Source organism: Salvelinus namaycush, chromosome 40 (assembly GCF_016432855.1).
Source record: "Salvelinus namaycush isolate Seneca chromosome 40, SaNama_1.0, whole genome shotgun sequence".
In the NCBI taxonomy this organism is placed as follows: Eukaryota; Metazoa; Chordata; class Actinopteri; order Salmoniformes; family Salmonidae; genus Salvelinus; species Salvelinus namaycush.
In genome coordinates, this window is record NC_052346.1 from 701,707 (window position 1) to 773,795 (window position 72,089).

A 72,089-nucleotide genomic window follows, 5' to 3' on the forward strand; every position below is an offset into this window, starting at 1 on the left:
CTGCACGGAGTCGCATTAAGAGAAATACCACACAACCATGTTTACAAGCGAAAACACTGGAATTTTAGATGTAATCTAGACCTCAAATATGCTAATAGAAATCCTCATTATTTCTATTATAGCCTACACTTTCTTGTCCTGAACTTCTGGCTTTGTGACAATGACCAAGAGCAGCTGCTCTCATATTTGACAGCTTCAACGCAGTTACACCCCCGACTGCAAAACATCAGCTATGCGGGTGTCGGGTATCGCTGGTTAATGCTTGATCTGATTGAATCAAGGCCTAAGACTGTCAGACGCATACTTATAATAACCCTCCTGTTGGGAATCATCTAATTGTTCCATGAGGTCACCCACCACCCTTCTGGAGTACTTATGGTATACACTGACCTCTTTAGAGAAACCTAAACCCCTGTTCTCTACTTAGTGTCAGAGCTGACGTAGTGCACTCAAAGAACTGAGCCATTATGGGCCCAATAAAGAGAAGAATTTGTCTATCCCTACTGCTCTGAGATCAGAGGTCAGGTTTTTTGCCTTCCCACAGAGTGTCCCAACTGGTGAGGGTCAGAGGTGCGTAAAAGTAAATGTATGTTCTTAACATGTTCCCCAAAGTCTCTCTCTCTCTCTCTCTCTCTGTCGATCTCTCTTTCTCCCTTTGTTTCTGTTCTAATTGGGATCCATATGACATGTTTTATGCTTGTGTCAGGTGCTAGAAGTTTTGTTTGTGCTTTTTCAGCTATGGGAATGCTGACTCATGCGCACCAAAGCCAGACGTAGGTATTTTCATGGTGTTGCTGTGCTAGTCGAGTCCCTATCCGTTTACTGTACTGTGAATCCTTGTGTTATTTCAATGTACCAGAGAATTATGTGGCATTTCATAAAACACATTTTATTTGAACAAGTTCCATTCATTTTTGCAAGATAAATCTTAAGAACAGTACATACCAACATATTAATAACAAGAGACCAACTATCGTATAAATGGACTAAAAACGAAGAAACAAACCAGAAAGCTTTCTGAACAAAAATGTAATTTGACCTCACTAAATACAGAAATAATGTAACATCCAGTTAGATAAGCAATGAAAATAATCCAATCTTACACTTCTGAGACACTTCGTACATCAGGAGAGCTGGAGCTGTATAGTTTATGGAAACATAACTTCCAGGGACAACAACCATTGTATAATTGGAAGAGGAAACAGAGGACCAGGGTTTTGTTCAGTAGGCACAAAACAGAATAAAACTTTTGATGCTTAAAGAGATGGGGAGGTACTATGTCAACTTGTCGTTTCCATTGCAAAACGTTTTGCTACGTTTTTTATGCCCTAATGAACACAACCCAGGAACAAGCGATAGACAGAATGACAAAACAGAGTGGCAACGTTATCGAGAGATAGATGTGGGACTGGAGAGATTGTCCTGCTGACTTGTAGAAGTCTCTAATAATAATACAAATATGATAATGACAATAATAATGGTAATAATGAAAACAAAAGAGGGGAGAAAGACAAAAGAGATATATTAGTAACATGTTGGAGAATTCATCCCCCCCCAAAATCTGAAGAGGAGAGAGTACAGCACAAACTTTACATTTTTCATCTTGATCCTTATTATATTTTCATTATGTGTTTATGATATTTTGTAGAAAAGATTAAAACGGCTGTTTTGTGGATGATGGTGCAGGTGATAAGCAACTTAGTGTCCTTTGTGAAAACATGGAGATTTCAAATAGTTTCCTCGTTTTTAAGGTGAGGTGGGACAGTGGCAAACAATGAGCCACACTTACCCCCAGTACAGTTGCTGTCTGCGAATGAGAGGCCCCCATTGGCTAGCAGTCGATGATTGGCATACAGCTCATTGCCATTTGGCTCATCAGGCCCGTTATGATTAGCCCGTTGGGCAGTATTGCCATAGTGCTGGGCTGTGATTGGGCTGAGCTGGTCAGTGTTTTCACAGAGGCCCGCTTCCAGATGTTCCGGTTTCTGAAAGTTTTGGTCCATCACCATCTGTAGCTCTGAACTCAACAGGGGAACACAGAGGCATCGCCTATGGTGGGAAGCTGACAGCTGAGCTAATACATTTTAAACATTCATTAATAATAATGTGTTAATGTGGATCTTTGAGCGGTCTTTGAAACTGAACCAAGAAGATAAACTATAGTTTGGTTGAAAATAAGGGGGGAAATAAGGGTCGTAAAATAAAAGCATAATTAAGAGTGTGTTGGCAACAGAGAAGTATCAGAGGAATGAGCCATATGAGAAACGTATACACCTTTACATGATACTTTCCAGGTCTTTGCTCAAACCGTTCGAACTTCTAATTAAACAAATTCATCTCTCCAGAATTAAGTCTCTCACTGTTGCCGCCTGTTATAGACCCCACTCAGCTCCCAGCTGTTCCCTGGACACCATATGTGAATTGATTGCCCCCATCTATCTTCAGAGTTCGTTCTGCTAGGTGACCTAAACTGGGATATGCTTAACACCCCGGCCGTCCAACAATCTAAGCTAGATGCCCTCAATCTCACACAAATTATCAAAGAATCCACCAGGTACAACCCTAAATCCGTCAACACGGGCACCCTCATAGATATCATCCTGACCAACTTTCCCTCCAATAACACCTCTGCTGTTTTCAATCAGGATCTCAGCAATCACTTCCTCATTGACTGCATCCGTTATGAGTCCGCGGTCAAACGACACCCCTCATCACTGTCAAACGCTCCCTAAAACACTTCTGCGAACAGGCCTTTCTAATCAACCTGGCCCGGGTATCCTGGAAGGATATTGACCTTATTCTGTCAGTAGAGGATGCCTGGTTGTTCTTTAAACATAATTTCCTCACCATCTTAATTAAATAAGCTGCCCCTTTAAAAAAATGTAGAACTAAAAACAGATATAGCCCTTGGTTCACTCCAGACCTGACTTCCCTCGACCAGTACAAAAACATCCTGTGGCGTACTGCACTAGCATCGAATAGTCCCCGCGATATGCAACTTTTCAGGGAAGTCAGGAACCAATACACACAGTCAGTTAGGAAAGCAAAGGCTGGCTTTTTCAAACAGAAATTTGCATCCTGCAGCTCTATCTCCAAAAAGTTCTGTGACACTGTAAAGTCCATGGAGAATAAGAGCACCTCCTCTCAGCTGCCCACTTCACTGAGGCTAGGAAACACTGTCACCACCGATAAATCCACGATAATCGAGAATTTCAATAAGCATTTTTCTACGGCTGGCCATGCTTTCCTCCTGGCTACCCCAACCCCGGCCAACAGCTCCGCACCCCCCGCAGCTACTTGCCCAAACCTCCCCAGCTTCTCCTTCACCCAAATCCAGATAGGAGATGTTCTGAAAGAGCGACAAAACCTGGACCTGTACAAATCAGCTGGGCTAGACAATCTGGACCCTCTTTTTCTAAAATGATCTGCCGCTATTGTTGCAACCCCTATTACTAGTCTGTTCAAACTCTCTTTCGTATCGTCCGAGATTCCTAAAGAATGGAAAGCTGCCGCGGTCATCCCCCTCTTCAAAGTGGGAGACACTCTAGACCCAAACTGTTACAGACCTATATCCATCCTGCCCTGCCTTTCCAAAGTCTTCGAAAGCCAAGTTAACAAACAGATCACTGACCATTTCGAATCCCACCGTACCTTCTCCTCTGTGCAATCCGGTTTCCGAGCTGTGCAATCCGGTTTTGAGCGTGGCTGCACCCCAGCCACGCTCAAGGTACTAAACGATATCATAACTGCCATCAATAAAAGACAGTACTGTGCAGCCGTCTTCATCGACCTGGCCAAGGCTTATTCTTATCGGTAGACTCAACAGCCTTGGTTTCTCAAATAATTGCCTCGCTTGGTTCACCAACTACTTCTCAAACAGAGTTCAGTGTGTCAAATTGGATGGCCTGTTGTCCGGACCTCTGGCAGTCTCTATGGGGGTACCACAGGGTTCAATTCTCGGGCCGACTCTTTTCTCTGTATATATCAATGATGTCGCTCTTGCTGCGGGTGCGGGTGGGCGGGTGATTCCTTGATCCACCTCTACACAGACGGCACAATAATGTATGCATCTGGCCCTTCTTTGGACACTGTGTTAACAAACCTCTAAATGAGCTTCAATGCCATACAATACTCCTTCCGTGGCCTCCAATTGCTCTTAAATGCTAGTAAAACTAAATGAATGCTCTTCAACCGATCGCTGCCTGCACTCGCCCGCCCGACTAGCATCACTACTCTAGACAGTTCTGACTTAGAATATGTGGACAACTACAAATACCTAGGTGTCTGGCTAGACTATACTCTCCTTCCAGAATCATATTAAGCATCTCCAATCCAAAATTAAATCTAGAATCGGCTTCCTATTTCGCAACAAAGCCTCCTTCACTCACGATTCCGATCCTACCGATCCTCGACTTCGGTGATGTAATTTTCAAAATAGCCTCCAACACTACTCAGAAAACTGGATGCAGTCTATCACAGTGCCATCCGTTTTGCCACCAAAGCCCCATATACCACCCACCACTGCGACCTGTATGCTCTCGTCGGCTGGCCCTCGCTACATATTCGTCGCCAGACCCACTGGCTCCTGGTCATCTATAAGTCTTTGCTAGGTAAAGCGCCACCTTATTTCAGCTCACTGGTCACCATAACAACACCCATCCATAGCACGCGCTCTAGCAGGTATATCTCACTGGTGATCCCCAAAGCCAACACCTCTTTGGCCGCCTTTTCTTCCAGTTCTCTGCTGCCAATGACCTGAACTAATTGCAAAAATCGCTGAAGTTGGAGACTTATATCTCCCTCACTAACATTAAGCATCAGCTATCTGAGCAGCTCACCGATCGCTGCAGCTGTACACAGCCCATCTGTAAATAGCCCATCCAACTACCCACCTCATCCACATATTGTTTTTATTTACTTTATTTTGCTCTTTTGCACAACAGTATTTCTACTTGCACATCATCATCTGCACATCTATGATTCCAGTGTTAATTTGCTAAATTGTACTTTCTTCGCTTCTATGGCCTATTTATTGCCTTACCTCCTTACTCCATTTGCACACACTGTATATAGCTTTTTCTATTGTTATTGACTGTACTTTTGTTTATCTCATGTGTAACTCTGTGTTGTTGTTTTTTGTCGCACTGCTTTGCTTTATCTTGGCCAGGTCGCAGTTATAAATGAGAACTTGTTCTCAACTGGCCTACCTGGTTAAATAAAGGTGAAATAATAAAAATACAACATATTAACCTATTCCACTATTTGGTTCAACTAACCAATCACCCAATACACCATATTCCCTGACACATTGTTACAAAACTCATCATGAACCATTTAAAACTGTGTATATTGCATTGAACAGAAAACTATTTGTAATTAACTGATGCTCAAACACTTGATATGCCCGGAGTAGCAGAGCAACTGGAAGTCCATTACAGCTCTGTTACAGAGCTGCTCAAGGTAGCTAGCTAAGTGCCTGCACACAACTCAGCCTTGGGCTGGCACCGCCAGTCCATTTGCAGCCATTTACTGCATGCCCACTCTGGCTGGATCAATAACAGAGATAAAGACGCATTTAGCGTTAAGCAGCACAACTATTCCAGGAATGAGCTGCTCTGTTAAAGTGAGTCAGCATGGAGATCCTAATGCTCACCCCCTACCTCTTCGAAAAAACACCCACATTTCTCATTGCTTCACAGCTGAGGTAATAGCTCTGCAGAAGATGGCTCATTTGAGTCCAATGGTATTTCTGTCCAATTTATTTGAATTGTGTTATTTCACACACTGCCTCCGCATTTGTGGGACTTTCAATAGACTATGGTCCAATCCATGTAGTTTAGGTTAATCAGTTCTAGAGTATAGAGCATGATTTATTATAAAGATGATTTATTGTATTCTATTACAGTTATGTAAATTATATATACAGTACCAGTCAAAAGTTTGGACATACTTACTCATTCAAGTATTTTTCTTTATTTTTACTATTTTTTACATTGTAGAGTAATAGTGAAGACATCAAAACTATGAAATAACACATATGGAATCATGTAGTAACCAAAAAAGTGTTAAAAAATCGAAAAATATGTTATATTTGAGATTCTTCAAAGTAGCCACACATTGCCTTGATGACAGCTTTGTACACGCTTGGCATTCTCTCAACCAGCTTCATGAGGTAGTTACCTGGAATGCATTTCAATTAACATGTGGGCCTTGTTAAAAGTTAATTTGTGGAATTTCTTTCCTTCTTAATGCATTTGAGCCAATCAGTTGTGTTGCGACAAGGTAGGGATTGTATACAGAGGATAGCCCTATTTGGTAAAATACCAAGTCCATATTATGGCAAGAACAGCTCAAATAAGCAAAGAGAAACGACAGTCTATCATTACTTAAAGACATGAAGGTCAGTCAATACGGAACATTTCAAGAACTTTGAACGTTTCTTAAAGCGCAGTCGCAAAAACCATCAAGCGCTATGATGAAACTGGCTCTCATGAGGACCGCCACAGGAAAGGAAGACCCAGAGTTACCTCTGCTGCAGAGGATGAGTTCATTAGCGTTAACTGCGCCTCAGACTGCAGCACAAATAAATGCGTCACAGAGTTCAAGTAAAAGACACATCTCAACATCAACTGAACAGAGGAGACTGCGTGAATCAGGCCTTCATGGTCGAATTGTTGCAATTGCCCTCCCCCCTCAAAAAAAAGGGAAATCATATGAAAATATATTGCATTGTTAGAATTTATACCCTCATACTCCTGTTCTGGTGTGTATCTAGTAGCAACTATTAGGGTACTCATGAAATGGCTGATGGGAGGTGGGCATTATGGTGGTACCTTTCACAGTTGGCGGAATGAAGGTGCTCTGCTTCCTCTGTGCCGAGGACAAATCTGCACCCTGGAGCTGATGGGAAGAGAGGAGTAAACAAAATAAAAAGATCTAGTTTCACTCCAGCTATTTCAAGATGACAAGAATCAAAGGTACCGGGTGAGACGTGCCTCCATAAAATAACCTCTCAAGAAACCACGTGCCTCCATAAAATAACCTCCCAGAGGACTGCTGAAATGATGTCTAGAAGAAGGAAGTCTATCAGACTCTAGTATTACACAACTAGTATTACACAACACAATGATTGTCCGTGAATCAGAAGGTTTCTCATGGCAATATTCCACAGCACGTCACATACGTACAACATTGGTAAAAACCTGCAAAAAGGGATCCCTGGCGCTTGACGATAGCATCCAATCCCAATCTAACCCATAGGCCTTACCCCTCTGCGTTTCCTGTAGATCTAGAAGGATTGGATAGGTGTAAGCAGCATGGTAATAGTTAAACTTTGTTGTCACGAAAGTCTTGAAATTTTGGCCATGTTGTTTATGTTTACACCTCTCCAATCCTGACAGATATAAACAAGCACCTAGGGGGTTAGGGGCTAGTTGTTAGAAATCAGTTTGGGATTGGGTGTGAATGTAGTAGATGATGGTATAAGTCAGAATCCTCACCCTACATATAGACAATAGTCCAGGGTGAAGTTTCCCAACTCAGCAAAAACAGAAACATCCATTTTTCAGGACCCTGTCTTTCAAATAATTCGTAAAAATGTATATAACTTCGCAGATCTTCATTGTAAAGGGTTTAAACACTGTTTCCCATGCTTGTTCAATGAACCATAAACAGTTAATGAACATGCACCTGTTTGATCGGTTGATAAGACACTAACAGCTTACAGACTGTTAAGGTCACAGTTATGAAAACTTAGGACACTAAAGAGGCCTTTCTACTGACTCTGAAAAACACCAAAAGAAAGATAACCAGGGTCCCTGCTCATCTGCATGAATGTGCTTCTGGCATGCTGCAAGGAGGCATGAGGACTGCAGATGTGGCCAGGGCAATAAACTGCAATGTCTGTACTGTGAGACGCCTAAGACAGAGCTACAGGGAGACAGGACGGACAGCTGATCGTCCTCACAGTGCCAGACCACGTGTAACAACACCTGCACAGGATCGGTACATCCGAACATCACACCTGCGGGACAGATACAGGATGGCAACAACAACTGCCCGAGTTACACCAGGAACGCAAAATCACTCCACCAGTGCTCAGACTGTCTGCAATAGGCTGAGAGAGGCTGGACTGAGGGCTTGTAGGCCTGTTGTAAGGCAGGTCCTCACCAGACATCACCGGCAACAACGTCGCCTATGTGCACAAACCCACCGTTGCTGGACCAGACAGAACTCTCTCTCACCAGGGGTGATGGTCAGATTCGCATCCATGGTCGAAGGAATGAGTGTTACACCGAGGCCTGTACTCTGGAGCAGGATCGATTTGGAGGTGGAGGGTCCGTCACGGTGTGTCACAGCATCATCGGACTGAGCTTGTTTTCATTGCAGGCAATCTCAAAGCTGTGCGTTACAGGGAAAACATCCTCCTCCCTCATGTGGTACCTTTCCTGCATGCTCATCCTGACATGACTCTCCAGCATGACAATGCCACCATCATACTGCTCATTCTGTGATTGATTTCCTGCAAGACAGGAATGTCAGTGTTCTACCATGGAGAGAGCCCGGATCTCAATCCAATTGAGCACGTCTGGGACCTGTTGGATCGGAGGGTGAGGGCTAGTAGGGCCATTCCCCCCAGAAATGTCCAGGAACTTGCAGGTGCCTTTGTGAAGAGTGGGGTAACATCTCACAGCAAGAACTGGCAAATCAGGTGCAGTCCGTGAGGACGAAATGCACTGCAGTACTTAATGTAGCAGGTGGCCACACCAGATACTGACTGTTACTTTTGATTTTGACCCCCCCTTTGTTCAGGGACACATTATTCCATTTCTGTTAGTCACATGTCTGTGGAACTTGTTCACTTTATTTCTCAGTTGTTGAATCTTATGTTCATACAAATATTTACACATGTTAAGTTTGTTGAAAATAAACGCAGTTGACAGTAAAAGGACATTTCTTTTTTTGCTGAGTTTATCTAGGATCAGCTTCCCCTCCCCGAATCCCAACCTTAACCATTAGTGGCGAAAATGAAAAACTGACCGAAGATCAGTGTCTAGGGGCAACTTCACCCTACACCAAATAGAGTATCTTTACTTACATCTTCCATACTACTGCTTGTTGTCCGCTTCTCATCTGCTTCTAGAAGAAAAAGGGAAACAAGCACACTGATTTGGAAAAGGAGGTGGGTATACAGTTTTCAATTACATATATGTGAAAAGGGAATCTTACCAATGTAAGTAGTATTCCAGCCCAGAGGTCACAAGTAGATTCCATTTCATTCTAAACATGCATGAAGCATAACTGATTTCTAGAAATGTCTACAGCATTGAGAATAAAAATTTTGCACATCCAGTCCCCTGCAAAATTATTTACACGCTTGATAAAGAAGTATACAATTTGACATCATATATTATACACAGTGCATTCGGAAAGTATTCAGATCCCTTGACTTGTTCCACATTTTGTTAAGTTACAGCCTTATTCGAAAATGGATAAAATATAAATGTTTTATCATCTATCTACACACAATACCACATAATGACATAGCAAAAACAGGATTTCAGAATGTTTGCAAATGTATTAAAAATAAAAAACGGAAATATCTTATTTACATAAGTATTCAAACCCTTTGCTATGAGACTCAAAATTGAGCTCCTGTTTCCATTGATCATCCTTGAGATGATTCTACAACTTGATTGGAGTCCACCTGTGGTAAATTAAATTGATCGGACAGGATTTGGGAAGGCACACACACCTGTCTATATAAGGTCCTACAGTTGACAGTATATGTCAGAGCAAAAACCAAGCCATGAGGTCGAAGGAATTGTCCGTAGAGCTCAGAGACAGGATTGTGTCGAGGCACAGATCTGGGGAAGGCTACCAAAACATGTCTGCAGCATTGAAGGTCCCAAAGACCACAGTTCTTCATTCTGAAATGGAAGAAGTTTAGAACCACCAAGACTCTTTCTAGAGCTGGCCGCCCGGCCAAAATTATCAATAAGGGGAGAAGGGCCTTGGTCAGGGAGGTGACCAAGAACCCAATGGTCACTCTGACAAAGCTCAAGAGTTCCTCTGTGAAGATGGGAGAAACTTTCAGAAAGACAACCATCTCTGCAGCACTCCACCAATCAGGCCTTTATGGTAGAGTGGCCAGACGGACGCCACTCCTCAGTAAAAGGCACATAAAAGGCACACATACAGGCACCTAAAGGACTCAGACCATGAGAAACAAGATTCTCTGGTCTGATGAAACCAAGAATGAACTCTTTGGCTGGAATGCTAAGCGTCACGTCTGGAGGAAACCTGGCACCATCCCTACGATGAAGCATGGCAGCATCATGCTGAGGTGATGTTTTTCAGCGGCAGGGACTGAGAGACTAGTCAGGGTCGAGGAAGAGATGAAAACCTGCTCCGGAGCGCTCAGGACCTCAGACTGGGGCGAAGGTTCATTTTCCAACAGGACAACAACCCTAAGCACACAGCCAAGACAAGGCAGGAGTGGCTTCGGGACAAGTCCCTGGATGTCCTTAAGTGGCCCAGCCAGAGCCCAGACTTGAGCCCGATCTAACATCTCTGGAGAAACCTGAAAATAGCTGTGCAGCAACGTGCCCCAACCAACCTGACAGAGCTTGAGAGGATCTGCAGAGATACTCCCCAAACACAGGTGTGCCAAGCTTGTAGCGTCATAACCAAGAAGAATCGAGGCTGTTATCACTGCCAAAGGTGCTTCAACAAAGTACTGAGTAAAGGGACGGAATACTTATGTAAATGTGATATTTCCGTTTTTTTTGTTTTAATACATTTGCAAACATTTCTAAAAACCTGTTTTTGCTTTGTCATTATGGGGTATTGTGGGGTATTGTGAGGGGGGAAAACTATTTAATCCATTTTAGAATAAGGCTGTAACGTAACTAAATGTGGAAAAAGTCAAGGGGTCTGAATACCTTCTGAATGTGATGTATATACAGTACCAGTCAAAAGTTTGGACACACCTACTCATTTAAGGGTTTTTCTTGATTTGTACTGCATTGTATAATAATAGCGAAGACATCAAAACTATGAAATAACACATATGGAATAATGCAGTAATCAAAAAAGTGTTAAATAAATCTAAATACAAAGGAGATTCTTCAAAGTAGCCACCCTTTGCCTTCATGACAGCTTTGCACATTCTTGGCATTCTCTCAACAAGCTTCATGAGGAATGCTTTTCCAACAGCCTTGAAGGAGTTCCCACATATGCTGAGCACTTGTTGGCTGCTTTCCTTCACTCTACGGTCCAACCTATCCCAAACCATCTCAATTGGGTTGGGGTCGGGTGATTGTGGAGGCCAGGTCATCTGATGCAGCACTCCATTACTCTTCTTCTTGGTCAAATAGCCTCAATGTATGTTGGGTCATTGTTCTGTTGAAAAACAAATGACAGTTACACTAAGTGCAAGCCAAATTGGATGGCGTATTGCTGTAGAATGCTGTGGTAGCCATGCCGGTTAAGTGTGACTTGAATTCTAAATAAATCACCAACAGTGTCACCGGACAAAGCACCCCCACACCATCACACCTCCTGCTCCATGCTTCACGGTGGGAACCACACATGCGGAGATCATCCGTTCACCTACTATGCGTCTCACAAAGACACGCCGGTAAGAACTAAAAATCGCAAATTTGTCTCATCAGACCAAAGGACAGATTTCCACCGGTCTAATGTCCATTGATTGTGTTTCTTGTCCCAAGCAAGTCTCTTCTTATTATTGGTTTCCTTTAGTAGTGATTTCTTTGAGGCAATACGACCAGTTGATGTTGACATGCGTCTATTACTTGAACGTTGTGAAGCAGTTATTTGGGCTGCAATTTCTGAGGCTGGTAACTCTAAGGAAATACCCTCTGCAGCAGAGGTAACTCTGGGTCTTCCTTTCCTGTGGCGGTCCTCATGAGAGCCAGTTTCATCCTAGCGCTTGATGGTTTTGGCGACGCACTTGAAGAAACTTGAAAAGTTCTTGAAATGTTCCGTATTATAGTAATGATGGAGTGTTGTTTCTCTTTGGTTATTTGAGCTGTTCTTTCCATATTATTTACTTGGTCTTTTACCAAATAGGGCTATCTTCTGTATGCCACCCTTACCTTGTCACAACACAACTGATTGGTTCAAACGCATTAAGAAGGAAAGACATTTCACAAATTAATTTGTAACCTTTTCTGAATAGGGGGTGCTGTTTGCACTTTGTAATAATTTCGTTCCCAAATTAAACTGCCTCGTACTCAATTCTTGCTCGTACAATATGCATATTATTATTACTATTGGATAGAAAACACTCTCTAGTTTCTAAAACCGTTTGAATTATATCTGTGAGTAAAACAGAACTCGAGTTGGAGCAATTTTCCTATGAGGAAGTGAGAAATCTGAAATCTGCAGGCTGTTCTGAGGTCGGTTTATTAATTTGCATGTCTTCTATTGGTTGAGATGCACTGCATACGCCTTCCCCTGGATGTCAGCGAATAGTGAGAATTGAAATGGAGTTGCTAGGCAGATCTGAGGCCTTATAAATGGGCTGGCAACGTGGGGTCCTCCCTTTCTTCTCTTCGCCATGACGCAAGACAGACCTCAGGATGGCGTTCTAGAAAGCTCCCATTATAGCCCTTAGATATATCCGGCTCTGATTTTATTCGATATAGGTGTTAAAGACATCATAATGTTGTTATTTTAAACCGAGTTATATCAGTTTATATCAGTATATTGCGATTTTCGGGTATTTATTTGTGCTGCGTTCTAGGGAGTTGGACACGTCTGGCCCACATGGCTAATGTTTACTGCTAATTCCAACGTTGAAGGCGACAATCTACAACCGAGCAACGATTCTTTTGGAAAAAGGACAACTTGCCCAAGATTCTGATGGGAGCTCATCAAAAAGTAAGAACTATTTATGATGTTAATTCGTTGTTCTGTTGAAAAATGTAAAACTCATATTCCGCCATAAATTTCGGTGCGGTCTCGCTTTAACGCACGCTGTATGTCGTAGTAACGTTAATTTTAACGTTAATCTAACACAGCGATTGCATTAAGAACTAATGTATCTTTCATTTGCTGTCCAACCTGTATTTTTTAGTCAAGTTTAAATTTAGTTACTGATTAGATTAGGTGCCTCTCCCAAGATTTCTCCCAACATATTGTTGGCAGCTTGGCTACTATTCTCATTGTATAACCACGATTTGTGCCGCTAAATATGCACATTTTCGAACAAATTCTATATGTATTGTGTAATATGATGTTATAGGACTGTCATCTGAAGAAGTTTGAGGATGGTTAGTGAAAAAATTAATATCTTTTGCTGGTTTATTCGTTATCGCTATTGTTGGCTTGAATCAATGCTGTTGTGTGGTTGGCTATTGTAGTAAGCTAATATAATGCTATATTGTGTTTTCGCTGTAAAACACTTAAAAAATCTGAAATATTGGCTGGATTCACAAGATCTTTGTCTTTCATTTGCTGTACGCTGTGTATTTTTCATAAATGATTTATGATGAGTATTTAAGTAATTCACGTTGGTCTCTGTAGTTATTCTAGTTGCTTTGGTGAGAGTTGTGATGGTGGCTGCAATGGTAAACTATGATTTATACCTGAAATATGCACATTTTTCTAACAAAACATATGCTATACAATAAATATGTTATCAGACTGTCATCTGATGAAGTTGTTTCTTGGTTAGTGGCTATTTATATCTTTATTTGGTCGAATTTGTGATAGCTACGTATGCAGGAAAAAAATGGTGGAAAAAAAAAGTTGTGTCTTTTGCTATCGTGGTTAGCTAATAGATTTACATATTGTGTCTTCCCTGTAAAACATTTAAAAAATCAGAAATGATGGCTGGATTCACAAGATGTGTATCTTTCATCTGGTGTCTTGGACTTGTGATTTAATGATATTTAGATGCTAGTATTTACTTGTGACGCTATGCTAGGCTATGCTAGTCAGCTTTTTTACTGATGGGGGTGCTCCCGGATCCGGGATTGTGATGAAGTAGAAGTTAACAAGGCACACCTGTTCATTGAAATGCATTCCAGGTGACTACCTCATGAAGCTGGTTGAGAGAATGCCAAGAGTTGCAAAGCTGTCATCAAGGCAAAGTGTGGCTACTTTGAAGAATCTCAACTATAAATATATTTTGATTTGTTTAACACTTTTTTGGTTACTATATGATTCCATATGTGTTATTTCATAGTTGTGATGTCTTCACTATTATGTAGAAAATTGTAAAAATTAAGAAAACCCCTTCAAAGAGTAGATGTCAAAACGTTTGACTGGTACTGTACTGTATATGCAATATAAAAGTATTAAATAGTACAAATACTGAGCTGTTAGTGTATGCAAAAAGAAAATAGGTAAATCATATTATATTATGCTAATAAAATTGCTCAGAGAAAAATATTATGTTTAACAAGTAATACAAAACAAACGAAAAAACATAGGTGTCTTAATTATTTTCACCTCTGTTTTCAATACTTTGCGCACCCTCCCCTTATGATTGTAACAGCACTTAGCCTTTTTCTACTGTATAACGTTTTATGAGATTGAAGAGCACATTGGGAGGGATCTTAGACCATCCTCCATACAGAATCTTTCCTGACCCTTGATATCCTTCGGTCTGTGCTTATGGACTGCCGCTTCAATTCAAATCACTGTTTTTCAGTGGGGTTTAATTCCTGAGACTGAGACGGCCATAGCAAAATGTTGATTTTGTTGTCAATTTACAATAGCTAAACTTAAAAAAGTGTTATGTTTATGCAGATTTTATTTTGTTAGATATTAGTTATATGAATCTTTAGGGAGGCCAATCATTTTGATACCTACCTTTTTTAGATAAAAAAAATCTTTCTCTGCAAAATAAATGTTTTGTTTTAGTTGCATACAATTAATATAGCTCAGTTGTTGTATTATCTAATTTACACAGCATTTTTTGCTCGCCTTTATTAAGGGTGCCAATAATGTTGGAAATGATTGTATGTACTGTACATATTTTAATAGATGTATGTTTTGAAAAGAAAACGAGAGAGAGAAGAGACAGAACAGTCTGCATCACCCGGCCTCACCTTACTACAATCTGAAGTCAAATATCTACTGTTTGCTGATGATCTGGTACTTCTGTCCCCAACCAAGCAGGGTCTACAGCAGCACCTACGTAGATCTTCTGCACAGATTCTGTCAGACCTGGGCCCTTACAGTAAATCTCACTAAGACAAAAATAATGGTGTTCCAAAAATGGGCCAGTTGCCAGGACCACAAATACAAATTCCATCTAAAAGCTGTTGCCCTAAACATCAGCACCACAGGTAACACACCACACCACACCACACCACACCACACCACACCACACCACACCACACCACACCACACCACCTCAATCATTCCTTCAAATCAAAGCACATTAGATCACATTTTATCTAGCCTTTTGCTCAGTGCAGATGTGGCCTCCCACTGGGAACACACTGGTTGAATAAACGTTGTTTCCACGTCATTTCAACTAAATTATGTTGAACCAACTTGGAATAGACATTGAATTGACGTCTGTTTGTAGTGGGCTGTAATCCATGGCTTCTGGTTGGAGTATGTACGTACAGTCACTGTAGGGACGACGTTGTCAATGCACATATTAATGAAGCCGGTGACTCTACAGCAGCACCAAAATGAAATGGAATAAATTCATACAAGATTGAAATGGCTATGAAATCATATAAACAAATTCATGTTTGTTTGCTAGTTGCGGCACAATGATCTTTACCATCTCGATAGGGATACAGGTCTACTACTGTAAGTCCAGGAAACACATGACGATTAAGAACCCGCCCTGGTATTTCTGGAATTAACAGTGACAAGTCATCTGGCAGGAGAGAATCAGCAACCTGACAAAGAGATACTCTATTTGACAACAGCTTTGGATAAGACAGGGGCCCTAACCAGAGGTTGGAACCAGTTCAGGGAACAGAACTGAAATTCAAAAAAGAAACTAAGTAACAGAAACAGAACCGGGAAAAAGTGTGGCAGAAATTCCATCAGGAACATGTGAACTTTCATGTGCCTTAATAACTTGTATGCCATCTGTAAATACGAGTAACATTATTAAATTACCAGCCTAGTTGGTTTATCCACGGGAAAAGACAGGAACCTTCCCGCTAGCCTTGATTGGCTGAGATAATGAAAGCTGATACCTTTTTCACAGTAAGGTCGACACCTGTTGTATTCGGAGCATGTGACAAATAAACATTTGATTTGATTTAATGGATCAATGCCGAGAGATGAGTTCGGATTGGTCTGCCATGTAGCGCGCTTCTATCTATAACATGAGCTGGTCAGTATGTGTAGGTAATCCTTTCTAACCTGTATATTTTTTTAAAGATATCACTTATTAGAACTGCAAAAGTGTTGTTCTCCACTTTCTGGAGGACTGAGTTTTGAAATCAGGGGAATAGTCTTATATAGACATCATACACACTCTCACTAAATCACATCCAATATCATACACATGAACCTACTCAGATTTACTAAACACATAATATCTTGTCTTAGTTTGTTAACATCTGTGGCATTGGCTCACAGGCAAACAGGGAAGGGAATAAAACAAATATTGCTAGAACCTATTTCTTGAATTCAAAATATCAGATATTTGAAAGCTCTAGTTTTGGCCGTCATAAAATCTCTGATGGAAGTAACTTTACAAACACTAAGTATGGTCAATTTAGACTGAGAATAGTATCTAGTTATGTTAAGGGGTGAAATAACTATAGCCAGTTATAATTGTAACTGTTTAGCAGATTATAAAAAAAGATTATCAGTCTTACATGGCTAAAAGAAAAGGAATATAACATATACTGATTACAGGAAACTCACTCCACATCCTTAGATGAAGTTGCGTGGATAAAGGAATGGGGTAGTGAAATAATTTTCTGTCATGGACAAAGGAACTCAAAAGGTGTGATTATATTAATTAACAAAAATTTTCGATCTGAATGTGCAAATAGTCAGGAATAATTCGCAAGGAAGGTGGATCCTTTTGAATATTAAAGTGGATGAAAAAGAGATTTGGCTCATTAATCTATATGGTCCAAATCAGGATGATCCATGCTTCTTCAAAAACATTTATACCAATTTATTGAACTTACAGGCAACAAATGATCATTATGGTAGGATACTATAACTGTCACGCCCTGACCTTAGAGATCCTTATTATTCTCTATGTTTGGGTAGGTCAGAGTGTGACACTGGTGGGAAAATCTATGTTTTCTATTTCTTTGTGTTTTTGGCTGAGTATGGGTCCCAATCCGAGGCAGCTGTCTATCGTTGTCTCTGATTGGGGATCATATATACGTTGTCATTTTCCTTTTGGGTTTTGTGGGATCTTGTTTTCTGTATAGTTTATTTTGCATTACAGAACTGTGCGCGTTCGTTTTTGTCGTTGTTATTTTGCTTTTGGTGTCATCAATAAAAAGAACGATGTACGCCGACGACGCTGCACCTTGGTCCAGTCATTCCACAAACGAGAGCCGTAACAATAACAAAGCGTTAAGTACCTCAATGGACCTTAAAGGTAATCACTCTACAAACTATCATCACCGTGCCCTTAAGGAAATCACAAATATTATGGACACTGGATATTTGCAAACTAAAAAACCCTGACCTAGTGAGATATACATGGAGGAGACTTAATCTAGTTAGTTGTCTTGACTACTTTCTTGTCACTTTTTCTCTTGCATCAAAGGTTAAAAAAGTTTTAATAGGAGACAGAATGTGATCGGATCATCATCTAATTGGCCTTCACATAACTCTTATATATTTTCCACGTGGACGGGGATATTGGAAATTTAATTAAAGTTTACTGGAGGACAACTTATTTTTAACTAAGACAAAATTATTTATAACAGAATTTTTCCAGTATAATATAGGTTCAGCAAATCCCCTTATTGGGATACCTTTAAATGTGTCAAGGCTTTGGGTAACTGGTGAAAAGGAGTCAGGCGCAGGAGAGTTGAGATGCGTGGACAAGGTATTTAATACACCAGTATAGAAACAATACAACGGTGCGTGAAATATACCGGTACCGCGAATAAACGGGCGTAAATACAAAACCCGGCAATAAAATACCAGCCGTCAGATACAGCCATCAACATAGAACAAACACGCACACAAACATGGGGGAAACCAGAGGGTTAAATAATGAACATGTAATGAGGGAATTGAAACCAGGTGTGTAAAAACCAAAGACAAAACAAATGGAAAATGAAAAGTGGATCGGTGATGGCTAGAAGGCCGGTGACGTCGACCGCCGAATGCCGCTCGAACAAGGAGAGGGACCGACTCCGGCGGAAGTCGTGACAAAATGTACCTTCAGGGGTCATTCAATTCAATATTCATCAATAATAAAAAAGCAGTTTCTTGCTAAAGAGTGTGGCGGATGAATCAGAATTAGTTGGGTAACATAGATAATTAAGATGTCTTATCTGCATAATATGCTTATGTGATATACTTGTTATTAGAATGTATCCCTTTGGACTCTGGTGTTGGCAGTTGCACTTCTTCCCTCAGCTGGGGCTCAGTCACTTGGGGCCCAGAGAGGGGAGAGGTCAGGCTTGCCTTCTACATGTCTCTGGTGCTATGCAGAATATCAGAAAGGGAAGAGGACAGGATGGAACATTGTCTTCATATGTGAATGTGTCTTTACCTATTCTTAAACCATGTGAAGGGATGGCGTGATTAATGGGGAACCAATTACTTGTCTCCACAATGTCTGTGCGCAAGTCACTCCCTCCTTTGGCATTGGGGGGAGGTGTATGGCAGTGTATGGAACCATTGTATGTCCTCTCTGATGTTGCACTTATCCTGGGATAGCATATGACCTAGAGACTCACTCCCCTCAGTGAGCTTGTCCAGGAGTGGGGTCAAGAAGGGGTTTTACTTGAGATGGGATAATCTAGATTTGACAATTGAGTTATGCCATTGGATGAGCTAATGTTTCTGTTCTATACCGTACCAGGAAGAGACGGTTCCAGTTTGGAGTAGGAGGACCAGACACTGGTCTATACAATAAACTGTTGACATAGCAGATCCTGTCTGCTATGTATTATAGATATCTTTCATACAAATCTTAACCTTTTGACCATTCTATGTATCTGTTGTTCGTCATGTAGGTTGAGAGGGGTGTATCTTGGCTATAAAAGATCTTTGTACTTTTGTGTTGTCACTCAACGGTTAATTAGAAATAGGGAATCATTGAAAGTCAATGCTATTGCAGAGCTCTTATTAAAGATGTAGTTTAAGTATAACTCAGACTGATGTGTGAAGTTTGTTTCTCCTCATTTGGTAATACAGAAATTAACCACCACAAGAGACAAGACTAACAAGGGAAATCCATTAACTAACAGTACAAGTAGATAGCAATAAAAACGATACCACAGAGATACAAAATAAGTTAGAGGAAAAACAAAAAGAACTTGAGGAACTTTTTCCAGAACGATCTCAAGTAAAATATTACAAAAATAAAGCTAACTGAATGGAATATTTTTTGAAAAATGCACAAAATGATTCCTTTCTCCAATACAGGGACGCTAACAAAGAATTTGCAGAAACTTGTTACTGAAGACATCATCTATGATTCTCCGAATGAAATTTTAAGAGGAAGCTAATTATTTGGATGAATATGTATGAACTTTCCAATTTGTAAGTCGCTCTGGATAAGAGCGTCTGCTAAATGACTTAAATGTAAATGTAAATTTTAGCAGCTCTCTTTTCCTTCTCATCCTCTCCCACTGAATGAAGATTACGGTAAGGAATTCTTTCCAAATAATATAAAACATTTCAAATGAACAAATGTACAGAAAGATCAGTGTGAAAAGCCAAATTACAGAGGAATAACTTTTTCAGGCTATTAAATCCTTTCAATCTGGAAAAACCCCAGGGCTTGATGGCATACCGGTAGAGGTATATCAAGCCTTTTTTGATATACTAAAAGCTCCATTGTTACACGGAAGCCAAACCGTGCGCCATCATGCATAAATGTATTTTGTCCCCCCACACCAAACGCGATCACGACACGCAGGTTAACATATCAAAACCAACTCTGAACCAATTACATTCATTTGGTGACAGGTCAAAAAGCATTAAACATTTATGGCAATTTAGCTAGCTAGCTTGCACTTGCTAGCTAATTTGTCCTATTTAGCTAGCTTGCTGCTGCTAGCTAATTTGTCCTGGGATATAAACATTGAGTTGTTATTTTACCTGAAATGCACAAGGTCCTCTACTCTGACAATTAATCCACACATAAAATGGTCAACCGAATCGTTTCTAGTCATCTCTCCTCCTTCGAGGCATTTTCTTCTCTTGACTTTAAATTGCGATTGGAACTTTCTTAAATTAGGTGCATTACCGACACTGACCTCGTTCGTCTTTCAGTCACCCACGTGGGTATAACCAATGAGGAGATGACGCGTTTGTAACTGCTTCTATAAACCAATGAGGAGATGGGAGAGGCAGGACTTGTGGCGCAATCTGCATCAGAAATAGAACGGACTTCTATTTTAGCCCTTGGCAACGCAGACACTCGTTGGCGCGCACGACCAGTGTGGATGCAATAATTGAATAACCTAGATTTAAAATGTATTTTGCAACACACGTGCAGTGTAGTCAGCCTGTTAGATTGTTGTAACTACTCCTATAGAAATGGTAGTCTGTCAGGTACTCAGCGGGAATTTCTGATTTCCCTATTATTAAAACAAGACCCAGATGGCAAATATAAAGACCCAGTCTATCTAAAAAACTGGAGGCCCCTTACACTTCAATGTTGTGATGCAAAAATACCAGCGAAATGCATAGCACTCAGAAATAAAAGGTATTACCAGGTATTGTTCATTCTGATCAGACAGGTTTTTTTAAATGGACGATACATTGGCGATATATACTAGAAATAATAGAACATAATGAAACATCTAAGAAGCCAGGCCTTAAAATCAGATCCAATAACATTAGAGGATTAGAAATCCAAGGCTTAAAAACAAAGGTATCCATGTATGCTGATGACTCAAGTTTTATATTACGTCAGCAAGCTAGATCCCAGCAATGTCTCATTGAAGATCTAGATAACTTTTCTGTACTCTCTGGACTAAAACCTAATTATGATAAGTGTACAATATTATGGTGAAGTAGACATAATTGCTTTTCATATCACAAAATATATAAATATGCTCGCCACAATGAATTTCAATAGAATACTTGTAAAAATAGACAAGATCCTGCAACCATGGAGAGGTAAATACCTGTCTATTTATGGAAAAATTGCCCTGATTAACTCCTTAGTCATATCTCAGTACCCTCACTTACTTATGGCGCTGCCTACTCCTGATGAGTCGTTTTTCAAATTATATGAGCAAAAAATATTTCGCTTCATCTGGGACGCTAAACCAGACAAAATAGGCACGATAGGCAACGTGCCTATCTATTTAATGAATATGAATTGGGTGGGTTGAGATTATAAAATATAAAAGCACTAAACCTCTCTCTAAAAGCTTCACTTATTCAAAAGTTGTATTTGAACCCTAAATGTTTCTCAAGTAGATTACAAAGAAAAGCTCATCCATTGTTTAAAACTTCTTAGGGATAGGGGGCGACATTTTCACTTTTGGATGAATTTGTGCCCAAATTAAACGGCCTCGTACTCTGTCCTAGATCATATAATATGCATATTATTATTACTATTGGATAGAAAACACTCTGAAGTTTCTAAAACTGTTTGAATTATATCTGTGAGTAAAACAGAACTCATATGGCAGGCAAACTTCCAAACAGGAAGTGAAAATTCTGAAATGGGTCGCTGTGAAAGGCATCGCCTATTCAATTGCCTTATATTTATGGATCTGTATGCACTTCATACGCCTTCCACTAGATGTCAACAGGCAGTAGAACGTGGAATGAAGCATATAGCTTCATGTGGGACCGGATGAGAGCCTTTGGAGTGACAGGTCAGGCAGATTGCCAGTTCTTGGCCACGCACAGAGGGCATGTGATGTCTTTGTCTGCACTGCGTTAGATAGACATGAAGAAATGCTCCGTTTGGGACGTTATTGGATATATATGAGAAAAACATCCTGATGATTGATTCTCAACTGAGTTTGACCAGTTTATTCGACTTGTAATACCACTTTTTGAAGTTTTCGTTCAACGTTTTTGTTCAATTGCACAAGTGTTTGGACACGTGTACTACACATGCTAGCCAAAGTTGCTAATCTGACAGAAGTAATGGACATTATAAAACAAAACAACGATTTATTGTGGAACTAGGATTCCTGGCACTGCATTCTGATGAAAGATCATCAAAGGTAAGGGAATATTTATGGTGTAATTTCGTATTTCTGTTGACTCCAACATGGCGGACAACATGTTGTCCTTACAGTCCAAGATGGCGTAGCAGTGTAGGTGTGTTTTGTTTCGTCCTCTCGTGTACTTTTGTATTTTTCGTATTTTTTGTATATATTTAAAAAAAAAATCTATCTCTTTTCGATTTTTAATACGATTATACCTTCCGGTAACCTACCTCACCCAATGTGATACGGAATCGCTATTATTTTTCTACTTTTTTAACTTTGGAACACATTCAAGAACCCCAGTAGCTAACCAGCTAATCAGCTACAAGCTATTTAGTCATTTTTAGCCACTGCTAGCAGCTTTTACCTTCTGCACAGACACCAGCCCTGTTATTAGCCTGGATATTACTCACCAATTTACCAGCATCAGACTGTCTCTCCACAACAACGCCAGATTCCTGCCGTAATCCCTGAGCCACTACTTCTGATCCTCACAGCTAGCTTGCAGCTAGCGCCACTGCCACGAAGCTAGCACCAGTTAGCAAACAAAATTCTACAATACCTCTTTCGCCATCTGGCTTGGATTCTCTGTCGACACGGCGCCCCGCCGCACCACCACGTCTGGTCTGCCGACGAATACCCCATCCGCTGTGCCCTCAACCGGCCTCCGTCTGAGCAGACCCCCTCCGTCTGAGCAGACCACCCCCGGGCTACTAACTTTAAACGCCGCGTGCTAGCGTAGTGGCGGCTTCCCTGCTCCATCGACGGCTGCCCCCCGGACACTATGATCACTTGGCTACATAGCTGATGCCTGCTGGACTGTCCATTAATTCACGGTACTCCATTCGGTTTATTTGTGCTTTATCTGTTGGCTCTGTGTTTTAACTCAGGCTCTGTGTTTAGATAATCCGACCCTCTCTGCCTAGTCATCGCCATTTTATCTGCTGTTGCTGTGTTAGCTGACTAGCTGCTGTTATCCCACCTGTTGTTTTAGCTAGCTCTCCCAATCAAGACCTGCAATTACTTTATGCCTTACTGTATGTCTCTCTCAAATATCAATATGCCTTATATACTGTTGTTCAGGCTAGTTATCATTGTTTTGGTTTGCAATGGAGCCCGTAGTTCCACTCCCCGTACCTCTGATACCTCCTTTGTCCCACCTCCCACACATGCGGTGACCTCACCCATTGAGACCAGCATGTCCAGAGATACAACCTCTCTTATCATCACCCAGTGCCTGGGCTTGCCTCCGCTGTACCCGTGCCCCACCATACCCCTGTCTGCACATTATGCCCAGAATCTATTCTACCACGCCCATAAATCTGCTCCTTTTATTCCTTGTCCCCAACGCTCTAGGCGACCAGTTTTGATAGCCTTTAGCCGCACCCTCATCCTACTACTCCTCTGTTCCTCGGGTGATGTGGAGGTAAACCCAGGCCCTGCATGTCCCCAGGCACCCTCATTTGTTGACTTCTGTGATCGAAAAAGCCTTGGTTTCATGCATGTCAACATCAGAAGCCTCCTCCCTAAGTTTGTCTTACTCACCGCTTTAGCACACTCTGCCAACCCTGATGTGCTTGCCGTGTCTGAATCCTGGCTTAGGAAGGCCACCAAAAATCCTGAGATTTCCATACCCAACTATAACACTTTCCGTCAAGATAGAACTGCCAAAGGGGGAGGAGTTGCAATCTACTGCAGAGATAGCCTGCAAAGTTCTGTCATACTTTCCAGGTCTATGCCCAAACAGTTCGAACTTCTAATTTTAAAAATTAATCTCTCCAGAAATAAGTCTCTCACTGTTGCCGCCTGCTACCGACCCCCCTCAGCTCCCAGCTGTGCCCTGGACACCATCTGTGAATTGATCGCCCCCCATCTAGCTTCAGAGTTTGTTCTGTTAGGTGACCTAAACTGGGATATGCTTAACACCCCGGCAGTCCTACAATCTAAGCTAGATGCTCTCAATCTCACACAAATCATCAAGGAACCCACCAGGTACAACCCTAAATCCGTAAACATGGGCACCCTAATAGACATTATCCTGACCAACTTGCCCTCCAAATACACCTCTGCTGTCTTCAATCAAGATCTCAGCGATCACTGCCTCATTGCCTGTATCCGCTACGGGTCCGCGGTCAAACGACCACCCCTCATCACTGTCAAACGCTCCCTAAAACACTTCTGCGAGCAGGCCTTTCTAATCGACCTGGCCCGGGTACCCTGGAAGGATATTGACCTCATCCCGTCAGTTGAGGATGCCTGGTCATTCTTTAAAAGTTACTTCCTCACCATATTAGACAAGCATGCTCCGTTCAAAAAATGCAGAACTAACAACAGATATAGCCCTTGGTTCACTCCAGACCTGACTGCCCTCGACCAGCACAAAAACATCCTGTGGCGAACTGCAATAGCATCGAAGAGTCCCCGCGATATGCAACTATTCAGGGAAGTCAGGAACCAATATACGCAGTCAGTCAGGAAAGCAAAGGCCAGCTTTTTCAAGCAGAAATTTGCATCCTGTAGCTCTAACTCCAAAAAGTTCTGGGATACTGTAAAGTCCATGGAGAACAAGAGCACCTCCTCCCAGCTGCCCACTGCACTGAGGCTAGGTAACACGGTCACCACCGATAAATCCGTGATAATCGAAAACTTCAACAAGCATTTCTCAACGGCTGGCCATGCCTTCCTCCTGGCGACTCCAACCTTGGCCAACAGCTCCGCCCCCCCCCCCGCTGCTACTCGCCCAAGCCTCCCCAGCTTCTCCTTTACCCAAATCCAGATAGCAGATGTTCTGAAAGAGCTGCAAAACCTGGACCCATACAAATCAGCTGGGCTTGACAATCTGGACCCCCTATTTCTGAAACTGTCCGCCGCCATTGTCGCACCCCCTATTACCAGCCTGTTCAACCTTTCCTTCGTATCATCTGAGATCCCCAAGGATTGGAAAGCTGCCGCGGTCATCCCCCTCTTCAAAGGAGGAGACACCCTGGACCCAAACTGTTACAGACCTATATCCATCCTGCCCTGCCTATCTAAGGTCTTCGAAAGCCAAGTCAACAAACAGATCACTGACCATCTCGAATCCCACCGTACCTTCTCCGCTGTGCAATCCGGTTTCCGAGCCGGTCACGGGTGCACCTCAGCCACGCTCAAGGTACTAAACGATATCATAACCGCCATCGATAAAAGACAGTACTGTGCAGCCGTCTTCATCTACCTGGCCAAGGCTTTAGACTCTGTCAATCACCATATTCTTATCGGCAGACTCAGTAGCCTCGGTTTTTCTAATGACTGCCATGCCTGGTTCACCAACTACTTTGCAGACAGAGTTCAGTGTGTCAAATCGGAGGGCATGTTGTCCGGTCCTCTGGCAGTCTCTATGGGGGTACCACAGGGTTCAATTCTCGGGCCGACTCTTTTCTCTGTATATATCAATGATGTTGCTCTTACTGCGGGCGATTCCCTGATCCACCTCTACGCAGACGACAGCATTCTGTATACTTCTGGCCCTTCCTTGGACACTGTGCTATCTAACCTCCAAACGAGCTTCAATGCCATACAACACTCCTTCCGTGGCCTCCAACTGCTCTTAAACGCTAGTAAAACCAAATGCATGCTTTTCAACCGTTCGCTGCCTGCACCCGCACGCCCGACTAGTATCACCACCCTGGACGGTTCCGACCTAGAATATGTGGACATCTATAAGTACCTAGGTGTCTGGCTAGACTGCAAACTCTCCTTCCAGACTCATATCAAACATCTCCAATCCAAAATCAAATCTAGAGTCGGCTTTCTATTTCGCAACAAAGCCTCCTTCACTCACGCCGCGAAACTTACCCTAGTAAAACTGACTATCCTACCGATCCTCGACTTCGGCGATGTCATCTACAAAATAGCTTCCAATACTCTACTCAGCAAACTGGATGCAGTTTATCACAGTGCCATCCGTTTTGTCACCAAAGCCCCATATACTACCCACCACTGCGACCTGTATGCCCTAGTCGGCTGGCCCTCGCTACATGTTCGTCGTCAGACCCACTGGCTCCAGGTCATCTACAAGGCTATGCTAGGTAAAGTGCCGCCTTATCTCAGTTCACTGGTCACGATGGCTACACCCACCCGTAGCACGCGCTCCAGCAGGTGTATCTCACTGATCATCCCTAAAGCCAAAACCTCATTTGGCCGCCTTTCCTTCCAGTTCTCTGCTGCCTGCGACTGAAACGAATTGCAAAAATCTCTGAAGTTGGAGACTTTTATCTCCCTCAACAACTTTAAACATCTGCTATCTGAGCAGCTAACCGATCGCTGCAGCTGTACATAGTCCATCGGTATATAGCCCACCCAATTTACCTACCTCACCCCATACTGCTTTTATTTATTTACTTTTCTCCTCTTTTGCACACCAGTAACTCTACTTGCACATGATCATCTGATGATTTATCACTCCAGTGTTAATCTGCTAAATTGTAATTATTCGATTTATTGCCTACCTCCTCATGCCTTTTGCACACATTGTATATAGATTCTCTTTTTTTCTACCATGTTATTGACTTGTTTATTGTTTACTCCATGTGTAACTCTGTGTTGTTGTCTGTTCACACTGCTATGCTTTATCTTGGCCAGGTCGCAGTTGCAAATGAGAACTTGTTCTCAACTAGCCTACCTGGTTAAATAAAGGTGAAATAAAAAAATAAAAAAATAAATGGCGGAGAATGGCTGAGCGCTGTCTCAGATTATTGCATGCTGTGCTTTTTATTAAAGTTATTTTTTAAATCTAACACAGCGGTTGCATTAAGAACCAGTGTATCTTTAATTATATGTTAAACATGTATCTTTCATCAAAGTTTATGATGAGTATTTCTGTATTTCACGTTGCTATCTGTAATTACTTTCGCTATTTTGGAGCCATTTCTGAACATGGCGCCAATGTAAAACCACAATTTCTGGCTATAAATATGCACATAGTCGAACAAAACATAAATGTATTGTATGACATGATGTCATATGACTGTCATCTGATGAAGTTGTTCAAAGGTTAGTGATTAATTTTATCTCTATTTGTGGGTTTTGTGAAAGCTATCTTTGCTGTGAAAAAATGGCTGTGTTTTTTGGGATATAGTGGTGAGCTAACATAAATATATGTTGTGTTTTCGCTGTAAAACATTTAAAAAATCGGACACGTTGGCTGGATTCACAAGATGTTTATCTTTCATTTGCTGTTTTGGACTTGTGATTTCATGAAATTATATTATATCCCTGTGGCGCTAGGCTAGGCTATTCTAGTCAGCGTTTCTGATGAGAATGATCCCGGATCCGGGATGGGTGGTCCGTAGAGGTTAAGAAATTGCCTTTTTGCCTTTGTGCAGATTGCCATGTCTCATTTTCGATTAATTGAAAATGATACTTTTTTAAAAGTATCTCTCTTTTTCAAACAAGCATTGCAAAGCTGGCTACAATTTCAATCTCATCCCCTTGAAAAGATAAAACAAATATTACAACAAATATTATGGCTGATTGTCACGCCCTGACCTTAGAGATCCTTTTTATGTCTCTATTTTGGTTTGGTCAGAGCGTGAGTTGGGGTGGGCATTCTATGTTTTGTTCTATGTTGTCCTTTTCTATGTGTTTGGCCTAGTATGGGTCCCAATCAGAGGCAGCTGTCAATCGTTGTCTCTGATTGAGAACCATACTTAGGTAGCCTGTTCCCACCTGTGTTTGTGGGTAGTTGTTTCCTGTTTTGTGTTTTTTCACCTTATAGGACTGTTTCGTGTCGTTCACTCTCTTTGTTGTTTTTTGTCATTTAGTGTTCAGTTTATTTGATTAAATTTAGGATGAACACTTACCACGCTGCGTGTTGGTCCGATGATTCCTATTCCTCATCATCAGACGAAGAGGAGAGTCGTTACACTGATCTCAAATGTGCTTGTTGTTAAAATACATGCATTTATGGGAAATATGTTTGAAAAGGGTATTTTGTTCTTAAATTATATTGTAAATTGGAATGGTAGAGTTATGTTCTTCGTGGAGTTATCAGAATTGTACGGGAAGGTCAGCTCAATCCAAGAGTACAACCAATTGATTACAGCATTACCCCAAAAATGGAGGAGGCAGGTGGCAGCGGGAGGAGGTAGGGAACTGCTCTGTCTGCCCAATATAACGGATCAAAACTGGCAGAGGAATAAAAATAGCATAAATAGGAAAGTATACCAGTTTCATTTGAGGACCAGGATGTTGACAACTGTGCCATACAGATTGCAAAATAGTTGGGAAGAGATTTTTGATGTACTGATTCCATGGTGCAGGGTGTATGAATTCTTGCCACCAACAAAATTTTGAATATTTGGGGCATAAAATCATCGAAGCTCTGCAGATTTTGTTGTGAGGATACAGAATCAATAGACAATTTATTTTGGCATTGCCCTCAGGTAGCCTGTTTCTGGTCTCAGGTTCAGGAATGGCTGAAAATGCATAGGATTGATCTAAAATTGACCCTAAAAATAGTGCTGTTAGGAGATCTGGAGAGACCGGGTCAGTCAATTACTAATATGCTAATACTCTTAGTAACAGTATTTATCTTCAACTCTTCTCTTCAACTCTTCAACTTCAATCTGTGGATTCTATTCGATTATATAAATTGAAAATGTACGTCAAACAGCACAGCATAGTTGAAAGATGTGTTGCGTAGAAACCCGAAGTGGGTGGCCAGCAGAGATAGATGGGATGGACCGAGGGAAGCCGAGGGTTGGGATGTAGAATTGGAGACAAATGGGATTGGAGTTGTTGTGCGGGAAGTAAAATGATGGTCAGATAAAAGTTTTTTGCATTGTTGTTTGCTGTTTTCTTCTGTCTTTTCCCTTTTTCTCTTTAGTTCATTGTCTTGGTTGTTGGTGCATTGGGGGGTTCTTGGGAGTGGGGACGTAAGGGGGTGCGTACTGGCGGCACAGAAATCACGCGCAGGAGAGCGAAAACTGATTTACAACGGTGTCGTTTAATAAACATAAAACCACCGTAAACAGAACAATCAATGAATGGGTCAAACAAAACCCGGTATCCACCAGCATAACGTGCACAAGCACTACAAGAAACAATTCCGGACAAGGACATGGGGGGGGAACAGAGGGTTAAATACACAACATGTAATTGATGGAATTGGAACCAGGTGTGAGGGAAGACAAGACAAAACCAATGGAAAATGAAAGGTGGATCGGCGATGGCTAGAAGGCCAGTGACGTCGACCGCCGAACGCCGCCCGAACTAGGAGAGGGACCGACTTCGGCGGAAGTCGTGACAGGGGAATGGAATGAATCACATCACATTTTTCTTCTTGGAGGGGGGATGTTGGAGGGGTCTCGAATGGTTGAGGGACAGCTATTGGGGAACTGTGGGGGGGATCTTGCTGGGTTCGGGTTCATGTTTTTTGGCCTGGTGGGAGATCTGTCAATGTGCCCTTGAGCAGGGAATTGACCCTGGATTTTTCTGTGTGTCGCTCTAAATGGGAGTCTGTTGGTTGACTGGTATGATGTAGTTGTTGAGCGGCTTCACTGCAAGTATATTGTATGTTTTGGATATTCAATAAAAATAACAAAAAATATGTTTTAAAAAGTAAGGCTTAGCCACCAGACTTACAAAACCAAAACACTCACTATGTTTCAGTGTCCCCCTACCACCAACTTTCTATGAGTTCTGTCCATTTGATCTCTGTTGGAAGGGGGGGGGCATAAGAGCATCAGGTGTTCTGGATGACTGTGTGATCACGCTCTCCGCAGCCAATGTGATTAAGACCTTTAAACAGGTCAACATTCACAAGGCCGCAGGGCCAGACGGATTACCAGGACGTGTACTCCGAGCATGCGCTGATTCAAGGTTCAGATTCAAGGTTGAACAGTTTAACCATTCCAAAGCACCTTTACAACTGCACAGCCTGTGCATTGGCACGTCCTAATGTTGCTCCAGAATTCCAAACCCAGACGGCCCTTACCAATTGTGCACCGTCCTATGGGACCCAATCACAGCTAGATGTGATGCAGCCTGGATTCAAACCAGGTACTGCAGTGACACCTCTTGTACTGAGATGCAGTGTCTTAGACCACTGCTCCACTCAGGAGCCTCCAGACATTCTGTAAAAGCTGGTAAAAAGGATATGGTGGTGTACGCCCCTCCATTGTAACCTTAGTTGCAGTACACACAAGGAGAGATACACACACACACACACACACACACACACACACACACACACACACACACACACACACACACACACACACAGTATTGTACAGCTAACCTTGTGGGGACACACAATTCAGTCCTATTCAAAATCCTATTTTCCCTAACCCCTATACCTAACCTAAACCTTAACCCTAACCCATACTCTTACCCTAACTCTAACCCTAAAACATAATCTTAAACCAAACCCTAAAACAAACCCTAGCTTTTAACCCTAACCCTTAACATAATTCTAACCCTAATACTAATTCTAACCTTAACCCTAAACCTCCTAGAAACATAATTTGACCTTGTGGGGACCAACAAAATGTCCACAGTTAGTCAAATTTTTGTTTTTGTACTATTCTTGTGGATTAGATGAATAAGAAGAATATTTAAACAGACAGACAGACAGACAGACAGACAGACAGACAGACAGACAGACAGACAGACAGACAGACAGACAGACAGACAGACAGGACAGACACTCACACTCACACTCACACACTGTGATGGGATAGAGTTTTCCCTGTCTTACCTGCCCCAGATGGCTCTTGGTAGATGACCAGCGTCGCAGGGGTGGGTCTTCTCCTACGAATCTGAGATGGGGGAGGAAGGGGTGAGGGATCAGCTTCCCCTTTCCCAATCCCAACCATAACCATTAGAGGGGAAAATCAAAAACTGACCCACGATCAGAGCCTAGGGGTAACCACCCTACAGTATAATGCACAGCAGCATCTAATCCTCAACTGCATCCAATCCTCTCATTCTGTGTGTTCCAGCCATTACTAGCCAAAAGAGTTGCATCAGGCTGATGTTGGTTGTAGTAATGGATTTAGGGGCATGAAGGTTTTGCTTCAACCATTAAAGTAACATGATATTGTTCATCCAATGCTGACTGTGTAAATGCAATCAACTTCAAGCATGATGTTTGTGAATCATCTTTAGAATAATTGTTAGATAGTTTAATGCACAAATATTGAAATCAGCTGTAAAGATGACCACGAATAAAACCAAAAGCTATTTCATAAAGACCAGGGCAATTATGTATCAAGTGTTTCAGAGCAGGAGTGCTGATCTAGGCTCAGCTCCCTCTGTCCATGTAATATTATTTTTTGTGATGTAAATGTTTAAACTGATCCTAAATCAGCACTGTTACGCTGAGACACTTGATACGTTCCCAGCTTGTCAATTAGCAACAAACCCAACTAGCCATCTACTCTCTAGTGAAGTCCAAATGATCAAATATCCCTGTCACCCATGCACATTACCCGCCACCCACCCACCCCCCACAAGCCAATAGTGCAGTTGGATGAACTCACATGTTCAGCTGCCTGAGGGTCCAACTGGCTCTGAAAGGGAGGCACAGCAAACTGGATCTTCTTAGGACTGTTGGGCTCCATACTGCTAACACAACAGACAGACAGAGAGAGCGCAAGGGAGATGGAGAGGGAGAAAGAGAAGAGGGGATTGCTGACAGAGTGAGAGAGGGAGGGGGGCTGTGTAGACAGGCACACAGCAGCAGTCACTCTCCTCCTCCTCCTCCCAATCCATCTAACTACCACGGAGTGGATAGCCCTCCCTCCTCTTCGCCAGTCAAATGGTTAAGGTTGTACCACACGGGAGAAGGGGAGAGATTGAAAGAGAACTTCTGTGCAGTGATCAGTACTTGATATCTGTGGGTAATGTAGCTGTCTAATGTAGCTGAGCTCCTTTGTACATGTGCGTCCCATGTACATGATGCATTAAGCCCCGGCTTTACGCACATGTACGATTCCCCGCATGAGACTGGGATTCAATACCTGATGCCACCTCTCACACTTTGTTTCCTCTTAACCTGCCACCTCTGTTTCTGATATATCTGTAAAAAAAATATGCAAGCAGAGTGAATCTCCACCCTCCTTTAAAAATACTGCCTCTAAATCTGTCACGTCCTGACCTTAGAGATCCTTTTTATGTTTCTGTTTTGGTTGGTCAGGGCGTGAGTTTGGGTGGGCATTCTATGTCTGGTGTTCTAGGTTGTCCTTGTGTTGTATTTCTGTGTGTTTGGCCTGGTATGGTTCTCAATCAGAGGCAGCTGTCATTCATTGTCTCTGATTGAGAATCATATTTAGGTAGCCTGTTCCCACCTGTGTTTGTGGGTGGTTGTTTCCGGTTTAGTGTTTGTGTCACCTTTCAGGACTGTTCGTTTGTCTTGTTTGTTGTTTTGTTTAGTGTTGCATATTTTATTAAATGATATGAACACTTACCACGCTGCACCTTGGTCCTCTTCTTCTCCTCCAGACGACAAGCGTTACAAAATCTCTTTAGGGCTGCATCTGAGCCACCGTACAGAATATGTGTGGGTGGCCCAGTTCACAGGGCTCTGAGTATGACTGACAGCCTTTTATTTAATTATATTTAACCCTTATTTTACTAGGTAACTTGACTGAGAACACATACTCATTTACAGCAACGACCTGGGGAATAATTACAGGGGAGAGGAGAGGGGATGAATGAGCCAATAAAATATAATTTTATTTGTCACTTGTGCTGAACCAACAAAGCAGTTTTAAGAAAATAGTGAAGAAAATATTTACTAAATAAGCTAAGGTAAAAAAAAAGCTAACACATTAAAATATCAATAATGAGGCTATCTACAGGGGGTACCGGTACCGAGTCAATGTGTCAATTTCTTTGCTTGACATCGTGAATATCTAAAAAAGTTAGCCAAGACCTTCTTAGCCAAGAAATTGTAAACCGCCACAAGTCTGGTTCATCCTTGGGAGCAATTTCCACGCCTGAAGGTACCACTTTCATTTGAACAAACAATAGTACCCAAGTATAAACCCCATGGGACCATGCAGCCGTCATACCGCTCAGGAAGGAGACGCATTCTGTCTCCTAGAGATGAACGTACTTTGGTTGCGTATAGTGCAAATCAATTCCAGAACAACAGCAAAGGACCTTGTGAAGATGCTGGAGAAAACAGGTACAAAAGTATCTATATCCTGTCAGCGATTGGGTGAAGAGATGTAGCGGAGTCAGGCGCAGGACACAGGTTTGAACAAAAACAACTGAGTTTTAATCACAAAAAAATACAAGCAATATTCCAATAAGGAAAATACATACAAAATAACACCTACTACAATCACTAAGACACCAACAATCACGGACAGAACAGAAAGGTATGCTAGAGGGTTAAATAAGGAACATGATATGGGAATTGAAACCAGGTGTGTGTAATACAGACAAAACAAAACAAAAATGAAACATGGATCGGTGGTGACTAGAAAGCCGGTGACGTCGACCGCCGAACACCACCCGAACAAGGAGAGGGGCCGACATCGGCGGAAGTCGTGACATATCCACACTAAAACTAGTCCTATATCGACATAACCTGAAAGGCCGCTCAGCAAGGAAGAAGCCACTGCTCCAAAACTGCCATAAAAAAGCCAGACTATGGTTTGCAACTGCACATGGGGACAAAGAGAGAGAAAATGTCCTCTGGTCTGATGAAACACAAATAAAACTGTTTGCCGATAATTACCATCGTTTTGTTTGGAGGAAAAATGGGGAGGCTTGCAAGCCAAAGAACATCATCCCACAGGGATGGCAGCATCAGAGGGTAGTAAGTTGTAAGTTCCTCGGTGTACACATCACGGACAAACTGAATTGGTCCACCCACACAGACAGCGTTGTGAAGAAGGCGCAGCAGCGCCTCTTCAACCTCAGGAGGCTGAAGAAATTCGGCTTGTCACCAAAAGCACTCACAAACTTCTACAGATGCACAATCGAGAGCATCCTGTCGGGCTGTATCACCGCCTGGTACGGCAACTGCTCCGCCCACAACCGTAAGGCTCTCCAGAGGGTAGTGAGGTCTGCACAACGCATCACTGGGGGCAAACTACCTGCCCCCCAGGACACCTACACCACCCGATGTCACAGGAAGGCCATAAAGATCATCAAGGACAACAACCACCCGAGCCACTGCCTGTTCACCCCGCTATCATCCAGAAGGCGAGGTCAGTACAGGTGCATCAAAGCTGGGACCGCTAGACTGAAAAACAGCTTCTATCTCAAGGCCATCCGACTGTTAAACAGCCACCACTAACATTGAGTGGCTGCTGCCAACATACTGACTCAACTCCAGCTCACTTTAATAATGGAAATTGATGGGAATTGATCAAAAATGTATCACTAGCCACTTTAAACAATGCCACTTAATATAATGTATATGTATATACTGTACTCTATACCATCTACTGCATCTTGCCATCTTTATGTAATACATGTATCACTAGCCACTTTAAACTATGCCACTTGTATGTTTACATACCCTACATTACTCATCTCATATGTATATACTGTACTCGATACCATCTACTGCATCTTGCCTATGCCGTTCTGTACCATCACTTATTCATATATCTTTATGTACATATTCTTTATCCCTTTACACTTGTGTGTATAAGGTAGTAGTTGTGGAATTGTTAGGTTAGATTACTTGTTGGTTATTACTGCATTGTCAGAACTAGAAGCACAAGCATTTCGCTACAATCACATTAACATCTGCTAACCATGTGTATGTGACAAATAACATTTTATTTGATTTGATTTATTGTGGGAAGCTTATCGTCTTATGGCTGCAGGGGCAGTATTGAGTAGCTTGGATGAAAGGTGCCCAGAGGTGCCCAGAGTAAACGGCCTGCTCCCCAGTCTCAGTTGCTAATATATGCATATTATTAGTAGTTTTTGATAGAAAACACTCTGACTTTTCTAAAACTGTATGAATGATGTCTGTGAGTTTAACAGAACTCATATGGCAGGCAAAAACCTGAGAAAAATCCAACCAGGAAGTGGGAAATCTGAGGTTTGTAGTTTTTCAACTCTTGGCCTATCGAATACACAGTGTCTATGGGGTCATATTGCACTACCCAAGGCTTCCACTAGATGTCAGCAGTCTTTAGAACCTTGTTTGATGCTTCTACTGTGAGGTGGGGGCGAATGAGAGGGGATTGAGTAAGGTCTCTCCCAGAGTGCCATGCGCTGACCATGCGCGTTCACGTGAGAGTTAGCTTGAGTTCCATTGCATTTCTGAAGATAAAGGAATTCTCCGGTTGGAATATTATTGAAGATTTATGTTAAAAACATCCTAAAGATTGATTCTATACTTCGTTTGACATGTTTTTACGGACTGTAACGGAACTTTTTGATTTTTGTCTGCACCTAGTAATCGCGCGTCATGAATTTGGATTACTGGGCTAAAGATTAACTTTATCGAACAAATCAAACATTTATTGTGGAACTGGGATTCCTGGTAGTGCATTCTGATGAAGATCATCAAAGGTAAGTGAATATTTATAATGCTATTTCTGACTTATGTTGACTCCAACATGACGGATATCTGTTTGGCTTGATTTGTTGTCTGAGCGCCAAAATTAGATTATTGCATGGTTTGCTTTTTGCGGAAAGTTTTTTTGAAATCTGACACAGCGGTTGCAGGAGAAGTATATCTTTAATTCTATGAATAACACTTGTATCTTTTATCAATGTTTATTATGAGTATTTCTGTAAATTGATGTGGCTCTGTGCAAATTCAAATGTAAACTGAGGTTTTTGGATATAAATATGAACTTGATCCAACAAAACATACATGTATTGTGTAACATGTTGTCCCGGGAGTGTCATCTGATGAAGAATATCAAAGGTTAGTGATTAATTTAATCTCTATTTCTGCTTTTTGTGACTCCTCTTTTTGGTTGGAAAATGGCTGTATATTTTCTGTGATTAGTTGCTAACCTAACATAATGATATGTTCTGCTTTCGCCGAAAAGCTTTTTTGAAATCGGACACGGTGGTTGGATTAACGAGAAGTTTATCTTTAAAATGGTGTCTAATACTTGTATGTTTGAGAAATTTGAATTATGAGATTTCTGTTGATTGAATTTGGCGCCCTGCAATTTTATTGGCTGTTGGCGAGAACCCCGTTCCCAGAAAGGTTAAAGAAAAAAATCTTTGTCGAGTTTGAGGTGAGTAATCGCTGTTCTGATATCCAAAAGCTATTTTCGGTCATAAGAGACGGTAGCATCAACATTATGTACAAAATAAGTTCCAAACAATGCAAAAAAACAAACAAAATAGCAGAATTGGTTAGGAGCCCGTAAAACGGCAGCCATCCTCTCCGGCGCCATTCTTATTAGAAGCTGGGGATGATTAGGTGGCCATGATGGTATGAGGGCCAGACTGGAAATTTAGCCAGGACACCGGGTTAACACCCCTACTCTTACAATAAGCTCCAGGCGCAAGGGCCTGCCACCCAGTGCTCGGATTGCATTGCAAGCTAATAGATTGCTTTGCTATGGGACTGCTCTGCACCAATGAGATTGAAGAGTTTCGGGTTGCAGCACAAAGTAAATGGACTGTCCTGGGGCGCTGAAATGACCACCCAGGTCATGTGATCTGCTCTATAGTGTACTCAACAGATGGCGCTAAAGAGCAAATTGCAGGTATCTTGTAAATCAGGCGTCTTCAAACTTTTTTGCCCAGGGACAGCTACCTGGGCAAACCGGCAACCCAGAATGTCACTGTTCCAAAATATGAATGTCACACAACAGTTCAGTTAACCCACGTTGCCCTCAAACCAAGGCACCCTGCCTGCTCAAACCAAGGCGGTGATACACACTGTGTCTCCAGTGCGCATTCACAAACGTGCCGTGCAAAAATGAGCATCCAGCCAGGACGGGTTGTGCCGGCTCAGCGCTCCTGGTCTACAGTACGCCTCCTCGGACCAGGATGTCCTGCGCCGGCTCTACGCACTGTGTTTCCAGTGCGCCTTCACAGCCCAGTGCGTCCTGTGCCAGCGCCCCGCACTTGCCGTGCTATAGTGAGCATCCAGCCAGGACGGGTTGTGCCAGCTCTACCCTCCAGACCTCCAGGGCGCCTCCACGGCCCAGTATATCCTGTGTCAGCTCCACGCACCCGGCCTCCAGTGCGTCTCTCTAGCCTGGTAAGCCCTGTGCCTGCTCCACACACCCGGTCTCCCGTGCGTCTCCCCAGCCTGGTACGCCCTGTGTTGGCTCCACGCACCAGGCCTCCAGTGCGCCTTCGCAGTCCGGAGCCTCCTGTGAAGGTTCCCAGTCCGAAGCCTCCAGTGATGATCCATGGCACGAAGCATCCAGTGATGATCCATGGCCCGGAGCATCCAGTGATGATCCATGGCCCGGAGCCTCCAGTGATGATCCATGGCCCGGAGCCTCCAGTGATGATCCATGGCCCGAAGCCTCCAGTGATGATCCATGGCCCGAAGCCTCCAGTGATGATCCACGGCCCGAAGCTTCCAGTGATGATCCATGGCCAAGAGCCTCCAGTGATGATCTATGGCCCGGAGCCTCCAGTGATGATCCATGGCCCGAAGCCTCCAGTTATGATCCATGGCCCAAAGCCTCCAGGGATGATCCATGGCCCGGAGCATCCCGTGATGATCCATGGACCGGAGCCTCCAGAGACGATCCAAGGTCCGGAGTCTCCAGCGACGGTCGGCAGTCCAGAGCCTCCAGCGAGGGTTCCCAGTCCGGAGCCGCCAGCGAGGGTTCCCAGTCCGGAGCCTCCAGCGACGGTTCCCAGTCCGGAGCCTTCTGCGACGATCTACGGTCCGGAGTCCCCGGCGACAATCTATGGTCTGGAGTCCCCGGCGACGACCTACGGTCCGGAGTCTCCAGCGACGATCTATGGTCCGGAGCCCCCGGCGACGATCCACAGTCCGGAGCCTCCGGCGACGATCCACGGTCCGGTTCCTCCGGCGACGATCCACGATCTGGTTCCTCCGGTGACGAACTACGGTCCAGAGTCCCCGGCGACGACCTACGGTCCGGAGTCCCCAGCGACGATCTATGGTCCGGAGCCCCTGGCGACGATCCACAGTCCGGAGCCTCCGGCGACGATCCACGGTCCGGCTCCTCCGGCGATGATCCACGATCTGGTTCCTCTAGTGACGAGCTACGGTCCGGAGTCCCCGGCGATGATCTACGGTCCGGATCCTCCGGCGACAATCCACGGTCCGGAGCCTCCGGCGACAATCCACGGTCCGGTTCCACGGAAGCGGAGGGATCAGCGAGCGGAGCGGGGTCTACGTCCCGAACCTGAGCCGCCACCGAGGCTAGATGCCCAGCCGGACCCTCCCCCATAGAGTCAGGTTTTGCAGCCGGAGTCCGCACCTTTGGGGGGGTAGTGTCACGCCCTGACCTTAGAGAGCCTTTTTATTTCTCTATTTGGTTAGGTCAGGGTGTGATTTGGATGGGCATTCTAGTTTTTCTATTTCTTTGTTGGCCGGGTATGGTTCCCAGTCAGAGGCAGCTGTCTATCGTTGTCTCTGATTGGGGATCATACTTAGGCAGCCTTTTTTCCACCTTTAGTTTGTGGGATCTTGTTTTTGTACTGTTACTTTCCAGCCCTACAGAACTGTGCGTTTTGTTTTGTATTTGTTGTTTTTTCGGTGTCATCAAATAAAAGTAAGATGTACGCCTACCACGATGCACCTTGGTCCGATCCTTCTATCAACGAGCGTCACAGCATGTATGTATGTATGGAGCATAACGTATTCTGTGTGTATGCCTTTGTAACCGTGCAACGCAAGATACTAATTTCATAACCTTTATAGTGATATACTCAATTGTGCTTATGTAGCTAGCTACATTATTCTATTAGCTCTGTAAAACAATGCTAATGGCGTCAAAGAAGTATTAGCTTGTGTTGTGTCCTTTGAAGCTACCCTGGTCTTATCGTGACCACGGCCTATGTATTAATTTGGCCTGTTTAGCATAGCTCTGCCCCTGTCCTGCCCTGCCCTCTTGTGGAGCCCTTGTAGAGCTTTTCAGTTACTGTTCTTATATCACTGATTGAAGTGGATTTAACAAGTGACATCAATAAGGGTTCATAGCTTTCACCTGGACTCTCCTGGTCAGTCTGTCATGGACAGAGCAGGTGATCTTAATGTTTTGTATACTCAGTGTATATACACACATTAAAATACAAAAACAGTCATGCTAAGCACAAATAACACATTACAAATCACACAGAAAACAGTTAAATTCCTCCACAAATAAATCAATACTTTAAATTGCCCGAACAGCACCAGAACATCAAGATAAAATGTATTCAGAATTTTGTTCCAATAATCCGGTGCATTAAAACTTGCGAGGGTTAACACGTTTAAATGTCTTACTTACGGAGAAGGAGAGCCCACAGTCCTTGGTAGCGGGCCACGTCGGTGGCACTGTATTACACTCAAAGCGGGCAAAGAAGGTGTTTAGTTTGTCTGGAAGCAATAAGTCGGTGTCCGACGTACGTCAGTTTGAGTAACAAACAGTGGTACAGTGTTTATCAAGGGCGAGTGCTACAGTCGATATGCTGATAAAATTTGGGTAGCCTTGCTCTCAAATGTGCTTTGTTAAAGTCCCCAGCTACAATAAATACTGCCTCAGGATATATGGCTTACAGTTTGCATAAAGTCCAGTGAAGTTCCTTGAGGGCTGTCGTGGTATCAGCTTGAGGGGGGATATATACATCTGTGACTCAATAATGGAAGAGAATTCTCTTGGAAGATAATACGGTCGGCATTTGATTGTGAGGAATCCTAGGTCAGATGAACAAAAAGACTTGAGTTCCTATATGTTGTTACAATTACACCATGAGTCGTTAATCATGAAATCCCCGCTCTTCTTCTTCCCAGAGAGATGTTTATTCCTGTTGGCGCGACGCACTGAGATTCCAGGTGGCTGTATCGACTCCGACAGCATATCCCGAGTGAGCCATGTTTCCGTGAAATATAGTATGTTACAATCCCTGATGTCTCTCTGGAAACAACCCTTGCCCTGATTTCGTTGACCTTCTTATCTAGGGACTGGACATTAGCGAGTAATATACTCAGAAGCGGTGGGGGGTGTGCGTGCCTCCGAAGACCACTCTATCTCCCTCTTCTCGGTGGCGTTGTTTTGGGTTGGCCTGGGTGGTGCGGACAAAGGATCCACTTCGGGAAAGTCGTATTCCTGGTCGTAGTGCTGGTAAGTTGATGTCGCTCTGATATCCAATAGTTCTTCACTGGCTGTATGTAATAACACAAACAAGGTTTTCTGGGCTAACAATGTAAGAAATAATACATAAAAAAACAAAATACTGTATGGTGCTATAAAAAACACTTTCCTAAGGTTCTATAAAGAACCATTAAAAAAAGGTTCCATACAGCACCAAAAAAGGGTACCGCTACGGTTACAATCCTTTTTCTAGTTCTTTAACTTCTTATGGGCAGGTGAGACCTGGCGTCCCACCTGGCCAACATCCGGTGAAATTGCAGAGCGCGAAATTCAAACTACAGAATTATAAATATTGAACTTTCATAAAATCACAAGTGTAATACATGAAAATAAAGCTGAACTTCTTGTTAATCCAGCCGTTAATCCAGCCGCTGTGTCAGATTTCAAAAAGGCTTTACGGAGAAAGCACACCATGTGATTGTCTGAGGACAGTGCACTGCATACAAAAGCATGAAAAACATTTCAACCAGGCAGGTGCGCCACGAAAGTCAGAAATAGCGATATAATAAATGCCTTACCTTTGATGATCTTCTTCTGTTGGCTCTCCAAAAGGTCCCAGATACATCACAAATGGTCCTTTTGTTCGATAATGTTCTTCTTTATATCCATAAAAATTCAGTTTAGCTGGCGCGCTTCAGTCATAATCCAGTTTCCGTCCATCAAAATTCGTACAAAATGAATCCCAAACGTTACTAATAAACTTTTCCAAACAAGTCAAACAACAATACAATTTAAGACGGAGAATCGTTATTGTCTTTACCGGAGAAAAATACCAAAGAAAACGCTCTCTTCCACACACGCTTGGAAACACTACAGCCAAAATGGGAGCCACCTAGAAAAACTACAATTCCCGGCTCATTTTTCCGAAAACCAGCATGAAACTCTTTCTAAAGTCTGTTGACATCTAGTGGATGCCCTAGGAACTGCAATCTGGGAGGATTTCGACTTATAATAAAAGTGATGTATGTAATGCATGTAATTCAAATAAATTCAAATAAATAGTATGGATTTTAAACATTTAGGTACATGTAAGTTTCTTATATTGGCTGAAAGCTTACATTGTTCTTAATCTAAATGCATTTTAGCGAAAACATGCCATGCAATTGTTTGAGGATGACGCCCCACATCAAAATATTTTTCAACTGGCACAGGTTTCATACATTCACAAATAGCGATTAAATATTCACTTACTTTTTGAAATACTTCCTCTGATTTGTCATCCAAAGGGTCCCAGCTATAACATGTAGTGTAATTTTGTTAGGTAATATCCTTCTTTATATCCCAAAAAGTCTGTTTAGTTGGCGCCTGCCATCGATTTGAGTAATCCACTCGTTCAACTTGCAGAGAAAGAAATCCAAAAATCTACCCCTAAACTTTGTTTCAACAAGTCAAAATACGTTTCTATTTTCTCCTCAGGTACCCTAAAATGTAATCAAACTATAATATTTATTTCGGAAAGAAGTATGTTCAATAGGAAACCAAGACACGGATTTCCAATACTGTGTCCTTATACAAACTGTTATTTCTTATTCGTTTTTGAAGTTACAAGCATGACACCTTGAACATAGACTGCTGACATCCTGTGGAAGCCATAGGAATTGCATCCAGGGAGATATTTTACAATATGACCTTTCTCTTGCATTTATAAGAGGATGGTCTCTCAAAAAAATAAATCTTTGTATTTTCTCCTACCATATCTATTGTGTTATATTCTCCTACATTTTTTAAACATTTCTACAAACTTCAAAGTGCTTTCTTTCCAATGGTACCAATTATATGCATATCCTGGCTTCAGGGCCTGAGCAGGCAGTTTACTTTGGGCACATCATTCAGGCAGAAATTGAGAGAAAAAAGGGCCCATCCCTAAGAAGTTTATTAATGTGTTATTAACAAGTTAAATCAGTTGTGCTAGCTCTGGAACAGCTGGGGATCACAGAGGAAAGAATTGAGATCTACTGACTTAGTAAGTCTTTCACAAGACACCATTAACAACTATGGTATTTAACATTTAAATGTATAACACACAAGTTGAAAAAACTGGAATGACACTCTCACTCACGGTTGCACAAAAAGAGCTGTGCATAAATTACGCCCCAAAATATTCGAATGAGCCCCACCGCCCCTACATTTTAAGTATCACTAAAAGAGGAAAGAACCCTTTTTTGAACCGCAAAGAACCATTGAAGGGCTTATTTGGGTAAGTATGGTTCCACATAGAACCAGCAGCATTCCCAAAGAACCCTTGAGGAATCCACATGTTTTAGTGTGTAGCTCTCCTCCCCTGATCTACCTTACTGTATCTCCCTCCAAATCCAATGTGCTATTTCGGTAACACTTTACTAAGTGTGAACCTTCATAATCTCTATAAGGCTATGCTATGTCTCTATATAGATATTTTCAACAGACTCAAAATGGCTTTTATTTAGTAAGGGTTATTAAGCATTGGTAATAGCACATTACAAGGGGGTCATACAAGCTTATGACAAGTCTTACAATGCATTATAACAGCCTACAAACAATGTGCTTTGCAGGGTTTAAATAAAGTGGTACTGTTCTATTTTTACAAGTAGTTTGATAGTTTGAGCTGTATTTAATGTGCAAAAAAACAAGAATATTAACAAAACTTTTGACCTACGTAAAGACACATAAAAGCCTACGGTATAGAGATTGGAGTTATTTGTGTGCCTCATTCCATTATCCTGAAACATCTACCATATGACCCTCAGACAGATATGAAAAAACCAAACAACATTCAGAAGCCTTCCATTTTCAATTCCACTAATGGTCGGTCGAAGAATTTTGCGTTTAAACATAAGGTGCAGTAAAGAGAACTAACAGGCTTGTCGTGTATATGTGTGTGTGTGTGCGTCCGTGTGTGTGTGTGTGTGTGTGTGTGTGTGTGTGTGTGTGTGTGTGTGTGTGTGTGTGTGTGTGTGTGTGTGTGTGTGTGTGTGTGTGTGTGTGTGTGTGTGTGTGCGTCCGTGTGTGTGCGTGCGTCCGTCCGTGTGCGCTCGTGTGTGTGTGTGAATATAGCCATTTGCACTCATCTCTGTGAGAGCTGCTAATGTAATTAGTACCTGGCAGGAGAGGGAGCAGGAAGTGCTCTATTGAATCATTACAGGCAGTTATTTCCACTAGTGCTATCTAGAGTGGAGTGCATTTTGACTGCATACAGGGATAGGGAGCAGGTCGGCACTCTCTGAACACTCACACAATACTAACCTGGGTCATTCACAGCTCCAAAGGGTAAACACTGGTGAAGAACATTAGCACAGCACCTGACTATTGGATGTGTTATAGTTATAGGGTATCCTTAAGAGAAACATACACTACCGTTCAAAAGTTTGGGGATACTAAGAAATGTCCTTGTTTTTGAAAGAAAAGCACATTTTTTGTCCATTTAAATAATATCAATTTGCTCAGAAATACAGTGTAGACATTGTTAATGTTGTGAATGACTATTGTATCTGGAAACGGCTGATTCTTTTAATGGAATAATCTACATAGGTATACAGAGGTTCATTAGCAGCAACCATCACTCCTGTGTCGCAATGGCACGTTGTGTTAACTAATCCAAATGTATCATTTTAAAAGGCTAATTGATCATTAGAAAACCCTTTTGCAATAATGTTAGCACAGCTTAAACTGATTAAAATAGCAATAAAACTGGCCTTCTTTAGACTAGTTGAGTATCTGGAGCATCAGCATTTGTGGGTTCGATTATATGCTCAAAATGGCCAGAAACAAAGGCTTTCTTCAGAAACTCGTCAGTTTATTCTTGTTCTGAGAAATGAAGGCTATTCCATGCAAGAAATTGCCAAGAAACTGAAGATTTCTTACAACGCTGTGTACTACTCCCTTCACAGAACAGCACAAACTGGCCCTAACCAGAATAGAAAGAGGAGTGGGAGGCCCCGGTGCACAACTGAGCAAGAGGACAAGTACATTAGAATGTCTAGTTTGAGAAACAGACGCCTCACAAGTCCTCAACTGGCAGCTTCATTAAATTGTACCCGCAAAACACCAGTCTCAATGTCAACAGTGAAGAGGCGACTCCGGGATGCTGGCCTTCTAGGCAGAGTTCCTCTGTCCAGTGTCTGTGTTCTTTTGCCCATCTTAATCTTTTATTTTATTGGCCAGTCTGAGATATGGCCTTTTCTTTGCAACTCTGCCTAGAAGGCCAGCATCCCGGAGTCGCCTAATTCACTTTTGACGTTGAGACTGGTGTTTTGCGGGTACTATTTAATGAAGCTGCCAAATGAGGACTTGTGAGGCGTCTGTCCCCAGTCCACCTGGTTGTGTTTCTGTTCCAGTTTCAACTGTTCTGCCTGTGGCTATGGAACCCTGACCTGTTCACCGGACATGCTTCATTGTCCCGGACCTGCTGTTTTCGACTCTCTCTCTCTCTCTCTAGCGTACCTGCCTTCTCGATCTCTGAATGCTCGGCTATGAAAAGCCAAATGACATTTACTCCTGAGGTACTGACCTGTTGCACCCGCTACAACTACTGTGATTATTATTTGACCCTGCTGGTCATCTATGAACGTTTAAACATCTAGAAGAACAATCTGTCCTTAATGGCCATGTACGCTTATAATCTCCACCTGGCACAGCCAAAAGAGGACTGGCCACCCCCTCAGAGCCTGGTTTCTTGCTAGGTTCCTGACTTTCAAGGGAGTTTTTCCTAGCCACTGTGCGTCTACATATGCAAAGCTTGCTGTTTGGGGGTTTAGGCTGGGTTTCTGTATAGTACTTTGTGACATCTGTTGATGTAAAAGGACTTTAGAAATGCATTTGATTGATTGATTGATGCTATGTAGGGTTCTTTATTGAACCTCCTGTATATGGTTCTACCTACAACCGTCTATGAAGGGATCTACCATGAACCAGTTTATCATTTAAAGGTTCTTCTTATAACCTTCTTTGAACGGTTCCACCAGCCTCATCAGCCTTTAAAATGTAATAATTTATGACAATACATTACACATACAGTATCGTAAGGCCTTTTTTGGCCCTAGTTGTACTCTAACACAGTGGTGTTAGGAAAATCCTGGTTTACAGGTCACATCAGGCCTGCAAGTCATATTATACTGGCTTGATAAGTGATGCGCAGTGGTGTAAAGTAAGTAAAAATACTTTAAAGTACTTAATTCGTTTTTTTGCGGTATCTGTAGTTTACTATTTATATTTTTGACAACTTACTTTTACTTCACTACATTCCTAAAGAAAATACACTTTTTACTGACACCCAAAAGTACTCTTTACATTTTGAATGCTTAGCAGGACAGAAAAACTATCCAATTCACACGCTTAACAAGACAACATCCCTGGTCATCCCTACTGCCTCTGACCTGTCGGACTCACTAAACACACATGGTTAATTTGTAAATTATGTTGGAGTGTGCCCCTGGCTTTCCGTAAATAACAATAATATGTCGCCATCTGCTTTGCTTAATATAAGGAATTTGAAATTATTTTAACTTTTGATACTTAAAGATATTTTAGCAATTACATTGAGTTTTGATAGTACTACAAATACTTTTATACTTTTACTCAAGTAATAGTTTACTGGGTGACTACAACCATTTCGCTACACTCACATTAACATCTGCATACCATGTGTATGTGACAAATAAAATTTGATTTGATTTGACTTTCACTTGAGTCATTTTCTATTATTAAGATATCTTTACTTTTACTCAGGTATAACAAATAAGTACTTTTTACACCAATGGTGATGCGTAATTCCTATTGGAATCCAGCCAGTTAGGATATCCAATAAGTACAGTAGAACTGCAACCTGACTTCAGAATGACTGCCAGCGTAGGGAAAATGATATACTGAGACTACCTCAATCATCTAAACTGGAACAACCATCTCAGTACTAATCCATCTACTAACAGATCGGATTAGTTTAGAAAAATGTATGATGTATATCTTTGTGTAGCATAAAATGTATCAACCAATAAATGTACATGCAAAAACAAAAATATTTAAACAAATCATTCTGAAAATCACCCTGCAATAGAGCATGCTGGGAAATAGGATATATGGTTCTATGTAGAACCCTTCATGCCTTACAAAAAATTCTTATTGCCTTCCAAAGAATTATGAAAGAATCCTTTCCTCCAAAAGCGGTTCTTAGGATGTTAAGGTTCATAGGTAGAACCCTTTGCCATACACAGAACCCTTTTATCTGCAGTGTAGATTTGGCCTAGTGTTTTAGGTTATTGTCCTGTTAAATTGTGAATTCATCTCCAGAAGCAGTCTGAATCAGATTTTCCTTTAGGACTTTGTCTGTGCTTAGCTCCTCGCCTTAGTAAACTGCAAAAAAATCTAAACAAAAGTTTGACACAAGCAAACTGAAGAGCATGTCGAAATATGCCATGTACGTCGATTTCGATAGATTTAACCACTAAATCTAAGCCATTTGGGTGGAGGGGGCTGGGAGTTCTAAGCTGACCAATGTAATTATTTTAAGACTGCCATACCATGGATCATTTAGCTGTCACAATTCCAATGGTGAAATGAAGGAGTCAGGTGCAGAGAGCAGGGTAGTTCTGAGCAAGTGGAATTTATTATTTCAATCAGAAATAATCTATGAGACGGCTACGCCACACAACAAAGGGCGCGTCAAAAAATACAGTCCAACATAAATTAGGACAGAATCCACTATAAAAATCACCACCACAACAAACAGAATAACAAGCCCGCACAAAAGTCGGCTGGCCAACTGGGTTTAAATAACACCCTAACCCTAAACACAAAACAGGTGTAACCAATTAGACAAACCTAAATGAAAACAGAAAAGGGGATCGGTGGCAGCTAGTAGGCCGGAGACGACGACCGCCGAGCGCCGCCCGAACGGGAAGAGGCACCATCCTCGGCGGGATTCGTAACAGTACCCCCCTCCCGACGCGCGGCTCCCGCAGCGCGCCGACCCCGGCCTCGAGGACGACCCGAAGGGCGAGGAGCAGGGCGATCCGGGTGGAGGCGGTGAAAGTCCCTCAAGAGGGAAGGATCCAAAATGTCCCCCACCGGTACCCAGCATCTCTCCTCCGAACCGTACCCCTCCCAGTCCACGAGGTACTGCAGGCCCCTCACCCGGCGTCTCGAGTCCAGAATAGTTCGTACCATGTACGCCGGGACCCCTCGATGTCAAGAGGGGGCGGAGGGACCTCCGGCACCTCATTTTCCTGAAGGGGACCAGCTACCACCGGCCTGAGGAGAGACACATGAAACGAGGGGTTAATACGATAGTAAGAGGGAAGTTGTAACCTATAACACACCTCGTTTATCCTCCTCAGGACTTTAAATGGCCCCACACACTGCGGCCCCAGCTTCCGGCAGGGCAGGCGGAGGGGCAGGTTTCGAGCCGAGAGCCAGACCCTGTCCCCTGGTGCGAACACAGGGGCCTCACTGCGGTGGCGGTCAGCGCTCCTCTTCTGCCGTTCACTGGCCTGCCTGAGAGAGTCCTGGACTGCCCGCCAGGTCTCTCTAGAGCGCTGTACCCACTCCTCCACCGCAGGAGCGTCGGTCTGGCTCTGATGCCACGGAGCCAGGACCGGCTGGTACCCCAGTACGCATTCGAAGGGCGACATGTTCGTTGATGAGTGGCGGAGTGAGTTCTGGGCCAACTCTGCCCACGGGACGTACCTTGCCCACTCTCCTGGCCGGTCCTGGCAATACGACCTCAGAAACCTACCCACTTCCTGGTTCACTCTTTCCACCTGCCCATTACTTTCGGGGTGATACCCAGAGGTAAGGCTGACCGAGACCCCCAGACGCTCCATAAACGCCCTCCACACCCCGGGACGTGAACTGGGGACCTCGATCAGATACGATGTCCTCCGGCACCCCGTAATGCCGGAAGACATGGGTAAATAGAGCCTCCGCAGTCTGTAGGGCCGTAGGGAGACCAGGCAATGGGAGGAGACGACAGGACTTAGAGAACCGATCCACAACGACCAGAACGGTAGTGTTCCCCTGAGATGGAGGAAGATCAGTCAGAAAATCTACCGATAGATGAGACCATGGCCGTTGTGGAACCGGGAGGGGTTGTAACTTCCCTCTCGGTAGGTGCCTAGGAGCCTTACTCTGTGCGCATACCGAACAGGAGGAGACATAGAGTCTCACGTCCTTAGCCAAGGTGGGCCACCAGTATTTCCCCCGAAGACCCCGCACTGTCCTCTCAATCCCCGGATGACCCGAAGAAGGTAGTGTGTGAGCCCACTGAATCAATCGATCACGGACACCAAGCGGTACGTACGTAAGGCCAGTCGGACACTGAGAAGGCGCAGGTTCTACCCTCAACGCCCGCTCGATGTCCGCGTCCACCTCCCATACCACCGGGGCCACCAGCCAAGAGGCTGGAAGGATGGGAGTCGGATCGATGGGCCGGTCCTCGGTGTCATAGAGACGGGACAGCGCGTCGGCCCTAGTGTTGAGGGAACCTGGTCTATAAGAGATCGTAAATCTAAAGCGTGTAAAGAACATGGCCCACCTAGCCTGACGCGGATTCAGTCTCTTCGCCGTTCGGATATACTCCAGATTGCGGTGGTCAGTCCAGATGAGGAAAGGGTATTTAGCCCCCTCAAGCCAGTGTCTCCACACCTTCAGGGCTTTTACCATAGCTAGTAACTCCCGGTCCCCTACATCATAGTTCCGCTCCGCCGGACCCAGCTTCTTAGAAAAGAAAGCACAGGGACGGAGCTTCGGTGGCGTGCCCGAGCGCTGTGATAGCACGGCTCCAACACCAGCCTCGGACGCATCCACCTCCACTATGAACGCTAATGAAGGGTCCGGATGCGCCAACACGGGAGCCTCAGTAAACCGTGCCTTCAACTGGTTGAAGGCTCCCTCTGCCTCGGCCGACCACCGTAGACGCACCGGCCCCCCCCTTCAGCAGTGAGGTAATGGGCGCCGCCACTTGGCCAAAACCCCGGATAAACCTCCGGTAGTAATTGGCAAACCCTAAAAACCGCTGCACCTCCTTTACCGTGGTCGGAGTCGGCCAATTACGCACGGCGTTAACGCGGTCACACTCCATCACCACCCCTGAGGTGGAAATGCGATAACCCAGGAAGGAAACGGCTTGTTTGGAGAACACACATTTCTCAGCCTTGACGTATAGGTCATGCTCCAGCAGCCGCCCAAGGACCCTGCGCACCAGGGAGACATGCGCGGCGCGTGTGGCAGAATAGATCAAGATGTCATCAATATATACTACCACACCCTGCCCGTGCAAGTCCCTGAGAATCTCATCTACAAAGGATTGGAAGACGGCTGGAGCATTCTTTAACCCATACGGCATGACGAGGTACTCATAGTGGCCTGATGTGGTACTAAACGCTGTTTTCCACTCGTCTCCTCCCCGAATACGCACCAGATTATACGCGCTCCTGAGGTCCAGTTTTGTGAAAAAACGCGCTCCGTGGAATGATTCCACCGCCGTAGCGATGAGAGGTAGCGGATAACTAAATCCCACTGTGATTGAATTGAGACCTCGATAATCAATGCACAGACGCAGTCCTCCCTCCTTTTTTCTCACAAAAAAGAAACTCGAGGAGGCGGGTGACATGGAGGGCCGAATGAACCCTTGTCTCAGAGCTTCCGTGACATATGTCTCCATAGCCAACGTCTCCTCCTGTGACTCCTGGGAAGTGCAGCGTTCTCCTGGAGGTTTATCACGCAATCCCACTGTCGATGAGGTGGTAATTTGGTCGCTTTTTTCTTACTAAAAGCGATAGCCAAATCGGCATATTCTGGGGGAATGCGCACAGTGGAAACCTGGTCTGGACTCTCCACCGACGTGGCACCGATGGAAACTCCCACACACCTACCTGAACACTCCTCTGACCACCCCTGAAGAGCTCCCTGTCTCCAGGAAATGAGGGGATTGTGAATGGCTAGCCAGGGAACCCCCAACACCACTGGAAACCCAGGTGAATCAATAAGGTAGAAACTAATCTGCTCCCTATGATCCCCCTGCGTTACCCTGTCCAGCGGAATCGTGGCCTCCCTGATCAGCCCTGACCCTAACGGTCGGCTATCTAAGGAGTGCACAGGGAAAGGTGGGTCTATCTGCACCAGCGGAATACCCAACTTACGGGCGAGTCCGCGATCCATAAAACTCCCAGCTGCGCCTGAGTCGACTAGCGCCTTATGCTGGAGAGAGGGGAAAAACGCAGGGGAAAAAATAACCAAAAACATGTGACCGACAGGAAGCTCTGGGTGAGTCTTGTGCCTACTCACCTGGGGTGGCCGAGAAGTATTCCGCCTGCCATCTCTACTCCCAGAGGCACTCCTCCAGCACCGGTCCGAAGTGTGTCCTCTTCGGCCACAATAGGTGCAAGAGAAGCCACCTCCTCCGGCCCCCCTAGATGCAGCCCCTCCCAACTCCATCGGAGTTGGAGCGGGAGGGCTGGGAGGTGGAACTGACAGGACCCCCTCTGAACGCCCGCGGGCAGCTAGCAGGTTGTCCAGTCGTATTGACATGTCAATAAGCTCATCGAGGGAGAGTGTAGTGTCCCGACAAGCTAGCTCCCGACGGACGTCCTCCCAAAGGCTACATCGGTAATGGTCCATCAGGGCCCTGTCATTCCACCCTGCACCAGCAGCCAAGGTCCGGAACTCCAACGCGAAGTCTTGCGCACTCCTCGTCTCCTGTCTGAGGTGGAACAGTCGCTCACCCACCGCACGGCCCTCCTGAGGGTGGTCAAATACGGCCCGAAAGCGGCGGGTGAACTCTGGGTAGTGGTCTCGAACCGAGTCTGGGCCGTTCCAGACCGTGTTAGCCCATTCCAGGGCTCTACCCGTCAGACAGGAGATGAGGAGGCTAACACTCTCCTCTCCCGAGGGAGTCGGATGAACAGTAGCCAAGTAGAGCTCCAACTGGAGCAAAAACCCCTGGCACCCAGCCACCGCTCCGTCGTACTCCCTCGGGAGCGCGAGACGCAACGCGCCTGAACCAGACGCTGACGTGGAAGGAGTAGGTTGCGACGTCCGTGAAGGAGCTGGGGTAGACGTCGGAAACCACTCCTCTCCCATCGCTCCATCCTCTCCATCATCATGTCCATCGCCGACCCAATCCTATGGAGAACGGCGGGGTGATGGAGGACACGCTCCTCCATCGATGGAAGAGGGGTGGTTGCTGCTTCTGCTGACTCCATGGTTGGTGCGGGCTTCTGTCACAATTCCAATGGTGAAATGAAGGAGTCAGGTGCAGAGAGCAGGGTAGTTCTGAGCAAGTGGAATTTATTATTTCAACCAGAAATAATCTATGAGACGGCTACGCCACACAACAAAGGGCGCGTCAAAAAATACTGTCCAACATAAATTAGGACAGAATCCACTATAAAAATCACCACCACAACAAACAGAATAACAAGCCCGCACAAAAGTCGGCTGGCCAACTGGGTTTAAATAACACCCTAACCCTAAACACAAAACAGGTGTAACCAATTAGACAAACCTAAATGAAAACAGAAAAGGGGATCGGTGGCAGCTAGTAGGCCGGAGACAACGACCGCCGAGCGCCGCCCGAACGGGAAGAGGCACCATCCTCGGCGGGATTCGTAACATTAGCTATTAGATTTTTTATTTTAGGTATAAAAAAATGTTGCGGCATAATATATTGAATTTGGCCTTTACTACTATAGCCCATAGAAATACATTGAATAACACATTCATAAATGGCAAAGAAAACGGTCAAAAAATGAATCGTAAGGAATATACGGTTTTGAAGTGTCTGTCCTATATCTAGGAGATATAAGAAAAGCTCAGGAATTATATATATATATTTTTTTTTACACATATTCAACCCTTTTTTGGGAATGCACAAAACTACCTCCATACTATCGTTAATTGTTTTAACTGGCACCAGTTACCTTCCGTCGAGTCTCTTGACAATTGTGGGGGTAGTAAAGCAAAATGATCATTGTATTTGTGAGAATCTCCCCTTTACACAGTGGGGTCACATTAGTTTGTAGTCCAAACCGTTCAGATGTTTTCTTGAGATTACAGATTTTTTCTGTAGCTCAGCCAACTTCCACTGCAGATGCGGAATGCCGCCATAGACGCTATAGGTAGATATCTGAAACTATCTATAGCTTACACTGATGGATTTTGATGGGGATTTTTTATTATGTTACTTAGATTGACGCATCAGTACGTCAATTGACTCTAGGGGGTTTTAATGTTGATCTTGTCAGATTTGTATTTGTATTTATTAAGGATTCACATTAGCTGCTGCCATGGCACCAGCTACTCTTCCTGTGGTCCAGCCAAATTAAGGCAGTTGATGTATCAATTCATTCTTTGCAATTTATATAAAATTCTCTCTACAAAAATAATGTTCAGTGTATGGTATATTCAACAGTCAGCATAGTGCAGACTCTGCCATGTGGAAATAGAAACAATAGAGCATTTCTTTGGGTGCTGTCCATCGGTGGCCTGTTTTTGGAGTCAGGTCTAGGAATGGTTGTTATGCCGTAATATCAGGGTGCGGTTGGACCTGCAAACTGTATTGTTCTGGGATTTGAAGGACAACAGTCAGTCAATAGGAAATATCATTGTGCACTTGGGTAAAATAGTTATTCTTGGGGCAATTTTGGCAGAAGTCCCTAGTGAGACACCATCGGAGAATGGATGGATGAATTGCGAGAGGAAATTGTAGAATGATGATTTATTGGGAAAGATGGGTTGATTTGTGACTGTCTGAAGGGTGGAATTGGTGAGTTTTGGAATCATTATATACACAAATGTACAGTATAAATGTTTGAGGTCCTCCAATCAGGGCTGAGGGAGGGGATTAAATAATTGTGTATTTTGCATTTCGCTATTTATGTTCTGTGGTTTGGCTTCCTGCTGTGAGCATTGTGTGTTGTGGTCCTGGTAGTTATGGGTGCGCTTGCCTCCATGCCCACCCGGGCGTCAGGCAGGGCTTGGTTTTTCCCGCCCTTGGAAAATCCCCTTGGTCCGGGGGCGGGGCCTTGCCGGCATCTCGGGCAGGAGGGGCGAGCGCACCCACTGACCAGGGCACCCACTGATGGGAGCGGCTATTTGTATTGTCTGTGTATTGTATTGTATTGTTGTTTTAAAGAAAAAATATATGTAAAAAAATAAATTATTATGAAGACAGTTAAATACAACTTACAATAAATTTAACAACAGATTTCACAACACATTAAGTGTGTCCTCGGGCCACTAGTCTACTACCACATGTCTACAACACAAAATCTATGTGTACGCGTGTGTATAGTACATATGTTATCATGTATGTGTGTATGCATGTCTGTACCTGTGGGTGTCTCTTCACAGTCCCCGCTGTTCCATAAGGTGTATTTTTATCTGTTTTTTTTCTGATTCTACTGCTTGCATGAGTTACTTGATGTGGAATAGAGTTCCATGTAGCCATGGCCCTATGTAGTACTGTGCACCTCCCATAGTCTGTTCTGGACTTGGAGACTGTGGAGAGACCTCTGGTTGCATGTTTTTTTGTGGTATTCATGGGTGTCTGAGTTGTGCGTTAGTAGTTTAAACAGACAGCTTAGTGCATTCAACATGTCAATACTTCTCACAAAAACAAGTACTGATGAAATCAATCTCTCCTCTACTTTGAGCCAGGAGAGATTGACATGCATATTATTAATGTTAGCGCTTCGGGTACATTCAAGGGCCAGATGTGCTGCCCTGTTAGGACCCCTATTCTGGGCCAATTGTAACTTTCCTAAGTCCCTCTTTGTGGCACCAGACCAACACAAATGGACAGTAGTCCAGGTGCAATAAAACTAGGGCCTGTAGGACCTGCCTTGTTGATAACGTTGTTAAGAAGGCAAAGCAGCGCTTTATTAAGGACAGACCTCACCCCATTTTAGCAAAAGTTTCATAAATATGTTTTGACCATTACCATCCTCAAATTTCTGAATCACGCACTGGCCCACTCCACCGTAGCCAACTCCATTTTATTGGCAATGATACTCTTTTACTGGCTGTGAGTGTGACATCGTTAAACGCAGCACAAAACACACACATCAATTCTGAGAGGGAAATGATCAGCGCTAGCGCGATGGATGTGACGAGAGTGGACAATGCTAATTGAGCTCCAGTTGGCGGTAGCTCTGGAAATGCGGCGTCCCCATGCAGACAGAACAAGTCTATCTGGGGAGAATTACATCAGGAGTGTTGAGGGGAGCTGCTGTTGGCTCCACTCTTAAAACCCTAGAGCGGACAGGGAGATCGTTCAAGATTGATGTCGAAATTGGACGTCTACCCATGTCCTGAGGACATTGGGAAATGCTTTCAGAACTGGCCACTAGGGGCAAAAGAGAGTGCTATTACCATCAAGTAGGTTTGGGTTTTGCTAAAGCATTGTGGATGGATGTAAACCCAAGGCTCTGGATAAGAAGGTGTTGTGTTCGATCCCAGTCGTGGACACTGTTTTTTTTTGTTTTTTTAACCCTATCCCAAACCTTAACCCTTACCTTAACCATTCAGAACGAGTGCCTACATTTTACCCTCAACTTCAAAATGTGATATTTGTAGAATGTGGATGAACATCTAATTCTGCAGTAAGACTGAGAGTTTGTTGCGCAGAAAAACCTATAGTCAATAAAGAAAAGAAAATATTCCATTTTCACACTGTTATACAAATGATATTAATATGTACAGCATAGAATATGTACATTACAATACAACAAGCAGAGCTGATAAAAATATAAGCCAAGCACTGGAAGCTCCTGAGGAGGAAGGGGAGGACCATCCTCCTCAGTGAATTTCATAAAAATACTAATTGTGAAACATTAAAAAGTGATCCTTTTCAGATTAAACAATACTAAATATATTCACTTCACCAAATCATTTATTAAAACACACTCTTTTGCAATGAAGATCTACAGTAGCCTCAACAGTTCTCTCTGGGGTAGCACCATGGTGTAGCCGGAGGACAACTAGTTTCCGTCCTCCTCTGGGTACATTGACTTAGGAGGCTCATGGTTCTCACCCACTTCCATACTTACACAGTAATTATGGCAACTTCCAGAGGACATCCTCCAACCTACCAGAGATCTTGCAGGATGAACTGACATGTTGTCCACCCAATCAAACACCCTGGTCTCATAGACTAGACATAACATAGTAAACATAAATCCAACACTCAAAAAAAAGAACTTGAATTTAGTGTGGTTACATAAGACAGATGGTCCCATGTGGCTCAGCTTGCAACACCAGGGTTGAGGGTTTCGATTCTCATGGGGGATCAGTATGAGAAAAAAGTATGCTCTGGATAAGTGTCTGCTAAATTACTAAAATGTAAATATATAAATGGTTTAGTTTTGTGAAAATATTTTTGCCTACTCAAACACCTGGCTCAAACAGAGAGGGATGCTATGTTAACTAGCTGGCAATGGCTATGAAGCACTGGAACTCTTCCAAGTCAAGTTAAGCTTTTGGTTTTATTAATTTATTGCCACTGGTGCCTGCCGGCGTAACTGCTAAACTGCTTGTTGTACACCGTACTACATGATTGTAGCGAGTTTACTAACTTGTTAGTTCTAGTAGCTATGTTGACTATGAGGTTAGCTAATAAGGCAACAATGATGTAGGCTGTGTAGCGGTTAGCAGTTATGGTATGACGGTTTGGTTTCTCGTTACAGAATAGCGTGTAGATGCGAGAAGGAATTATACAACGAGCAAAGAGATCATGCTGTTTGTATGTGACAGCCATAAAAGTGAACTGTGTTTCGGGGTGATCAGGGCTGTATTTATTCCGCCAATTCTGTTAAAATATTTCTTAAATGGAAGCAAACGGAATGAAGTGGGGATAAACAGACCGGAATTTGTCAAATAGAAACTCTCTTTTGCAACTGTTTGGAAATAAGCTAGACGCAGGCTATAGTGTGCAAGTCAGTATTGAATGTGTCACTGGCAGACACTATACCCATCACGAGGTTGCTACAACCTACCCTACGATTAAAAGTTTACAAAGTTGGTGCACAGATCTGTCACCTTGATTACTCAAATGATTCTCTCAACCTGTGCACCAACTTTGTAAACTTTTATTCGTAGCCACCTCTTGATGGGTATAGTGAACATTAAAGTATCATGTAGTAGCCTAAATCTAATGATGTTACAATAAGCTGGGTGAATGGAATATGAATGACAGTCATCCAATATGCTGTAATAGAAATGAGGCCATGCTCATTAAAAAACAAAAATGGTTCTCCCTCATTTTAACACGGCACCGACTGCCACTGCAATCAAGGGGGCGTTCAAGTTGTTACAAAATGTTTCATTGTGATGGGGAGGTCTGGAACCACACCTCTTCTTTCTCTTCACAGTCAGTCCTTTCCTGGTTCAGTTGGTTGGTCCAGTGCTGTAGGGCCATGTCTGTGTCTCCCCCTTCTGTGTGAGAAAGGCCTCAGTCCTGCCAGTGTGGGGTGCTGAAGAGCTCCAGGTCAGGTCTGGCTGGAAGGGTGGAGATGATGCAGACGCTTGCCATGCAGTCCTGCCTTGGGGTGGAGATTTTAATGGGTTGAGGCTAAAATATACTCACTGGCCCAATGGCACGCCAAACTGTCTGTCCAAGCTCTGACCTCTTCTTCGGCCCCAAGTCTACAACACAAATGCACTGAGTTAGCCCCAACAACTCCATTGCTAGAGAGAGAGAGAGAGAGAGAGAGAGAGAGAGAGAGAGAGGAAATGGCCTCTGAGGCTGCCTGAAAAAAAGCTGGGGATATGCCGCCCCCAGTCAGTGTGTATGTGGAAACGCAAATTACATGTATAGTACGTGTGTATGTGATCCCTGTGGGGATTGAACACACAACCTTTGTGTAGTGTCACTCTTACCAACTGAGCCACACAGGACAGTAGAGGGGCTCACCTGGGCTGGCAGTCTTTTCGGTTGACTGCGTATGTTAGTGTAATGCCTAATGTGTGGATTTGTGTTTAAGCTAAAGTTACCGTAGAATTCAGGGGTGAGTTCACTGTGACCCCAGCTATGAGGGACATTGGCAGTCCTACTAAATGGCCAACCGTAGTGAGCACTGCTTGGAGGATGGTCAGTCACGGCATAGGGATAGGATTTAGGATTTAAATATGACCGCAGCTGTGACTGTTGTTGTGGTTGTTGCCACTCTTGTTGTTGTTGCCACTGTTGTTGCTGCTGTAGCTGTTGGAGTTGGAGGTCTTGCCACTCTCATTTTTGATAATGTGGCAGTTATTGCTGTGGTTGTTGCCATTCTCGTTGTTGTTGTTGCAGTGTCAGGCGGTAGCCTGGAATATGAGTGTTGTCCATAGTCTGAAGGCCTCTAGTAGGGAGTACTGTTTGAGGGTTGGGTTGGCACACTGGGCTCTCCAGGGGCTGTGCCGCTCCCACTGGGTGTGTTCAGGCCAGACCAGGGTTTGGATGGGGAGGGGATGGGGCAGACTGGTCAGCTGACCTGGGGGGGGTCAGGGTTCACGGGCATGCTGAGAATATCTCTTCCCTTATTGGTGGGTTTGTTAATGATGCAGTCAGAGTGACAGGACCACTGCTCTTCCTCTTCTTCCTTAACCTCCTCATCTTCCTCTCTCTTCCTCCTCCCTGTCCTCATCCTCCTCATAATCTTCTTCCTCCTCCTCCCTCACTGAGTTGTAATGGTAGAGAGAGGGAGGGTGAGATGCAGCGAAGTATATCTCCCAGACACAGTTGAACCACGCGAAGGACACTGGGCAGGGAAGTGGGCACAGAATGACTCTTCTGTAGGAGTGGCCGTTTTCAGCTCTCTGGGACCCCTTGAGGCCATATCATTCCTAGGATCCTGCCTGGCCTGTTTCTCACAAGCAGAGGGCAAAGGTCTACATTCTTCACTTGCAGGCGCATCAGGAAGCATGACTGGGGGCTCCATAACCTGACCCAGAGCCAGAGACATGGGGAGAGCTGGATTCTGAGGCGAAGCATAGGGCGGAGCCATTGGTGATGGTGAAACAGGTAAGGACACTTTTGCACTGGAAACAGAACACAAGGAGCACAAAAACACAATTATAGAAAACTCTATGTACAGGGCTGTTGTGTAAACTAATGGTATGACCTGTAGTGTCAAATCATTCTCCAAGCTGTAATCAGCCAGGAACTATGAATTACTGTCATGCATATTAGAGTATCCAAACTAATCATCACATTACAAATAGTAGGCTATCTTACATAAGTCTGCAAATGTGATTATGCATGTAATGCTTTTATTATAAGGTGCATTTGTATTGGGAAAATTTTCTTCCCCAAACTTAACTCACGCACAGTCTATGTATGCCTGGTAGGCTACACCGCTTGTAAAGCAGATTAATGTGCTTCATTTTAAGAAGTGAGCAAGAAATAAAGCAGCACAAGAAAGCTGAGATCCTCTTTTATATCGTGTCCAGTCAAAAGTCTTTAAACACGTGATTGCGCAATGGCTGGGCTTATAAGAACACGTTTCACTAGGCTCTGTAGGCTATGCATTTGCATTGATGTCAGAGTGATTAGAAGAACGATAAGTACCAGGCCATTAGTGACTGGTAACAAGTTCGGTAGGCTACTAATGACCATCAGCAGCATCAGAGCGCAGTTTTGGAGAAGCCTAGTCACCGTAACTAAACGGTCATATGGAATTTGAATGCGGTCATGGTGTGGTGGTAATATGGTGTGGTGGTAATATCACCGAAACAACCCTAGTTGGAAGTAAGGCATTTTCGTTTGTAAAGTGCAAGGGGTGCAATATTTGACCACATTTGTCTCGTATCAGATCAGTTAGTGAGTAGCGAGGAGAAAGTACCGGTTTGTAAGGTCCTGCACCGGTGAGTTTTTTTGAGCTGCACCCACCCCACGAGTCCCCCGATATCTGACATCAGGACAGATTTTTCTCCATAACCCGACCCACACATATAGAATCGTTCCAAAAGCCGATCCATGACACACCAACTAACACCAATGTATTCCATTGTTTTTATGACTCCAGAGTAGTAAGCTATAAGGCTATTAGTCTGTCAGAATTAATTTGTGTGCATGTTTATTCAACATTTGGATAAAACGTAACCATACCATGAATTAAGAATAGGCCTATCTTCTTATTTTCATAATGCGATGCTGCACATAGCTCTTTTTCATAAGGAATCAAATTGTCTATCTAAGCCTTGCTCACAATGCAGGCCTGAATGCTCAAATCAGTTTTGGAATACTGACTGTCCAAACAGCAAGTTACAAGTGACCAAATCGGACTTGTGTGTGTTCAGACAGCAGTCATTTGCTGACATGTCTACGCTAGTTGTCATAGTAATGGCAGGTGTGTGCGCAGTGGTGTAGGCTGATTGGTGGTGGTGCTAGTGCACTCAGAAGTTATGTAGCAAGCTAAGGTGACAACAATGCCTGCCATGGATGTTTCCCAGTTGCTTTGAATGTTCAAAATCATAGTGTAAGAACACTTTTAAAGCCTCAAAGGATAATGATCGAACTTTCAAAACGAGTCATTTTTGGCTAGCCAAGGCAGTCAACTATCTAGCTAGTTAGCTGTTTAGCTTTCTAGCACATTCACTAATTTGTTTGTAAACAATTAACAAATTAGTTAGCTACCACATGTTCTTGTCAAACTGTCAAAACAGTAGCAAACAACAAGATATTCCAAATAACATTCTTAAAAACACTTGAGGGCAAATTTATCAGATTTGACCGTTCAAATACAAGTTGCATGGCAAGGATCTGTATCTGATTTCAAATCACCTATGAAGGTGGTTTGAAATTTTTCTTGAAATATCCGATTCCATGTGTATTTTGGCTTGTCAGACTGCAAGGAAAAGAACCGATTTAAACTGCAATTGTGAACAAATCTTTATTAGCTTAATTAATGAAAGTCTATAGCCAATATAACAAAACAATACCTTCACATGCAATATTGCTTAGATAATGAAATAGTCACATTGAAACTTAAATAAACTATTTCCACAATTTAGTAGGCTATTGGCTACTCAAACTTTTACCAGCAGCACAGGTTTAACCCAATCAGTCCCGAGAACCCAGCAAAAATCGGCTTTCCATTTATCTGAGTTTCATATATGTCCAGCCCTTAAATTTAGCCACAATGAAGTGTTTCACCATTTTATGTTCAGGACAACCAGAGCTACAAGAACAAACACAAAACAATTTGACATAAACCGACAAATGTCAACAAAAAAAAATAAGGTCTGTCAAAGCAAAAACCTGATAAAAAGTAACTTATATGAATGCTGCAAGTACATAAATGGTTTGCTCAGTGGGAAAATAATATCCAACTAGTCAGTGACAACTGTGTGGAGCTTATTACAGTATTATAGACACTATGTCCTTGGATATCCTATGATCTTCTATGTAGAAGAACCCCTTACCTTCTAACAACTCTTGTGTAGCTTGTGAGCATCACAGAGCCAAACATGGATTGCTAGTTGGTATCTACCGATGCAGAAGAAATAGACCAACCCATGTTCGTGTTTCTGAGAGTTTCGGCTGTCTTTACATAGATAGCTTTTAATACTTTGTAGTTCAAACCACATTTGACGTTCGTGTAAAAATACCCGGCCACGGGCCCCTTCCGGATCCGTTCTTGTCTCACAAACACCACTCTAGCTCAGCCCCCTTTAATCATCACATAGTTGGTATCTATCAAATGCGGAAGAAGTATACCAATCCAATGGTACTACCCAGAAGGCTGTAGCTCAAACACTTAATGTTTAAAAGGGGTTAGAAGTCCAAAATGAGCCAGCTTTTCAAATACTTCTTTGCACTTTTCCAAGCTGTGTCCATCTACCGGATTCAATCAATCAATCAAGTTTATTTTATATAGCCCTTCGTACATCAGCTAATATCTCGAAGTGCTGTACAGAAACCCAGCCTAAAACCCCAAACAGCTAGTAATGCAGGTGTAGAAGCACGGTGGCTAGGAAAAACTCCCTAGAAAGGCCAAAACCTAGGAAGAAACCTAGAGAGGAACCAGGCTATGAGGGGTGGCCAGTCCTCTTCTGGCTGTGCCGGGTGGAGATTATAACAGAACTATGCCAAGATGTTCAAAAATGTTCATAAGTGACAAGCATGGTCAAATAATAATCATGAATAATTTTCAGTTGGCTTTTCATAGCCGATCATTAAGAGTTGAAAAACAACAGGTCTGGGACAGGTGGCGGTTCCATAACCGCAGGCAGAACAGTTGAAACTGGAATAGCAGCAAGGCCAGGCGGACTGGGGACAGCAAGGAGTCACCACGCCCGGTAATCCCGACGTATGGTCCTAGGGCTCAGGTCCTCCGAGAGAAAGAAAGAGAGAAGGAGAAAATTAGAGAGAGCCAAGATTTTCAAAATGTTCATAAATGACAAGCATGGTCAAATAATAATCAGGAATAAATCTCAGTTGGCTTTTCATAGCCGATCATTAAGAGTTGAAAACAGCAGGTCTGGGACAGGTAGGGATTCCGTAACCGCAGGCAGAACAGTTGAAACTGGAATAGCAGCAAGGCCAGGCGGACTGGGGACAGCAAGGAGTCATCATGCCCGGTAGTCCTGACGTATGGTCCTAGGGCTCAGGTTCTCAGAGAGAGAGAAAGAAAGAGAGAACGAGAGAATTAGAGAGAGCATACTTAAATTCACACAGGACACTGGATGAGACAGGAGAAGTACTCCAGGTATAACCAACTGACCCTAGCCCCCCGACACATAAACTACTGCAGCATAAATACTGGAGGCTGAGACAGGAGCGGTCAGGAGACACTGTGGCCCCATCCGAAGATACCCCCGGACAGGGCCAAACAGGAAGGATATAACCCCACCCACTTTGCCAAAGCACAGCCCCCGCACCACGAGAGGGATATCTTCAACCACCAACTTACAATCCTGAGACAAGGCCGAGTATAGCCCACAAAGATCTCCACCACAGCACAAACCAAGGGGGGGCGCCAACCCAGACAGGAAGATCACGTCAGTAACTCAACCCACTCAAGTGACGCACCCCTCCTAGGGACGGCATGAAAGAGCACCAGTAAGCCGGTGACTCAGCCCCTGTAATAGGGTTAGAGGCAGAGAATCCCAGTGGAGAGAGGGGAACCGGCCAGGCAGAGACAGCAAGGGCGGTTCGTTGCTCCAGAGCCTTTCCGTTCACCTTCACACTCCTGGGCCAGACTACACTCAATCATATGACCTACTGAAGAGATAAGTCTTCAGTAAAGACTTAAAGGTTGAGACCGAGTCTGCGTCTCTCACATGGGTAGGCAGACTGTTCCATAAAAATGGAGATCTATAGGAGAAAGCCCTGCCTCCCGCTGTTTGCTTAGAAATTCTAGGGACAATTAGGAGGCCTGCGTCTTGTGACCGTAGCGTACGTATTGGTATGTACGGCAGGACCAACTCGGAAAGATAGGTAGGAGCAAGCCCATGTAACGCTTTATAGGTTAACAGTAAAACCTTGAAATCAGCCCTTGCCTTAACAGGAAGCCAGTGTAGGGAAGCTAGCACTGGAGTAATATGATCAAATTTCTTGGTTCTAGTCAGGATTCTAGCAGCCGTATTTAGCACTAACTGAAGTTTATTTAGTGCTTTATCCGGGTAGCCGGAAAGTAGAGCATTGCAGTAGTCTAACCTAGAAGTAACAAATGCATGGATGAATTTTTCTGCATCATTTTTGGACAGAAAATTTCTGATTTTTGCAATGTTACGTAGATGGAAAAAAGCTGTCCTTGAAACAGTCTTGATATGTTCGTCAAAAGAGAGATCAGGGTCAAGAGTAACGCCGAGGTCCTTCACAGTTTTATTTGAGACGACTTTACAACCATCAAGATGAATTGTCAGATTTAACAGAAGATCTCTTTGTTTCTTGGGACCTAGAACAAGCATCTCTGTTTTGTCCGAGTTTAAAAGTAGAAAGTTTTCAGCCATCCACTTCCTTATGTCTGAAACACAGGCTTCTAGCGAGGGCAATTTTGGGGCTTCACCATGTTTCATTGAAATGTACAGCTGTGTGTCATCCGCATAGCAGTGAAAGTTAACATTATGTTTTCGAATAACATCCCCAAGAGGTAAAATATATAGTGAAAACAATAGTGGTCCTAAAACGGAACCTTGAGGAACACCGAAATGTACAGTTGATTTGTCAGAGGACAAACCATTCACAGAGACAAACTGATATCTTTCCGACAGGTAAGATCTAAACCAGGCCAGAACTTGTCCGTGTAGACCAATTTGGGTTTCCAGTCTCTCCAAAAGAATGTGGTGATCGATGGTGTCAAAGGCAGCACTAAGGTCTAGTAGCACGAGGACAGATGCAGAGCCTCGGTCTGACGCCATTAAAAGGTCATTTACCACCTTCACAAGTGCAGTCTCAGTGCTATGATGGGGTCTAAAACCAGACTGAAGCATTTCGTATACATTGTTTGTCTTCAGAAAGGCAGTGAGTTGCTGCGCAACAGCTTTTTCTAAAAATTTTGAGAGGAATGGAAGATTCGATATAGGCCGATAGTTTTTTATATTTTCCGGGTCAAGGTTTGGCTTTTTCAAGAGAGGCTTTATCACTGCCACTTTTAGTGAGTTTGGTACACATCCGGTGGATAGAGAGCTGTTTATTATGTTCAACATAGGAGGGCCAAGCACAGGAAGCAGCTCTTTCAGTAGTTTAGTAGGAATAGGATCCAGTATGCAGCTTGAAGGTTTAGAGGCCATGATCATTTTCATCATTGTGTCAAGAGATATAGTACTAAAACACTTAAGTGTCTCTCCCGATCCCAGGCCCTGGCAGAGCTGTGCAGATCCAGGACAGCTAAGCCCTGGAGGAATACGCAGATTCAAAGAGGAGTCCGTAATTTGCTTTCTAATGGTCATGATCTTTTCCTCAAAGAAGTTCATGAATTTATTACTGCTGAAGTGAAAGCCATCCTCTCTTGGGGAATGCTGCTTTTTAGTTAGCTTTGCAACAGTATCAAAAAGAAATTTTGGATTGTTCTTATTTTCCTCGATTAAGTTGGAAAAGTAGGATGATCGAGCAGCAGTGAGGGCTCTTCGGTACTGCACGGTACTGTCTTTCCAAGCTAGTCGGAAGACTTCCAGTTTGGTGTGGCGCCATTTCCGTTCCAATTTCCTGGAAGCTTGCTTCAAAGCTCGGGTATTTTCTGTATACCAGGGAGCTAGTTTCTTATGACAAATGTTTTTCGTTTTTAGGGGTGCAACTGCATCTAGGGTATTGCGCAAGGTTAAATTGAGTTCCTCAGTTAAGTGGTTAACTGATTTTTGTCCTCTGACGTCCTTGGGTAGGCAGAAGGAGTCTGGAAGGGCATCAAGGAATTTTTGTGTTGTCTGAGAATTTATAGCACGACTTTTGATGCTCCTTGGTTGGGGTCTGAGCAGATTATTTGTTGCGATTGCAAACGTAATAAAATGGTGGTCCGATAGTCCAGGATTATGTGGAAAAACATTAAGATCTACAACATTTATTCCATGGGACAAAACTAGGTCCAGAGTATGACTGTGGCAGTGAGTAGGTCCAGAGACATGTTGGACAAAACCCACTGAGTCGATGATGGCTCCGAAAGACTTTTGGAGTGGGTCTGTGGACTTCTCCATGTGAATATTAAAATCACCAAAAATTAGAATATGATCTGCTATGACTACAAGGTCTGATAGGAATTCAGGGAACTCAGAGAGGAACGCTGTATATGGCCCAGGAGGCCTGTAAACAGTAGCTATAAAAAGTGATTGAGTAGGCTGCATAGATTTCATGACTAGAAGCTCAAAAGACGAAAACGTCATTTTTTTTTTTGTAAATTGAAATTTGCTATCGTAAATGTTAGCAACACCTCCGCCTTTGCGGGATGCACGGGGGATATGGTCACTAGTGTAACCAGGAGGTGAGGCCTCATTTAACACAGTAAATTCATCAGGCTTAAGCCATGTTTCAGTCAGGCCAATCACATCAAGATTATGATCAGTGATTAGTTCATTGACTATGACTGCCTTTGAAGTGAGGGATCTAACATTAAGTAACCCTATTTTGAGATGTGAGGTATCACGATCTCTTTCAATAATGGCAGGAATGGAGGAGGTCTTTATCCTAATAAGATTGCTAAGGCGAACACCGCCATGTTTAGTTTTGCCCAACCTAGGTCGAGGCACAGACACAGTCTCAATGGGTATGGCTGAGCTGACTACACTGGCTGTGCTATTGGCAGACTCCACTAAGCTGGCAGGTTGACTAACAGCCTGCTGCCTGGCCTGCACCCTATTTCATTGTGGAGCTAGAGGAGTTAGAGCCCTATCTATGTTGGTAGATAAGATGAGAGCACCCCTCCAGCTAGGATGGAGTCCGTCACTCCTCAGCAGGTCAGGCTTGGTCCTGTTTGTGGGTGAGTCCCAGAAAGAGGGCCAATTATCTACAAATTCTATCTTTTGGGAGGGGCAGAAAACAGTTTTCAACCAGCGATTGAGTGCTGAGACTCTGCTGTAGAGCTCGTCACTCCCCCTAACTGGGAGGGGGCCAGAGACAATTACTCGATGCCGACACATCTTTCTAGCTGATTTACACGCTGAAGCTATGTTGCACTTGGTGACCTCTGACTGTTTCATCCTAACATCGTTGGTGCCGACGTGGATAACAATATCTCTATACTCTCTACACTCGCCAGATTTAGCTTTAGCCAGAACCATCTTTAGATTAGCCTTAACGTCGGTAGCCCTGCCCCCTGGTAAACAGTGTATGATCGCTGGGTGATTCGTTTTAAGTCTAATACTGCGGGTAATGGAGTCGCCAATGACTAGGGTTTTCAATTTGTCAGAGCTAAAGGATTGTCCTCCTTGTCAAATTTTTGTATAAAAGACCCAATAATGAAAGAGAAGGATTGCTATTTAGAATTTGGTCAAGTTAGTGTGGGAGATGGCAGACTGAACGTAGTTATGTAGAGCACCTCAAGATAAAAACATAATATTCAATATCGGTAAATTAGATTAAATATTAGCACTACACAATCTGGTGGGTGATAACCTTCAATCTGGATAACACCACAAAACAAATCTTAAAACTAGAGACATGTATCAACAAAAATTACAAAAACAAGCAACACCCAAACATGACAGAGAGTAAGACAGGGGAACCTATTTCAAAATGAAAACGTGACAGTTCTACCGACACAGACAATTTAATATTTTCACCACCAGGAATGATAAAGGTCGAAACCGATCTGTTAAAATCAATAAATGACAAACTGGGTATACTTGAACTAGTCAGTAAGGATATAAAAGAGTTGAAGGCAAGCCTTGAGATGAGTGATGAAAAAGCTGTGACATTGGAGAAAGACCCAAGCAACCTAAAAGGGACAGTCAATAAGATTGAAACCGAAGTTAATGAACCTAAAAAGGAGAACACCGTTCTGAGAGAAGCCTTACTTGACACGCAGACTAGATACATGACAGAGAATCTGGTACATACAGGTATCCAAGAGAAAGAAGGAGAAGTTCCTGAGTCTGTAGTTCGAGAGTTCCTCACAGTGCTTCAGATTCCACGAGAAGCTCTCGACGAAATCCACCTCGAACGTGTACACCGCTTTGGACAGAGAGGGCAGAGGTATGAACGCCCATTATTTGCCAAATTTGCTTTCTTTAAAGATAAAATAATGGTTAAAAGTCTGGGTAAAAGACTTGCTGGCACGAAAATTGGCATGAATGACCAGTTCCCGAAGGAAATTGCGGAACGGCGTAAAGTTCTGTATCCAATTTTCAAGGAAAAGAGATTAAAAGGGAAACGAGTAGCTCTCGTTGTCAATAAACTATATATTGATAACCAGTTGTTCAGAGACACAAAGACTACTCGATGGCTATTTAAAAAATTACAAAGTTCTTATAGACAAGGAAAATAATGAAACACACAATTCTAGCCCGGTTATGGATTGTAATAATACAACAAAAAAATATGGCTTTTCTATATATCTTCAAATATAACTAATTTGAACACAAAAGCACCAATTTAACATGGTGACGATAAACTCAGTAAACAGAAGGCACAGTATGTGTAGATGGTGTGGTGTGTGATTTTTGGTGTTTGGGAAAGTGTGGCATTGAGTGAGAAAGGAAATGGTTGCATATCTCAGAACCAATGTATTGCTGTGAGCAGGGGTTGTGAAAGAGCTTTCAACGTTGATGGATATAATTTTTAGAATTAATTATACATCTTATTTATCATGGTGGAACAGCGTTTTAAATTATAAATTATACATTTAGTTTATTTATTGTCCTATCATGGTAAAACATTTTTTTAAATAAAGTATTTATTTATTTATGATCCTATATTGATGGAACGGTCCACAGCCCTATACCCTAGACACCCACCCGAATGACCCAGATACTGGGATGTCCCTAACTGGAGAAGGAGAAGTCTGTATGCAGCCAAAATGCGATCAGAGACCAAGAGCAGCACTGCCCCCTCAAGATTCTGAGCCTGCTTGGCAGGGTTGGTCCTGCAAAGCCAAAGCCCCCTAAAGGGAGAGCATAATATACAAGGTAATTCTCAAAGCTGTTAATGAGAACCTTGACGACCTTGTACCTAGCCGGTGGGGATTCCGGTGGGGTGCCCCCACCCAGGCAGTGGCAGTGCTGGCAACACTAGCTGCAGTAACCCATGGGGAGGGGGGTCACACTCGGACATTCAGAGAGGGGGTATATTATTGTGGCCCTGGTGGCACAAAATCAAAAGTCTGACTACATGGAGATGCTTGGGAATATGGTCAATACAGGGGACCATGTTGTGGGTGTTTCAGGGGAAAGGGGTACATTTTTTTGCACAGTTTTGCAGGCCTTCTCATACAGCTGCAACTGTATATGCATTTGTAAATCAAGATCTTTCTTGAGTTGGGCTCTGGGATGGTGCAACTGTTGAGAATGTGAGCCTCTGGTTGTGTGGGGGAAAGGGGTTGAGTGTACATGTGTGTGTATGAGTGTATCCCACATCTGTTGCGAGGGAGTAAAATATGTTAGGGACAGTATAGGATGATTCACAATAATTGTTTGCTAATATAATAATTGCTTGCAATAATGTAATTTTTGTAATGGCGAGACTGGTGAGAGGTAAAATTATTTGCATAAATTGCCTACATTACTACAAATATTAAAAGCTAATTATGGAAAATAAGATCAACAAGATTTTAAAAATATACATTTTTGATTGCTGTATATAATACAAATCGAGGTGAGGGCGATGGAAATGCATTTGGCGGTTGATCTACTTCTGTTCTTTGAGTGGCACTGTGTGCTCTTTTCGAATGATGCATCCCAGTCTCTTCAGGGCTATGGGATCCGGGTGTCGGGGGTGGTCTGCCGGGTATTGGGATGACAACCCAACTTGGGATGAGGAGGGCTTTTAGCGGGTGGAATAGTGGGGACCAATTGGAGGTTTACTTAGTAGCAATGCAAATATCATGGTACAGCTACATAGACACTCAATCATCATTTTACTTTTTAATGGTAAGTCTACAAACATATATTTTGATAAATAGAATTGAAAGTTGTGTCTCATGGTAAGTGATGAAATAAGTATAGGCAGTTTTAATTGTAATGGCTTAGCAGATAATAAGAAAAGACGATCAGTATTTACCTGGCTAAAAGAGAAGAAATATAATATCTATTGTTTACAGGAAACTCATTCAACAATTTTAGATGAAGTTCTGTGGAAAAAGGACTGGGTGGCGAAAGACATTTCTCCCATGGGCAAAGAAATTCAAAAGGGGTGATGGTATTAATTAACAGTAATTTTGATCCAAATGTGCAAATTGTCCAAACAGATCATCAAGGTAGATGGATTATTTTAAATATGTTATTGGACAATAAACAGATGTGGCACATTAACCTATACGGTCCAAATAATGATGATCCAAGCTTCTTTGAAAATATATTTAAGAATGTATCAACTCTACAAGCAACACTAGACTCAATTATTATGGTGGGAGATTTTAATACGGTCTTAAATACCTCTATGGAATGGAAAGGAAATCCCACTACAAACTATCACCCTCAGGCACTTAAGGAAATCATGAATGTCATGGATATATTGGAATTAGTGAATATATGGATGCTTAAATACCCTGACCTAGTGAGATATATGGCAGAGGCATAATCAAGCTAGATGTCTGGATTACTTTCTTATTATCATTCTCTCTGGCACCAAAAGTTTAAAAAAGGGTTGATAGGGGACAGAATGTGGTCGGATCACATAATTGGCATATATATTATTCTTAAAGAATTTCCACGTGGGCGAGGATATTGGAAATTTAATCAAAACCTACTACATGATAAAATGTTTAACTAGGACAGAAGAAATTATAACTGACTTTTTCAGACATAACATAGCAGCACGTACAGCAGATCCCCTTATTGTATGGAACACTTTTAAATGCAATTCAGTACTCATCTATAAAACAAAAGCAATTTAGATCAAAATAGTCCATATTAACAAAGGAAATTTAAGGACTAACAGTACAGTTAGATAGCTATAAAAACTGTACCTGTCACGTTCGTCGTATGAATCGGACCAAGGCGCAGCGTGGTATACGTACATTCTTTATTATAATAAGAATGAATACTGAACAAACTAGCCAAAATAACAAAACGACACGTGAAGCTATACGAAACGAGTGCTGACAGGCAACTACACATAGACAAGAACCCACAAACACCAAAGGGAAATGGCTACCTAAATATGATCCCCAATCAGAGACAACGATAAACAGCTACCTCTGATTGGGAACCATATCAGGCCACCATAAACATACCTAGACCTTCAAAACCCTAGATATACAAAACCCCTAGACAATACAAAAGTCCTAGACAATCCCAAAACTAGCGTATCCACCCTAGCCACACCCTGACCTAACCAAAATATAAAGAAAACAGAAATCTCAGGTCAGGGCGTGACAGTACCATAGGGGCACAGCATAAGTTAGAGGAAAAACAAAAGAAATGGAGGAACTTAATCAAGAAAGATCCAGTGTAATATATTATGAAAAATAAAGCAAACTGGATGGAATATGGGAAAAATGCACCAAATTCTTTTTAAATTTTCAATATAGAAATGCTACCAAAAAAATAAGTATTGAAAGTTGTTACAAATGGAGTCACGCATGATTCACCGAATTATATTTTGAAAGAGGAAGTAAAGTACTTTAAGAATATGTTTTCATTTCAGTCTCCTCCATCTCCACTAAGCGTAGCTAATTGTATGGATTTTTTTCCAAAAAGTAATGTAAAATTAACATCTGTACAGAAAGACTCATATGAAGGCCAAATTACAGAGGAGGAACTTCTTGATGCAATTAAAGCCTTTAAGGATGGGAAAACTCCAGGGCTGGATGGCATACCAGTGGAAGTATACCCAACTTTTTTTTATATACTCAGAGGACCATTATTAGCATGTTTTAACCACTCCTATATAAATGGTAGATTATCGGACACGCAACAAGAAGGTCTGATCTCATTATTACTGAAACAGGACCCAAGTGGTATATATAAAGATCCAGTCCATTTAAAAAATTGGAGGCCTCTTACACTTCAGTGTTGTGATGCAAAAATCCTAGCTAAATGCTTGGCGCATAGTATTAAAAAAGTATTGTCAGATATTATTCATCCTAATCAGACAGGATTTTACATGGACAATACATTGGAGATAATACAAGACAAGCGTCTATGAAAACACTCCCCAACCAGAAACCATGGATTGATGGCAGCATTCGTGCAAAACTGAAAGCGCGAACCACTGCTTTTAATCAGGGCAAGGTGACTGGAAACATAACCGAATACAAACACTGTAACTATTCCCTCCGCAAGGCAATCAAACAAGCTAAGCGTCAGTATAGAGACAAAGTAGAGTCGCAACTTAACGGCGCAGACACGAGAGGTATGTGGCAGGGTCTACAGTCAATCATTCACTACAAAAGAAAAACCAGCCCTGTCGCGGACCACGATGTCTTGCTCCCAGACAAACTAAACAACTTCTTTGCTCGCTTTGAGGACAATACAGTGCCACTGACACGGCCTACCAAAACCTGCGGGCTCTTGTTCACTGCAGCCAATTTGAGTAAGACATTTAAACGTGTTAACCCTCGCAAGGCTGCAGGCCCAGACGGCATCCCCGGCCGCGTCCTCAGAGCATGCGCAGACCAGCTGGCTGGTGTGTTTACGGACATATTCAATCAATCCTTATCCCAGTCTGCTTTTCCCACATGCTTCAAGAGGGCCCCCATTGTTCCTGTTCCCAAGAAAGCAAAGGAAACTGAACTGAATGACTACCGCTCCATAGCACACACTTCCGTCATGAAGTGCTTTGAGAGACTAGACAAGGATCAAATCACCTCCACCCTACCTGACACCCTAGACCCACTCCAATTTGCTTACCGCCCCAATAGGTCCACAAACTATGCAATCACAATCACACTGCACACTGCCCTAACCAATCTGGACAAGAGTAATACCTATGTAAGAATGCTGT

General features: G+C 43.1%; 1 protein-coding gene across 1 annotated transcript; it reads right to left on the minus strand.

Moving 5' to 3' along the window:
* Positions 1-1,544: 1,544 nt before the first annotated feature.
* LOC120033162 (protein phosphatase 1 regulatory subunit 1C-like) lies at positions 1,545-31,942 on the minus strand. Its single transcript, XM_038979446.1, has 6 exons — positions 31,862-31,942; positions 31,048-31,138; positions 24,405-24,409; positions 6,834-6,900; positions 1,790-2,017; positions 1,545-1,561 (listed from the first exon to the last, which is right to left on the minus strand). Exons 1-6 carry the CDS (start codon positions 31,940-31,942, stop codon positions 1,545-1,547), a joined length of 489 nt encoding a protein of 162 aa, XP_038835374.1.
* Between the last annotated feature and the right edge of the window lie 40,147 nt (positions 31,943-72,089).

Coding starts and splice junctions, on each gene's coding strand:
- LOC120033162 (XM_038979446.1), bottom strand. CDS start 31,942: ATGGAGCCCAACAGTCCTAAGAAGATCCAGTTTGCTGTGCCTCCCTTT. Junction 31,139..31,861: donor ACCCTCAGGCAGCTGAACAT/GTGAGTTCATCC, acceptor CCCCCATCTCAG/ATTCGTAGGAGAAGACCCAC. Junction 2,018..6,833: donor CATTCCGCCAACTGTGAAAG/GTACCACCATAA, acceptor TGTTGAGTTCAG/AGCTACAGATGGTGATGGAC.